Source organism: Plectropomus leopardus, chromosome 17, assembly GCF_008729295.1.
Source record: "Plectropomus leopardus isolate mb chromosome 17, YSFRI_Pleo_2.0, whole genome shotgun sequence".
Lineage (NCBI taxonomy): Eukaryota > Metazoa > Chordata > Actinopteri > Perciformes > Serranidae > Plectropomus > Plectropomus leopardus.
The window spans coordinates 14,582,893-14,639,823 of NC_056479.1; the positions used below are offsets into that span (position 1 = coordinate 14,582,893).

The 56,931-nt window shown below is 39.7% G+C and overlaps 5 protein-coding genes across 9 annotated transcripts; 2 read left to right on the plus strand and 3 right to left on the minus strand.

Annotated features, from left to right (window-relative positions):
• Nucleotides 1–4,372: 4,372 nt before the first annotated feature.
• Nucleotides 4,373–33,899, minus strand: tbcd (tubulin folding cofactor D). Of its 2 annotated transcripts, none has more exons than XM_042505090.1 (39): nt 33,423–33,899; nt 33,053–33,103; nt 32,861–32,958; nt 32,567–32,668; nt 32,320–32,466; nt 31,877–31,932; nt 30,709–30,841; nt 29,531–29,576; nt 28,801–28,933; nt 27,893–28,035; nt 27,746–27,806; nt 27,521–27,595; nt 27,252–27,346; nt 22,427–22,583; nt 17,975–18,032; nt 17,865–17,894; nt 17,457–17,542; nt 16,434–16,514; nt 16,258–16,331; nt 16,003–16,120; nt 15,348–15,408; nt 15,234–15,256; nt 15,110–15,141; nt 14,901–14,963; nt 14,727–14,803; nt 14,499–14,580; nt 14,262–14,380; nt 14,064–14,155; nt 12,616–12,756; nt 11,772–11,855; nt 10,315–10,473; nt 10,002–10,140; nt 7,049–7,170; nt 6,560–6,637; nt 6,388–6,474; nt 6,211–6,298; nt 4,838–4,947; nt 4,659–4,743; nt 4,373–4,579 (listed from the first exon to the last, which is right to left on the minus strand). In XM_042505090.1, exons 1-39 carry the CDS (start codon nt 33,598–33,600, stop codon nt 4,559–4,561), a joined length of 3,585 nt encoding a protein of 1,194 aa, XP_042361024.1. In that variant the 5' UTR covers nt 33,601–33,899; the 3' UTR covers nt 4,373–4,558. The 2 variants fall into 2 exon arrangements, with proteins under 2 accessions (XP_042361024.1, XP_042361023.1); XM_042505089.1 differs by having other exon boundaries at nt 4,373–4,582.
• On the plus strand, nt 23,304–27,149 carry znf750 (zinc finger protein 750). Its single transcript, XM_042505092.1, has 3 exons — nt 23,304–23,461; nt 24,913–26,201; nt 26,314–27,149. Exons 2-3 carry the CDS (start codon nt 24,934–24,936, stop codon nt 26,894–26,896), a joined length of 1,851 nt encoding a protein of 616 aa, XP_042361026.1. The 5' UTR covers nt 23,304–23,461; nt 24,913–24,933; the 3' UTR covers nt 26,897–27,149.
• Nucleotides 33,900–34,773: 874 nt separating the features above from the next.
• Nucleotides 34,774–37,533, minus strand: LOC121956283 (fructosamine 3 kinase related protein). Its single transcript, XM_042504422.1, has 6 exons — nt 37,323–37,533; nt 36,916–37,067; nt 36,716–36,807; nt 36,485–36,561; nt 36,208–36,330; nt 34,774–36,112 (listed from the first exon to the last, which is right to left on the minus strand). The coding sequence occupies exons 1-6, from the start codon at nt 37,461–37,463 to the stop codon at nt 35,774–35,776; spliced, it is 924 nt and encodes a 307-aa protein (XP_042360356.1). The 5' UTR covers nt 37,464–37,533; the 3' UTR covers nt 34,774–35,773.
• A 215-nt stretch (nt 37,534–37,748) lies between these two features.
• Nucleotides 37,749–39,934, plus strand: arl16 (ADP-ribosylation factor-like 16). Its single transcript, XM_042504423.1, has 5 exons — nt 37,749–37,834; nt 38,521–38,576; nt 38,676–38,792; nt 38,897–39,012; nt 39,181–39,934. Exons 1-5 carry the CDS (start codon nt 37,759–37,761, stop codon nt 39,344–39,346), a joined length of 531 nt encoding a protein of 176 aa, XP_042360357.1. The 5' UTR covers nt 37,749–37,758; the 3' UTR covers nt 39,347–39,934.
• Nucleotides 39,935–40,039: 105 nt separating this feature from the next.
• On the minus strand, nt 40,040–54,466 carry epn3a (epsin 3a). Of its 4 annotated transcripts, none has more exons than XM_042504419.1 (11): nt 54,191–54,466; nt 50,203–50,947; nt 47,473–47,591; nt 46,781–46,858; nt 46,231–46,320; nt 44,917–45,000; nt 43,975–44,104; nt 43,539–43,697; nt 43,341–43,418; nt 41,759–41,995; nt 40,040–41,149 (listed from the first exon to the last, which is right to left on the minus strand). In XM_042504419.1, the coding sequence occupies exons 2-11, from the start codon at nt 50,789–50,791 to the stop codon at nt 40,854–40,856; spliced, it is 1,860 nt and encodes a 619-aa protein (XP_042360353.1). In that variant the 5' UTR covers nt 50,792–50,947; nt 54,191–54,466; the 3' UTR covers nt 40,040–40,853. The 4 variants fall into 4 exon arrangements, with proteins under 4 accessions (XP_042360353.1, XP_042360354.1, XP_042360352.1 ...); XM_042504420.1 differs by having other exon boundaries at nt 43,539–43,694; nt 50,203–50,950; XM_042504418.1 differs by having other exon boundaries at nt 50,203–50,950.
• Nucleotides 54,467–56,931: the final 2,465 nt, after the last annotated feature.

Sequence of the window (56,931 nt, forward strand, 5' to 3'; positions counted from 1 at the left end):
CTAAGCTACGACAAACTTAGGAACACTGATTGTGGAGGAAGGCATGTTTGAGCACATGAGATGTGTGCTGCTGTCTTTATATAAACACTGCATACAAGTCTGGAGCAGACTCCACTGAACACACACAGCAGAAGTCATTGAAGACAAGAGTTGATGCTTTTCTATCACAGCTCTTTAAATCGCACACTTGATAAAAGACAAACACACTCAAAATCAACCTTAAAAACAATGTATAATAATGTGTTTAAACTGCATTTGAGCGGTTGTAAAGAGTCCTACACCCACAGCCAATCTAGTTGTAACAGCTGCTCCACAGCGTACCCACTCCATAAATTAAGGGCAATTAAGGCCTGAGCGCCACTAATGAACCTGACTAACAAGCTGGAGGAGGGTTGCTGCTTCTGCACCAGGTGTTAAGGCCATACACAGGAAGTCCCAGCAGGCGGAACACCTGGGAATAATAAAACTCTCACAACAGACAAACAGCTCCATCTCAAGTTGAGCTACTCTGAAAACACGATAAAAGCTTTAGTATGCAGAATATAGTGAAGCTAAAAGGAATATTTCACTCAGAGAACAATCATTTGCATATCAATTACTGAACCTTGAATTTGTGAAGAAAACTTTGTTTTTCTTCCATACCTCCATGGTGAATAAAGAATCCAGAAAAGGCAACATAGATTATGAATTGAAGTAAATTGAGACCATGTTTCACAACAGCAAAACTATATGGATTCAGGGCTTGCCAAACACATGCATATTTGCTAAAACATTAAGATTCAAAACATGTCAGTGCAAACAGTCTCATACATGGCCGTAGAGGTTCTCTGAGGACAGGGGTGAGCTTATATGAACACACATACTCTTGCACACTCAGGGTGTACCACTCAGAATTGTTTTAAACCACGTTAAGTAAAAACCCATTTTGTGGGGGAGTACTGAGCATACAACTGGATAAATGAGCCTTGGATTATACTGCCAAAGTTGTTTGAGAGTTTGTCAACACATGTTCTGATATAGTTTTGCTGTTGTTAAATGCAGCCCCTGTATACTTCAATGCAAAAAGACTGTTCAACTTTATGAACAGTCTTTATGCACTGAAGTTTTTGTTCTCAAATTCAAGGCAACTGTGTGAGTAACTGACTCATAAATGTTTGGGTGAAGTATTCTTTCAACACGAGAATAGCTAAGTTTAACCGTAATTAGGTGCAATCCAGGAGTACTGTTGAATATTTCAAATTGTCTTCCTATCTTTTGCACAGTGTTAACTCAAAAGAATAAACATAAGGTTATCTGGAGGGCAATTAGTGTAAAATGTGCCCCTGTGTCCCTGATAGTTGAGTCACCGATTGTGAAGGGGAAATGATTTTAATTGCATATGCATTTGTGATGTTGATACCAATCAGTGGATCATGAGGGAAAATTAGAAACACACTTGTTTTTGTCTAAGCAATGGCAGCAATAAGACTTCTAACAGAGCCTGACTTCATTTACGGTAAAACTGCACAAGCACCCACATTGTCCTCCGGCACAGAACACAAGTGAGGAACCATAATAAAAATCATGAGCTCTGAAACGTCTCTAAAATCTGCTTTATCTTGGGGAAATACTGCAATAATCTAAAATATAAATAAGAATGCAGTCAATGTGCGGAATATTTTTATGTCTTTAATCTCAACACTGGATATGCAGAGATTAAACTATATATAAAACTAAATAAAACTGCAGTATTAATATTAGCAATGCTGAAGACAACTTGACCGTGTTCTATAAGGACACATTTGGCCTCTCCACTCCATAATGGTTCACTTGGGCAAACTGCTATGGGTACCACTTAATCTCATAATAACCAGAACAGTGGAAAGTGCAAAGAGGTCTTTCCTAATATCACACCAAACTGAGTCAATGAAGGAGCAGCCCCCCCTCCTTTCCCCACTCCTCTAAAAGGCCACCATTGTATGTGAAGTATTGCCATGGCTACTGCCGGCGAACTGTAAGCCTTTTAGAATTATTAGCATTCCTGTCTACCCCGAGCACTGTAGCAAAGCTGCTCGCTTTACCATCAATCCGCCTCGAGAGAAACACACCATTTCTTTCATTAGAAACTACAGGAATTTCCATCTGGCTGGGAATTAATTAAAGTCGAATTATGGGCCGCAGCAATATTGGGCGAGCAAGACAAATTCAACAACACCCATGGTGGGTAAGAGTGAATGCGGCCTTGTTAATGAGCATGGTAAGAGGCTAGAAAGGCCACTTGTCAGAGGTATGAACTCTGCGGTTATTAGGCAAGACAACGATAAGACAAATAACAATGGGACCATTGATATATCCATTTTTCTTGGCCACCATTGATCCTTGCTGTGGAGTTATTCAGTAATGTCTCTTTCTATACCAATTTTGTTTTGCAGGAGCATTTATCATGTTAATTTATATAAGAGTAATGGGGACAGCTAAGGCATGCAGGGGTGTAGCTTTAAATTTAAAGTAAAACAAAAAACCTAATGTCCTATTGAGTGTGCCTGCTCTCCAGCAGCTCTTTATCTATCCATCTGGGTAGATCAGATAGATAAGCTTTTTGCTGCTGTGTTACATTTTGAGCCAGCTTCCAGAAACACAACCCGAGCAGTGAGAAGTAACTGCTGGTGGGGTGGGTAGCTGATTTGGGCTAAAAGATGGAAAGATACATTTGTGATGGCTATTTTGCTAGTATTTATGATTGTGGCATAAAAGAGTTGTTTATTCATGCAATTAATAGGTTCAAAGAGAAAAGAGAGCTTGTAGAACGTTAACTGGCCGCTTAAACATGAAGCGAACCAAACGCCACTGATACGAAACGCTCTAATGTTAGTTTGCATTTAGTGAGGGAGCGGCTGTGTTACAGACGGCTCCAGTGCGTCATTGAGCCATGATTTCAGACCTGGCCCCAAAAAAACAAAGAACAAGAGAAAAAAAGTTTAACGGACTAACTTCACCGTGCAATATGGTATAGTTTATAGTCTTTTCACATGTATTTAACTAGTACTTTCCAAAAAGTATAATTTGCTCAGAAAGAAACCACTATTTTTGCTTTACCTTTAACCTCAAAATTAGAATCACAAATTAGCACATTTCCTGGGTGTGTTAGTACAGTTAATAAATTACAACATCATTTTAATATTAAGTTTTATGGATTACCACATGACTAAATGAGGACTTTTTGATACTGGCGTGTTTTTGTTTCACAGTGCAGAGTTTCTATAGTGATATTAGTCAAATTAAGTGATCCTTTTAAAATATGTGTTTGGTATTTTAAAACTTGGAGTAAAACCACAAGTTGGTGAAGTTCCATTTCAACAGTGTTTATAATAAAAGTCAATGGCTTCATGATTATCGACAGTTAAAGAAAAACCAGGCCATAATGGCCAGATGTCATTGATGATTTGGCAGCACATACACAATTACATGAGCTGCTGAAGTCCAGAAAGCCAAACACAGGATAAAAATAATAACCATTTTTCAACCCAGTTTAAGAGGGTCCAAATGAACATTAGTTTCCATGGGAAAGGATAAACCTGGTTAAATTAATCATGTTACCGAAAAAAAGTAATGCAATATAGTGAATACTAGCCTGGGGAGTTTCTGCAATGTAGGATAAACAATCAGAAACCACCTAATTAGAAAATGATGCCACAATCGTTATCTTTGTCAGTGTGAGACAGAGAAGCTGGCTGAGACAATGTGGCTTCTATCAGACTCTAATGAGAAAGCCTGGACCAATAGTGCCTCAACAGGCTCTGTTCCACAGGGAACCAGGGAGGCTCCGCTATCAGGCCTGGGACTCCTCCCTCGTTCCTGGCACCTCCACCGATGCAGAAAAAGTAGGTCTGCGTGGGACCCAAGGGGAAGCAGGGCCCCAGTGACATTCCACAATTGGTGCCAAAACGTCTAAATGGCAACCATTTCCCTGGAGTGTACGCAAGCTTCAGTTTCAGTTTCACCTATCTGTGTTGTTCCAAGAACAGGTTACAAGTAAACAGCTCTACTGAAACCATCTCCAAAGTCTCACTAGACTTTGACCTAAATGGGACATGTGAGAAAGAAGCTGTGCACAGAAAACTGCAATAAAAGCTTAATGACACAGATGTGCTTAACGTTTGAATGGTCCAAAAGCAAAAGGGAGAAAAAAGGCACATTCTTTTGACTCACCTTGCTATTGATGTTCAGACTGTCATTATGCAGGGGCCAAAACATTGTTAATAATGAGGGTACAAGTGACTTAGTGTGTGCTGTTTTTTTTAGTTTATCACAGTTTTTGATCTGATGCACCTGTCAAAAAACTTTCTGGCGTGCAAGAACGTTGTGTAATAGTAACAAAACTAGCAGAAATAACTGATGTTTTTCATCCATTTATTGCCATGTAAAACTGTCAGATTGTGATACACTCCATGTGTTGTTTTTTGGCAGATGGTCAGACCAGCAGATGCAGGGCACGTTCAGATGAGCGGATCCATTCTTAACTCTTACAACATGGTGTCTACCTACATGACTTGCAGCTGGTGTTCACAGCAACAGGTGATCAGGAAACCTGGACAGGGCTCTGCTGATGAAAGACAGATTTCAGGTTAACTTAGCCCAACAGGGTAATTACACCTACAACCTACAGATATCCTGGTTACCTTGGTAACCATCTGTGGCTTGGGTACTCCCAACCAATCACAGAGCTGATTCCTGTGGGTTCGTACTGTGGCAAGGTCACTCTCCCTGGAACAGACACCCAACACGACCACATTACATAAAAGCATTTAACGATAAGATAATTTTTAACAACTGCTGATGTTCAAACGTGAACACTAACCAATTAGTATCACTTAGCAGGGTCATGACATCATCCAGCACTTCAGGGTCTATGACATCATCGTAGGTCAGCAGCATCTCGTACATCTGGCTGGCTGTAGTCTTTCTGATCTAGGGTTGTAAGTGACAAAAAGCTTTTTGTTTTTTGTCTATCGTAGCTGTTAAATAAGACTCTACAGCAGGGATATTCAACTTGCTTTGCCGAGAGGCCACTCTTGCAAAATGACAGGTGGTAAGGGGCACATCAAAATAAACATTAATTTAATTAACATTAATAATATTTTTTCAGATAAAATGAATAAACATTAAAAAGGCTCAAAGCTCATCTTTTTACAAATTTAAAATTTACTGACTTGTTGACTTAATTAACTTGGTGCAAGGATTGACACAAAGCCTATAGGACACACAAATCAGATATTTTACAGTCAGTCGCAACAGCCCCGCAGGAATGTTTCTAGACTTTGAGGACACTTGGGGGTTAGCTCTAACGTCAGGAGAGGATCCTCCCCTGGCACTTTGTTTTAACAAACGCCCTTTTTTTTGAAACTTTTTTTAGTACAAAATAATTCCCTATACAAATCAGATTAATTCTATTTTTAATTAGAAAATGACCTGTAGGTCACCCAGGGCTGAAATGCTAGTTGTTTATGACGCTGCCCTGTACTGACGAAAATGCAAACTGCAGCGTACAAACATGTTTACAATGACAATCCTGACATGCTGATGTTAAACAGGTAAAAAGTTCACCACTTTTACCATCTTAGTTATCATTTGGTAATGAGCACTAAACACAAGGCAAAGCAGAGGCTAATGGGAATATCATATGTTTTGCAGGTATTTGGTCATATGTACTGTAAGTGTTGGACCAATCAAAATTTTTACATGATGATGTTGCTACAAAAAAGCCAGGGATCTATCAAAGTTATTAAAGTCCCCAGAAGTGGAACATAAATGTCCAAACCAAAATTTCATAGAAATTCATCCACTAACTGTTGAGCCGATGCACTTAAAAAGCATAAACGTGAACTTCATTCTTGTGATGAAAGAAAACTCAGGGGATCACCAGTCATTAGGAGTCATCCTCTGAGGACCATGACTGGTGGGGAAATTCACCTAACAATTGTTGCAATATCTCAGTCTGGACCAGAGTGGTGGATAAACCAACCAACTAACAATGTTACACCTAGAGCTACATACTAAACCCAACTGTGCAATAATATCTCGTAATTTCTGCAGGATAAAGACACGTTTCACTGGTATGTGCAGAGCAGAGTGCAGGGCTGAATAGAGTGGATGAATTTTTTTTGTTGGTTCCTTCATACATTTATTTACATATATTAAAAATGGGTGAGCATTACTGTCTTGTGAACTTACCACTGGGAAGGAATGGCAGAGAAGTATCAGCAGCTGGGACAAAACCTTCTTCCTCACTTCACCCTGGAACTGGATCAGCCCACAGAAACTGAGAAAAACAAAGAGCAGCACAGTCAACATGGATGATGTTTTCTGCCTCGGTACAGTATACAATGTGTCAATGAGATGGAGACTTACACAGATATACAGGCGCGCAGCTTGGAAATGTCTTTGGCCTTCCTGAACTCTTTGCAAAGAGCCAAAAGATCCAAACAGAATGGATGACTTAGAAAACAAAGACAGAAAAACTTTAGTGCTCACACACATCATCTACATTTTATTTTTTTAACAAGGATGTTGCAACACTTACTTCTCTTGTGTGGTGAATATTTCAAAGCAGCTGTTAGCAAGCATCTGATTAAGCATCTTAAGAAAAGGAACAGACACCCTATAAAAAGGAAAAGAAAACACTGTTACTGAAGTCGAAGATAGAATATTTAATGCTGTTAGTATACTGAACTATTTTTTTTCTGTGACTTTTAAGTTTGTTAAAGATGAATCCCTTAATGTACTGATAGCACTATGAATAAAAATGAGATTGATAAGATAATTTTGCACTTATATAGTACACTTTACAGGTACACTTCCCATCACCAGTAAAAATGAAAAACATACATAATAAAAATAAAAGCAAAGGAAAAATATTGCATCACATATAACCAAAGGTAAAGGACAATTACTCTTAAAAAATCCAACCATTCAATAGTCTGTGACTGAAAGGGCCTGAAGTAATACATCCAACAAGATCAAGAAAATAGAAAGGTTATGTGTGTGTGTGTGTGTGTGTGTGTGTGTGTACCTGTCATTACGGAGATTATCCCTAAAGACGCTTAGCAGTGTATCTCCAAACTGTGTCAGAGTAGCACTGTTGTCCTGGATCCTTCTCAGATAGTCAAACAATGACAGGGAGGAAAAATGTACCTGAATGGAAGCAGTAGACAGTAGAAGTTAAAACAGAGGGAAAAAAAACACATTTACATTTATTGTTGCTTTGAGGAATAAAAAGTGATGATGTTAGTTGTAGAGTCAGGTACAGAGTAAGGATGGGACCATGAACGATTTTATTGAGGATTGCAATAAAAACACAGTAAACCAAGAGAGTGCTGGACAACCAACACTAGGAGAAACTGAGCAAACACAGGCTATAGATGCACCAACCGGAAAAGATAAAACGTGCAGAAGATCTTAATCAAGCATTGCCACATATCTTATATTGAAAAATATGATGCAGTTTCATATAGATAAAACACCCGGCCTTCTAAGATTGCTTAATTGTTTTGTACAATAACATTGCCATATTGTAAAATTTTGTACTCTTTTGCATCACAAATATTACTGTAAAAACATATGTAAAAATAGATGTTTTATATATACTGTAACAACAATCTGACTGTGTGCTTATGGGTGAATGAGGGTGAACCTGAGGTAAAGAAAAACACATAAAAATGATGATATCATCAGGCTGCAGTTAACAAAGTGTCAAACCTTGACACTTGCAACATAGCAACATAAAATAGCAACACAACATGTCACAGATAGATAGAGTAATGCGGAAACCGATTTCCTCATCAACACCTACATACAACATTATTTGTGTATTAGATGTATGTGTTTGAATGATTAAATATTATTTTAGGCATTTACAGTTTATAATAGCAAAAATTATGCAAGCAAAAACTGTGAAACACTTGTTAGTATAGAATTATTTTACTCAGTTGTGGGACTCTTGGGACAGATTCTGCTGTTTGACTTTTGCACAGCCTTATGATCTCTCTACACTGAGGCTGGCCTTCAAGGCAGTTCCTGGAAAGTTAGTGGAAGCCTCATCTCTCTGGCCTGTGTGAATATGCGCCTGTGGTGTGAGAATGGTAATCTTGGCACATATATCGATGCAGTATTGGCTCAGTTTCCTGCATGCAACCCTGTACAAATATATCAGTTTTTCCCGTCTCTGAGGATGTATCTATGGCAAAGAAAGGCTGGGAGAGCAGGAGGTAGAAGCAAGACGAGAGCCAGATCATCTCTGAGGGAATATATTTACAGCCTTCATTGGTAGATGAGTTCAACTTGACTGCTGCTATCACAGGCTTTAAACTTGTTTTCTTTTATAACATCCACAAACACTTAAAGCTAAAAATAACCCCACCATCAAAAATCTTTGTGAGCAGGAGCTCCTTTGAATGATTGCTTTTAACAGGTTAGGTCATACTGGAGGAGAACTTGATCAACCCCAGTTTGGGGCCCCTGCTGAACCTCCCACTGATGGTGTTCAAGGGGTCAGGAGTGGAAAGTATCAGGCACGCTTTTTAAGATGTTATTTAGCAGTGAAATGCAAAGGTTCGACTGATGGGAAACTCTCGCTTGCCAGCACCATGAGGGAGCTGTCAGATCAATTTGTTCTGGATAAGTGTGGATCAACGCTTCCAGCACAGGTGGTTGCCACAGTATGTCCAGCAGGGACAGAGTGGAGATAAGTCAAAGTGACACTGCCTAATATCTGTGATTTTAAAAATTAATTGAAAGTGAGGCATCAGAGACAGTAAGGGTGCAGTGGAGTGAGTAGACTACATTAGACACATGGCTCCCCCTGCTGGCCTGAAGTGCTGCGGAAAAATAACAACCTTTAGCTGACTTTGCCAACTCATTCCTGACAGCCAGATTTACCACTGTCCAAAAAAGAACAACAAATCGTCAGGCCTTTCTGTGTAATAGAAAATTGAATTTCCACAATGAAATGGGCTGAGGCGGTACAAACCTCCCAGCTTGCTAATGAGCAAAGTCTAACGAAACAGTGTCTCTGTTATATATATATTTCCAAGGTTCTATATGTCCTACTTGCAGTAAAACACTGAAACAACATTTTAAGGGCCATAAAATGTAAAAATTGATTATATTTCTTATTAAACTCAATAAATGTTCTCATTCCAGCATTTTTTTTCCTCTAAGTTTCATCAAAATGTGAATTTCTTATTAATGGTCTTGAAATGTGAATGCAATTACAGACACGTCTACAAACATCTTGTAGGTGAAAGTCAAGCTTTATAATATACAAATGGGTAACAAATTAAAGGAAAAAAATCAAAATTAGGTGTCTTAACAGGGCATAGAGCTGCTCGGGTTGACCCGTGTGTGTGTGTGTGTGTGTGTGTGTCTGTGTGCGCGCGTGTGCGTGTGCGTGTGTGCGTGGGTGTGTGTGCGCACACTTGCGTGTGTTTTTATGCAGACCATATAGTCTGTGTAATGTCATAAATATTGTATGGCTGTGCTGCCATTAACCTACAATAACTAATGATAATATTGAGATTTAGAATTAGATGAATGACAAAACATTAGAATTAGGTATCTTTTGCTCACATAGTGTACACAAACACAAAAAAGACACAAAAAACACAAAAAAGAGTGCACAGTAGACACATGAAACTGGTAGTTCTTGTGTGTAACTGGCATAAGTTACATTGGACTGGAGGAAAAAACAAGAGTGAGAGAGAGAGAGAGAATGTAAAGCAACTTTGATTGGAAGTGTTGCCGCCGCTCCCCCAGCAGTTGGAGTAATGTGTGCAACATGTTGTGGAGAGCGGTGATCATCATCTGCAGGCTGTATCACTGACGAACGCCATGCATATTATGATAGGGTCATACCGCCTCATCAAAGCATTAAATGACCCTTAGTTTTTCATTTTTACTTTAAACTTTGTTTGCACATCATCCTGCTCTGAAGTGACTATGTTAAACTTTCATCATAGTTGACCTACTGTAGACTCGGTGATCCCTCCCACAGACACAGTGAGGCCCAGCAGGGCGTGGTACTGATACTGGGGCAGTCCCAGCAGCTGGGTGATATACTGGAAAGCTTGGGATGGAGCATTCCAGTTTAGACTGGTTGTGGTTTCACTGAAAGACACAGCAAGAGGAGTCAAAGATCGACGAATAACACAAGCTGGCACATAAACAATTGTTCCACATCAAACTTTCATATTTTATGTATATTTGCTAAAAGAGTCGGGCATAATGATTAAAAATCACTGCAGCTTGTACTGCTGCTGGCTGAGGGCGGGGGTGACTCACAATGGAAAAATGCTCAACAGCTCCTCTCTGTGGGGGATGTGAGGTACTACAGGCTCTGTGCTGTGGAGGATGCGCAGGAAGACGTTGCCAGCATGGGCTCTGTAGCGGTCAATCTTCTCAGCTGCCTGCTGGGCCAAGCAGCACATCATACACTTAACCCTGCAGACAGAACAGTGAAAAAAACTTCACTAAGGTATCACCTATTGTTTTCTAACTTATACCAACCTTCTGTACCTTTTTAGCTAGGATTCTCAGGGCTCAAATTATGCACAGCAGTGGATGTAAAAGTTTACAAGTGTACTTCATTCTCAGTTCCACATTCACCTGTGTAAAAAACTTGTTATAGGTGCCAATTCTCACACTGACTGTGAGACTCCCGCAACTGACACTTTGACTTTGGCTGACTAGGGGATCATAACAGTATTACTGTTTAAATAAAACATTTTCTTTTCTCAGTACTTTCATGCTGATTTGCCAAAATTTGAGTAAATTATAATTTTAAAAACATAAACTAACGTTTATTTGTTTTTACACAAATATTTTTTCATTAAGATAATAATAATAGTAGTTTCTCAATAAATTCCATTTAATATGTCCCTGTGACATTACATTAAAATGTATCACTATACCTGACACACAGATCATACCTCTTCATATACAAAATTTAAGTGCTATTTCTACTTTTTACAATTCTTTTTATGAAATATTATAAAGTATATTATGTGATTTTTTTCACAACTGTCAGTGTCTCATTTAAATTATTTACAAACTGCATTAAAAGCTGTTGTAATTATGAAAAGTTAGTAGTTAGTAATCTTTATTCAATTATATAGATAAATGGTCATAGAAACTAGAAGAAAACAAGTCACAAAAGTAGTCCTTATATGATTACATAATAATAAAAAAATGCTTAAAATGCTCCGTAGCAGTTTCACTGTACACTACTGTAATTACATAACTGTTAAGTGCGATAAATATGGAAAAATACACCAAATGGTAACAAAGATGTTTGCCGATGGTCAAAAAAATGTTGTTAAAAGTTGAATGCACCGGTGAATGTTCAGAGAAAAAAGTATTTCGAGCCCTGGTTCTGGTGATAAATAAATGGTGACAAACAATTATCCAATGACTTAGCCCAAAGGCAACACTAGGTGTGAATTCCATCATGATGTGACTCTTTTTTTAAAGATATCAGCTCATGTCCAATCAATGGTTTAAGTAAATGTTACATAACTTTTTAAACCTCTGTTATTATCATAATACCTACCTGATCCAAGCTGGATTAATTTAGGCTGAGGTTTGTGGCCACACCTTGTGACATCCAAGTAACACTAAAGATTACTCAAGCCGATGAACATACAACAAGTCTATTACGATCAGCTGCTGCTGACGTGACACACAGTGTGAAGTCTCTCTAGATGTATGGTGTTAATGAAACTTCTTTGTTTGCTACTCACAGGTCTGGCAAAAGGATCTCTGGAGCACTGCTGGAAACCAGCAAAGTCACATCCACCAGACTCGTCATGGCCGCCTCTCTCACCCTGGGCACATGACAAAGAGCGTAAAGACTTTGTGCTTGCAATGACATGGGCGTGAGTGTACTTTACACACATTGATCATTATGATTAAAGCGGCAACTCCTTGAAAATATTTTTTTAAAACAAACATGACAAATGGTGCACACATACAAATGAAACACAAGCTGGCACAAGCATGCACACCATCATTTGAAGCTTGCATTTTAGTGTTGCTGTATATGGCAGTTTTATAGTCAAATTAGCTTCATGGCTGCAGGGCACAATTTGTTTATGTGAAATGTTAATCAGGGTATTCATTCAAAAGTCACACCCTGAAACAGGTGCTCAGTGGAGAGAAATCTGTCCTGCGAGGGCTTGAAAAAAAAAGGCAGAAAAGTGTGGTGAAAAAATGAAAACAGTGACAGCAGAGATGAGGACATGCAAACAAGGAGGAAAACAGAATCTAGACAAAGAATGAAGGAAAGAAAAAGATTACTAGACAGTGTGAAAGACACAGCCCATCCCAAGGTTTGAGGACAAGTGACAAGCTTGGTGACATTCCTGGCAAGGCGGTAAGCATGGCCTCGGGCTACTAGTGAGACAGGCATGTATGTCATTGTCATGGCTTTGTGTCCCTAGGTGGAGGGACAGAAAAACAACAGAGTCCTCAGGCAGGGGAGCATTCCTGATCCCTGAGGCCAATTAAAAGAGCATGTGTGCATTTGTCAGCTGAGAGTGTTTGTGTGATTATTTACTTAATGCGTTGAAAAGGAAGTTTACTTACCAGGCCCCTACATCCCCTCTGCTGTCTGTCGTGTAGTCATTCATGCTGTTGAGCAGAACGCCGTACACCTCGGCCACATTCTCCGAGCACAAAGCTGAGTCTGGGGAGCCGTCAGCACAAACACCCACCTTCACACACACTCTGATGGAGGATGAGAAAGATGTACGTATTAACAAAAAAACTAAAAGGGCCACCAGAAGAGATACAGTATCTGATGAACAGAAGAAATAAGAAAAAATTACAATTTTGAGAAAAAATGGTTAAAAAAAGGTTGTAAATAAACAATGGACAGACACGTCATTCAGGTTGTGCAGGTAGAGTCAGTCTACTGTTGATTTTAGCATTACTGCCTTCACAACTACGCGGCTAAACTAACAGACAGGGAAGACAAAGAACAGAAGAGAGACTGAGGGGCCTCCGCAACATAAGCCTAAACCACAACAACTTGAGATAAAAACGCAGAAAACTAGAATTACTGCCTCGTGGTAGTACAAATCCACCATCCAGTCTAGTTGCAGTTTACATCCATGTCTGTCCAGACTCATATTATATATGTAGATGACTTTAAAGGACTTTCATAAAAGGCATTAAGAGTAGTTATTGGAGAAATGTGAATGCCTCACACGCTTCAACCCAGCAGCATAAAGGATCTTTACAGTTTTCAAAGTGTCAGGGTGGGTACCCAAGATTAGTGTCACCATTTCAGTATTAGACCAAATGTCCCCCTTCTGTTCCTGAGTACTGAAGGTGAATAATGGCTTAAAATGTGTTTTTTCAGAACATCAGATGGCTGAAAACAAAAGGTGATCGTGTCTTTTAGGTAGAAGCTTTTAAACGATGTAACTCTCTTCCATTTGGCACACGGTCTGCCATCTCTGTAGAGGGCTTAAGAAAGCAACTGATGACCCATATTTTCAAAAAGACTTTGTCCCACCATAAGAGACGTCGTTCTTGCTTTGTGGTCTTTTCTTTTACTCTTCTCTTGTGGCTTATGTTTGTATTGTTGTGTGCTTTCCCTCTATTAAAGTTCCTTTGTTTTATTGACTGTATTTTTTTATGAACTTATTTTGTGAAGCTCTTTGTGAATGTAATTTTCATGAAAAGTATTATACCAAATAAATGTATTTTTATTACTTTTTTTGTTGAAGTTGACCTTTGACCTTTTGGATACCAAGCGTCATCACCTCATCATTTTATACTATAAAGAGTTTGTGTGAAATTTTGTCATAATAAGCGTATGAATTCTTGAGTTAAAAACATGTGGGGACCACCAAAGCCTAATCAATTCAATTTTGAGTCCATTTCCTTCGAGGCGTTCCTGAAATATCGCATTCACGAGAATGGGACAGACATCCCAAGAACATGATGCCTCCGGCCGCGGATGTTGCTTGCGCTGAGACATAAAAAAACAACAGAAGGAATAAATAGAAGTGTAAATGTATACTCACTGAGCAATTGCTGTGACTGCATCTCTCCTCGCCTCTGTAAAAGTCCCCTCCTTCTGGCTGACAGTGCACATCTGCTGGAGGCCTTCAACGATCTAAAACATGCATGCACACACACACACACACACACACAGACACATCTAAATTCTGACGCAGTGAGATGTAAAACAGCTTGAAAATACACATTCTCTCAACACACACCTGCTTCAGTTTGCTGTGGATCATAAATCTTGGCAGACAGCCGAGGGCCAGAGCAGATCCACAACGAGTGAGCATCTGTGGACTCTTGAGCCCTTCAGTGTACTGAGATACCAGGACTTCTATACACACACACACACACACACACACACACACACACACACACACACACACAGATATGACCTTCAAATTCAGACATACAGTAGAAGTATTGGAAAAAGGAAATAATATTCAACTCACCCTGCATTTGAGACTCAGCCTGGCCTAGCTTGACCTGGTAGTACTCCTCACACAAGGCAGATAAGGCCGATACCACAGCAACCTGCAGACAGGAGGATGAAGATCATTGAGTGGTAAATGACAAATATCACGTTACTGTGGAAATCAAGACTGCCACTATTTGTTTATAAAATACTAGTCTTGATTCAGAAAAACTACGTTACTTTGATTCAATTAAGCAAAGCTTACCAAAATGGCATCCTTAACACCACTAGAAACAAGATGAAGAGTCTTTATGCTGTCATCAATAAGCCACTGCCAGCCAGCTGAAACACACATGTATCACAACATTAGGGACTGTGAGATATGATGTTAAATGAAATAAAAATGTGTAAAAGCACATCAGCAAACAAATTAACTTACTGATTACAGGATCATTCTTAAAAGGCATTTTGGACAGGGACAGCTTTTCAATAAGGACGCACACTGCAGAAAAGATACAGCTGATTACATCTACTGTTGAGAAAATAGCACTGCCTTTAATCTTTAATCTTTCATAGTGTTTCTTGCAACAACTTATTAAAACCAATGAATTGCTTTGTGAGAGATGTGTTATTTGCTGTTTGACTTACTGGCTGGCCTCATTAGCTCTCCACCAAACCCCCTACAAAAAAGCAGAATTTACATGAAACCAAAACAACTTTCATGTTTTTTAAAACATACAGCTAAAAAAATAAACAGATCCCCTCAGCCTACCTGTACTGTTTTCTGTCATGCAGCTGAAAATAAGTCAACACATAGTTATCAGCTACAAAGGATGGTTTCACCAGTTCATTCAATTTGAAACAATTTTGAAATGTTTTCACCTACCATCTGATGAATGTTTTTTAATGCATCCACACATTCAGAAGAAATGATGTCCACCACAGTCCTGTAGGACAAATGCAAGAGGACAACATGTGACAATCATTCATGTTCACAGCTTTGAATGTCTGTCTTCATATTTTATGTCATTGCCCTAAAAAAATGAAAAGAATACTCAAAAAAGTTTCACTTTGAATTAAGTGATTCATCGGATAAAATGTGTCTTTTTGTTATTGTGACAATATAAATTTAATATATGATCTTATTAGATTGCTGCCCGTTAATACAGGTGCATGCCTTGCCCAAAATTGTGCAGCAAGCAGGAGAGCAAACACTTTTTAACCACAGTGAAAATGTTGTTTTTGGAACTCTAAATGCCTACAAATATTGACGCAGAGAAACGTCAATGCTGTGTATGAAGCTTCAAACTATCAGTACAGCATTAACATTACCATTACTTATTACCTCAGGGTGCAGTTCAGATATAAGTGTTCTAATTTGTTGAGCCACAAAGTTTCACATTTCACATCACATCATGACAAATGATTATCGTCACAGTATATTAACATTGTACGGGTGGTTAAAAAGAAAAAAAAAAACAACACATGCCAGAAGTCCAGACTATGACATCTTGCTCCACTGACTTGCTATTAAAGTCTACCTGTTGGTCTGAAGGCCCAGTTTGTATAGAGCGTGTGTAATCTCTGCACATGCCAGGATGGCTCCATGGCGACCGTGGAGGTCAAGACCGACTGCCATGGGCAACAGCTGTGGCAAAACTGAAACCAACCAAGAAGAAAGAGTGTATATACTCAGGACAAATAATTATAGGTTTCAGTAGATTTCCAAAAGGCATTTTTCTTAAGCAATTTACTTTCTCCGTTGCCTGTGGAACAGGTAAGGTGACATTGTTTACCTGTTGTTGCCATATAATCAGGTGCTTGAGGCGTCAGGTTGTGGAGTGCTTTGGTGGAAAGCTCACGGATGACGCTAGAAAACATGCAAAGAATAAAGGGTTGTCCTCAAAAATAAAAATGCTTATACAATCATAGTTGGTGACAATTATGAAGACAGGAAGATGCAAGCACTTACCCATCCCAGTGGTTAATCTTCATTGCCATCAAATGATCTATCATGGCCTTGGTGTACTCTGGGAAACTAGCTATATAGACACTTTGAGGACAAAAAAGAAAGCTTTAGCTGCAAAAAACCCAACAAACACAACAATAAAAAAATATTTCAGCCACCATACATTATGTTCCACTTCTTTTGTCTATTTTTACATTGTAACGTGCTTTTCTATTTTCAGTCATGCCCAAAGGCTAGCATCTTCCTCCATTTTTCTGCTTGAATGTTTACTCTGCAGGTGATGACATATTTCTGCCAGGAGGTGACAACTCCTGAAAGGGTATTGGAGCTTTTCTGTGTTGGCTTCATTGCACACAGTTCATTCCTTACAAGCCACGTGTGTATGTACAAAGATGGCAGGGTCATATTGGAACACATTCTTTACAGGCTAACCAAGTTAAAGACATGTATGCGGGGCATCTAGGTTAAGCTCATTTGCAGCTAACCTTTCCGATTAGGGTTCAGCTAAACAAAAAAGTAGATAAAACTGCATTTTCACAGCAAGGAAAGGGGGGAATTTTCTCTCATATATTTGTCCACCTTGGTGACGGCACAAGACTTCAGTCTAGGCAGCACTGTCATCTTATCATCATTGCTCATAATCTAACCCCCCAATGCCAGAATATTATATTTAATATATAGTTTGAACCGTTTCACTGATAAAAAGCTGCATATTTCTATGCACTTAACCAACCATAAATCATGTAATGGTGTCTGCAAAGAAGTCTTCCTAGACCTGAGTGACTTCCTCTAGTTGGCCAGTGGGACGGGAGAGGAGGAGAAGAATCTTTGGTCACAAGTTCAGCTGTGAAGTAGGACTGGTTTCTATCTGTCACTTCCTTTGTCAGTGAGGAAGGATGGGACACTACCTCTTACCACCCCGCTTAATTATTAAATGCACTGTCCTAAACATTTGTCCAAGCGCAGCTTAACTTTAGTATTGTGTGACTGAGAAAGCATGGCTGTAATTGCTAGAGGGTTTCTTACCTGATGTTCAGATAGCAGTTGTTGAGATTACCAACAGCAAAGTAGTCTGCTGCAGTTAAGATGTCAATACCATGAGGAAATGTCCCCTGTTGACACATAATCAAGCAACAAACAGCTGAAATGTTTTCAGTGCATTAAGAAAGAATGGCCCATGTTGTTCAATATTAACAAAATCAGTGATTTGGTCCCGATTTCAAATAATGATCTAAGATTTTAAGAGAGATTTATGGCTCAAATGCTGCAGGTAAATCAAACGTTTGCCGGTGCCCTGTAGCTGTGCTTGCTTCAAAAGCTTTTGCTACCAAGGCAAGTTTGAGCAAGACCTGAATGTTTGGTAGCAAATAAACATCAAATCACTGTGGTTCTATTACTCATAATACACAAGTAGTTAATACAGTGGTCACAAACCTGTCTGCCGACATTTTCCTGGAAGGCAGCCTAGGACAAAATGAGACATTAAATTTAACTGAGGTCATGTAACTGAAAATCTTTAGTCGGATGTCGACCGGAGGACTTACAGAAGCAGCTCTGCGGCAGTTGACATTTCGGTCGAACACAGCTGTGATCAGCAAAGCACTGCAGAGAGAAACACAACGTGTGCAATGGAGTGTATAGATAATCTGATGAAAAGACTTACCTAGAAGTGTGCACCTGATCTGATGAAGATTTCTTCAGTAATTAAGGGTTTTCACAGTCAAAAAATAATGACTAAACAACTCAACTTGATTGCAATCAAATAAAAAAAAGTCAGCACCCATGAGTCTTCCACTATAGCTGTTTGAGTGTAAAATGTACTGCCATGTGTCTTGTCCTTACAGGATACCCACACATTTTGACCAATCTGCTTTAAAAACTTTTCCATATTTTACCCCATGCCATCACTGAGTTTAGAATGGATAAGCCTACATAGCGATGAAACCATACATTATAACACACACACTTCCCGGGCATTTGCAGTCAAGCAAACTGCTAGCAAATGTTCACTTCACTTAGATATTTCTGTTGCCAACTAGCTGCCAACGCCCACTGCCAATAGACCAGGCCAGCATAAACAGGGCCTTTGCCATGGCCACGCCCCTTTCTGGGGGATCGAAAACCACAGATTGCATAGATGTCAATGCAATTTGATGCGAGTTTGGATTTGACTTTTATCACGTTCCTGTACCTTTATTTCTTGCTAAACAAAAGTTTGTTTAATAGCCATGTATATGATTGTTTTGTGATTTTGCCTGAACCTGAGGGAAAGCAATACCTCCATAAATGAAGGCTGATCAACATCATGTCCCTGCAGTCTTTCCTCATCCAAATGAATGAATGACCTGACACAGGGGCCAGATATTTCATGTACAAATATCCAGACCAAAATACCTGATGATTCAATCAAATACGTACATTCGATTAAATCAGAAGGCATTGTTAGTCAAAGTGTTGTCTGTAAATAACCAACCTGTTGATAGCCAGCAAACGGACTGAGATTTAGCTGGAGACGACAGTCTGATGCTGCTGTATGACTGTCCTGCAGCAGCCACCCACTCAAATTAGCGTTGGCTATCTATTAGTAGTGTCATCAGCTTCATTTAGCAATTTACCACACTGACAGAGAATATATACATAGCTTATGTGCCTCAGATTTCAGTGTGAAAGCCTCAGTTAACCTCTTAAACAACGGCTTTTCAGCATTTTCCTGTTTCTCTTTACCTAAAAAGGGGGCGCAGCCTAGCAATGACGCAATGCCAGCCTGGTGACATTTCAATCAGTCATGCAACACATTCAGTAATAAATCAGTAACATGAGGAAAGGATTTCGTGTAATGTTAGACATGTTTTGGTGATTTTTATAAACACATTTTAAATAAAAGCCTAAAAATCGAACGAATCTTCAGAACTTTTTAAATTCCAACATTTCCAAACCATTTGTAGGCCTGGAAAACAGCTTTTAAAATGTCATTAGTTTTCCAGACATGCCATGACTGCGGGAACCCCCCAGTCTTGTGTACTTGTGTACTTGTGTATCATCACTTTTTACAAACCTTTTACAACTTGAAAAATTGGCACATATTTCCCATAGTGTCTCTGTCTTGCAACATTTCCTTTACTAAGTTAATAACCTTGTAATCCTCTGCCCTGTTACAGTGTCTCAACATCAGTTGTTATGATTCAGTGACTGAGATTTACTTATGTCTAAATCTAGATTACATCACCACATTGAAACTGCCTTGGGTTGAGGTGCACAGGTTCCTGGAACAGTGTATATGTAAACGAAGCCACGACATGATTAACCATGACTCTGCTGCAATACTGGAAGTTGTATCTGATCATTTTTTTGACCTCATTATCCCTGCACTCTACACTGCCTCTACAAGTCTCGGGAGGGTGTGTGTGAATGTCAGTTGTTGAAGGGGGCCACCTACTTAAACATCACAAAGTGACAGCCTGAGACTAACCGCTGTTGCCTTGTTTGCTCTCCTCCCAAGTTCTCTGCCTCCTAACAGCAAGCTTCAGGCCTGGAGCTTTACTTACTGCCCCGACTTGGCTTTACTAACTGCCCCTGCCCCGAGGGCTTGGAAACAAAACAGTCCTGATTGCACTCATGATTGCACTACCTGAAGGGTATTCTGAATTATGTCTGCGGCTGCTAGAATTAATAAGTACACAGTGTAACTGCAACTGTGTAAGCAGAGATACAGTTGTGTGTGTGTGCATGTGTGTGCCCCCAAGTCACTTCGTCGCACATTCAGAAAAGTGAGTTTTCTGTAAATGTCATCAAGTGGTGATGAATAGAGCAGGAACCAGCTTGTCTGAGCACTGCTGCCAAACAGCGACCGAAACCTACAGCAACAGGCGAAACCTGGCAATCCTGTAGGCTAGGGAAAGGGAGGGTGTTGTCACGACTGCTGATGATAATGGTAGTCGCAGGGGTTCAAACTGACACTGCAGAGCTGGTCTGCACAGTCAGAGGCCGCAGGTTTGTACATGCACACCGAGAGACAAGAGATCAAGGTGGAGGCAAACCGTTACTATTGACAAAGACTGAGTGTACGTCATTGGATGATATTACTCTCTTGTTTCTCTACACTGGCTGCCGATCAGATGTGGAAGTTTGAAAAAAAGTTACTCATCATTGTTAAGGCTGGCTGCAGCTTCTGATACTGGAACAACGCCTTCTTAGCAATTTTGCATTCTATCCTGTAAACCAAAAGAGGCCATTTCTGTCCAGTCCCTACTGTCGGTAAAACTGCAACTCTAACATTGAACATGTCAGTCTCAGGTCTGAATACAACCTGGTCACTTTTGTGCAAAATTCTTCATAGCAATCATGTTACATGAATGAATGGATAAACATCCAGCAAAATGTTTTACATCAAACAAATACGAGTAAAACCAAAGTCCCGGTTTCATGTCTTCTATTTGATGCTTGTGCATGATCAGACATTAGAAAACAGTAAGACAAATTCACTCTTTAATAAAGTTAGACAATGAAGCTGATACAAATCTCCTCCTCTCTCTTCCAAATATATCGTAAGCATGTAGCTCTTTTCTTGTCATGTCTGAAGAAAGCCATAAGGAACATTTATGTAAAAGTCACTTGTCTTACTGACAAAAAGGCACTTACATGTTGCATGTTGAAAAAGAGGACTATCCATTTTAAATATTATGTTTTATTTTCTCTTTCACTGCCCCCTATGCATTTGTTTAAATTTATTGTTTACTAGCCGGTAAAGTGCGAAAAGGTGATGTTTTCAAATATTGTTATGTTTTATTCGACCAACAGTTTAGAAGTCCAAAGCGGTTCAGTTTATTGTCATATATGACAAAGAAAAGCATTTAATTCACACATTTAAGAGGTGTGAAACCTGAAAATGTTTCGCTTTTTTTTTCTTAAAAAGTTACCATAACTATTATCTGATTTTCAAAAAAGTTGCCAATTAATTTTCTGTCGATGGAATAAACATTGCAGCTCTACCTTTAATACACAGACTTTAACTATAGAAACCAGGAGTTTCAGGGGCAAGAGAACATAAAAACAATTGAGTTGCACAACTAGGTCTTCTTATGTATTCATGCAGTCACCACACATAGACCTTAGAGACACTTCCTGGAGATTATAATGCCAAAAAATGCCTATCAATCCCCAAACATCCTCACTACTGATATTCTAAAACTCAACATATATCTTTGGGGATATGAGGGCTCTATGAAATCATGTAGTGTATCTTTACTGTGTCGACAGGGCACACAGGGTCATGTGTAAACGAACAGCTGGCACTGTGCCACAACATGATCAACTTCACATACCATTTGGCAGCAGTAGCAGTTTCATAGGAAATCATTCATCAGTGCCATTGCTATTAATAACCTCAAGACGATATGTGATGATCACCTTCTGATACCACAATCTTAGAATGACAAATTTTGTGATATCAAGCTACAGCCTACTTCGATATGAAGGCATGAAAGCAGCACACAAGTATATCTGCTGGTTATGTGGGGACATGCAAGATTACTGTGGCACAGAAAAACTGGTTTGAGGCAGTAAATAACTGCCTGGAGACAAATCATGCATTTTCTATGCAAATTATAAAAGAACATAATTCACAATGAGCAGCAACTCACAAAAAATCTTACAGATTATTAAACCGGTTCATTTGGCTTTCATCTCTTGATTGCCTAAATGAAACTGTCTGGTTTGCAAATACTCTCTCATTCCATCTACACTGTGTTCAGCCTCAGAGTTGATAGTTATGTTGATGCTGATAACCTGTGTAGCCCTACTTTTTGTTCCAAACAGAAAATTGATAAGGAATGAATGAGAGAATCGATAAAGAATTTGACTAATAAGCAGAATTGATTATTGCATTGGTATCAATAAAATCTTAAAAATCCTCATCCCTAAATTTGACTGATTAAAATGTGCTTTTAGTTTGATTTTGTAGCAAGATTCTATGGCAAAGTAAAGACGAGGAAGATTACCTGGCAATCTGAGGGACAAAAGGCTCGAGCTCTTTGGGTTCATAAGCCCTGGCGAAAGACCAGCACACGTAGCAGGCCGCATCACGCACATTGGAGCCAACACTGCATGCTCCCCTTTTTTCCTCGTAGGTCAGGGATTTCACAATGAGTGGCACAACTGCAAGCAGACAACAGAAATGGATAAGAGGTTTTATCATAAAATAAAAAAAAACCCATTAAGCTCAAACAATTAAAGCAATGTATGTTGCATATACTATATACAATGTTTGTGGTAAGGAGAGTTCAAATGTTAATACTTCAGCTTCACAACTGATACCAAAGAACCAGAAACCAGTAAGAACTAGCTGAATTACAGGTTAAGTATGCTTTATTTGCAGTAATGAACAGAGATGATCATTTTAATTTTCCATACACTAAGCATTTCAGATGTATTGATGTTAATATTTGACATTTGAAGCAACCATGTGGCAGCACATAAAAAAATGAAGAAAGGAAAGTGCTGCAATTTGTGGTGGTCTTCCTGATTTTTTATAGAATTTATGAAAAACAGGTTGAGTTTAAAGTGACATCCATTAGAAAAATATGTCTTTTATGTGTGAAGTGCGATGAAATGGCTGATTATCAATTTCCAGTGTAAAATTTCAAAATGAGTCCGGTGTGGTCATTTCTACAAAAGATGAGAGATGGAGCAGTTAAGCAGGAAGAAGAAATGAGAGCCCCCACCCCACCCCATCATGTAAATCATCGCTTGAGGCTTGACTAATACCAGGTACATCAATGTTGCCTGAGGGCCCTGCTGTTTGGGCCTAAGCTCCACCCACTAGTGAGACAACATCTCAGAGAAAGGAACTCACCACACAACTAACATTACCAAATACAGCACACACATGCTGCATCACACACATTCACAAACACGCTTGGAACTTTTCGCACATAGTGGAGCGATTGTCCTGACTGACGCTGGCTGTGGATGGTGGAGCGGCTCTCTGCAGGCTGAATATTTAGGAGAGGACACTGTTGCTACAACCAGAGCAGGTATATTTTTTTGTTATTGCCCTTTTCTTAACAAGGAAGCGCAGTATAAAGTTGCATTTACTTTTTTACAGCACTCAGTCAAAGCCTTTCTGTGTTATCGTAAAAAGACTGTCTTTGTAAAGGTGTTGTTGCTAGGTTGTATTGTGTATTGTTTAGGGTAGGTATTTGCTCTGTATGCACCTGTTACCTATGGATTTAAATTAGTCCCTACTTGCACTGTAATGATTGCTGCACAGCTAATGCAAAAAGTATCCAACTTCTGCAGAGGAAAGTTCAAGACAACTAGTTCAATAATGTTGCTTTTTTTAGCTTGCAAAAACAATTCCATAACATATACAGGCTTATTTGACAATTTAAAAAAAACATGCCACCTGAGTTTATGGAAATCTTCTCATTTTATTATTATTAAGGAAAAAACAAAAAACAACAGGTAGTGACTGGATTATTTTCACAGAGAGACACACTGTTAAAAAGTGGTTTTCGAATGAATTTCAGTTCCTAAGAAAGGAGTGGCTTTGCGTGCTAAAACAGTTGGACAAAAACTTGAGTGACAACTTCTTGCGACAGCGCATGACAAGCAGGTTCCTCGACACGGCACCCAGCAACACTTAACTCACAGCTTTAGGTGATGTTTCATTCTAAAGGCAAATCTGAAGTGTTTGAGATGCCACCAAACATCACAGTTTTACCAGAATGGTTGGTTTTAATTATTGCTCATGCTAGCTGGTACATTCCATATATTTCTCATACTCATGTATCCCAGAGCTGGTGAGCTCATCAAATACATATTGGGAGCTGAGCGCATCCCGCAGGTGTAGTCATGGGAAGCAGGTGGCTTGTGGTTCCCACGCCAACAGCGCAGTTTAGTAAGGTTGAGATAGAAAGCAAGTCTCTGCATGCCCTCCAGGTCTGTGTTAGTAAGCGCCTTGTCTACCCAACACCTGCCTACTTAGTGCTGTAGCAGTGCTCTAACTTTATGGGAGAGATGAGTGGAGTGATTTCGGAACAGATAGACGGGTGAACAGGCAGCTAGAGGCGTTTGTAGGCTGCTGCCAATCAACCAAAACCAAACAGACGCGAGTGCACCTATGCAAACATGTGGGTACACTTTCCCACACAGTAGACCTTTTTTTCTTATTTACCTTTGTCTGTTTCGTGTTCAACCCAGTGTGAATTAACAGTTGCAGAAATACATTAGCCTGAGGGTGCAGTGTTTTATACAGCTAGAGATTTTTCTGTGCAAGCAGCTAAAGAAACCTTCCAATGAGAGCCACTCTCCACCTGAACCAGTCAAGCAACTCTCTTAGCGTCATTACAGTCAGCTTGGTGGGAATCCGGTACAATGATTCATGAGTTTCTCTTATATGCTTTGGTGCCACACTCCTAAAGTCTTCAGAGACATGAGAACTTCAACTAATTCCTCAACTGCAATGTGCTGTATTTTTTTTCAGACAACATCCATTAGAATCAAGATGGAAATGGCTCAGGAACGCAAGCCAAAAAGGCCCCACTACATTCCCCGCCCGCCAGGCAAGCCTTACAAGTACCAGTGTTTCCAGTGTCCTTTCACCTGCAATGAAAAGTCCCATCTCTTCAACCACATGAAATACAACTTGTGTAAAAACTCAATTTCCCTGATGTCACAGAAGAATGGGCAAACTGCCAGACAGGTTAAGGCTGCAGTAAAGGGAGTCTCCGTCAGATCTAAGGACTGTCCAAGCCCCAAGCCAGCAGTTCAGAACAACAGTCTCGAGAAACAGGGAACTGAGGAGAACACAGCTGAGAGCAGAGATGACACTGAAGAAATAGACGTTGGCTGTGACAGTCCGGCCATTGAGGACAACCAGAGTGTGACAAAATTAAATACAGTAACAGAGAAAGAGAACAGGGAGAGCACCGAGGCCAAGTCTCTGCCGCGCCCATCTGCCTTCTACCCCGTCACACCCAAAATTGACGGAGCAGAAGCCTTCGAGTCACCTGTGCGGCATTCAGAGGATTCGCAAGCTCCTGTTCCAACATTCAGTCACCCAGGCTTCCCATGGGGCACAATTTCATCATCCATTCCCTTGAAACCATTCCCCCCTCCCATGGTTCCTGAATACTCTCCATATCTCCTGCCTGACCGGCCTCTCTACCCACCGTACTACCTGCCAGCAAACAATGCAAATGAGCCAAATTCTCATTCTTTCCGGCCAGAGTTTATGGATCCCCAGAGGCCTGTAGTGGCACAACCCATTGCCCCACCCCACACTTCCCTCTTTCCCCCATACCCATACAGATACTGCCACCCTCTTCATGCGGGCCCCCCTCTACATTACACTCTGTACAGACCCCATGAGCTCCCCATGGCAATTACAGGATCAAGATATCGTCCTTTGGATGTATATGGCCCGACCCTTTGGCCCAAGGATTATGACTTGTACATGCATCCACGTCCCAGTCACAACAGCCTGGACACATCTACACATGAGGAGAGCAAGGATGGGCAAAGTGGAGACAAAGAAACCAGGCTGAGCCCAAAAGAGGGCTGTTCTGCCTTGGGCTCCCCTGACAGACCCAGCCATGCACACATCACTCAGAGAGACACAGAGGCCCCACACTACACCAACAAGGGTGACTCAGAAACAACCACCCAATTAGGAAGCACAGCTACAGCCATGCAGTCCACCATAACTGACTCAAGACTTGAGGAGTCTGCAGAAAGCCTGCTGCAGTTAAGAAATTTGCATGTGGATGGAGGGTAAGTCAAAATTCTTCCATCTATCTTTCTTGGCTTGAGTTGTAGTATATTGTATTTGCAATTACTGGTAACTTATTTCCTTTAACACTTTATTCTGGCCTATCTTTTTCAGATCAGCTGAGAGCAGCAGATATTCCTCTATGTCTGTGTCTGAGCCCTGTCCTCAGCCTACACCAGAAAATTTTGATGAGGACAACAGAGAAGATCTGGCCCCACTCAACCTCTCAACAAGGAGCCAGGACAAAGAAAAAAGTCCACCTGACTTCAGACTGCAGTGCTCAGACGCAGAGAAATCAAAGGGGGAAGAGTTGCCTCTGAACCTCAGCCTGCGAGCACCTTATAACAGCCCTGTGCACAGCTTTGCCCCGAGCACTTCAGGGGATCTCCAGCAGAATCTAGACACTGACCTGGAAGAAGAACCATTTGACCAAAGGCAGACTGCAGCACTGGCACTCTGTCAGCTTGCCACTGCAAACTCCGCTGGCTCTTCATATGACTTCAGCACTTCAGATAGACCCATGGAGGACTTCACAGACAATACAACTTCTACTAAGAAGACCAAACACCCAGCCAAGGCTAAGAGAACTGGCATGAAGAGAGCAAACAGTGGCCAGGCTGAAAACAAGTGCCATAAACCAAATAAGAAAGCAAAAACTACAGGGCGGGCTCTGAGGAGGAGGGCTCGTTGCTGCTAAACTCTGACTGTAATATTTGTGAAGAAGGTATCTATAGCCTTCACAACTACAAGCCTCAACTTGAAAAGATCAACTTATTGAACATAATTAAACTGTTTATAGCACTGCCACAAGGTCAACTGTAAAAAGAACTGATGAATGTCTGTATTATGTCTTGTTCTCACACTTGATTGGAAAAGGTGGAAAGCTATTTTTATAGGGGATGTTTATATTTAAATTTGGACCATTTTTTTGCAATGTAGAGAATTGACAATATTGTATATGTAAATATATTGAATAAAGAAATTACAAAAACTGACTTGCTTACAATAGTATGTTAAGATAACTATTTCAATGTGAATTTGTGGTCACATACCATCTGTCAACCTGGAAGGAAGCAGCAGTCCTCGCCTACCGAGTTCTGCCAGTGCCAGGCAGCCTCCATGCCAAGCATTGTCTGTTTCCTGGAAGCTTGAAAATAAAATAACAGAACACGGGTCAAAACATAGAACATGTTAGTGCAATATGGAGCTGCTTGAAAAACTGCCACTTTGTGACAGGTATTTTGAAAACAATAAAAATAGATGATAAATGGCATAGCATGACTGATGGAGAGAGCCAATATCCCCCCAAGCAGGAACAAACCTGAAGCAGTCCAGCACTGATCCAACCACCTCATCTGCCAGCTCCTTGGGAAGCCTCCCAGTCACCCGCCCAATGCTGAGGGGTTAAACAAAACAGATAGCTATTGTGACACATAAACTGTTTCAAAGGAACTGTCTTTAATATAGAGAATACCAAAGACAAGTAGCAACAAGGACAACTTGTCATCAGCAGTTCAAGTTAGGTGACATCTGAACCGATTGTTACCCCTTTGCTGCAGACCAGCGCACAATTGTTTCCTTATCCTTCAATCCCACCAGCAGATGCTCTGTAAAACAACACGCAAGTTAGGTTTCCTGAGCAGAGGTATTGCAACAACTAAAATATTTAAACAGAACGGAGGCTGAAACTGACCAATAACAGTCTCCACCTCCTCAGGAATGTCATAGTCCTCCTCCAGTTCTTGTGTCTCCACTTCAGGAGTCACAGCTGCAGTATCTGTAGTCGACTGGGACATGGAAAGGTTTGCTGCTAGGGAGCGGCTGCCTCTCTGGTACCTGAAAAACATTAATATACTTTTTTTTCATCACTTCTGTGCTTCTGTCTGATCGAGCCACCTCTCAAAAATGATACAAAATGTGTTGTCATGCATGACATTACTCATTATGAAAAACGTATCATTATCTCAATTCAAATAACGATATTATTGAATATGTATAGAAAGATTTACATAATCATAATTAAGTTATCAGTCAAACTCATCTTTAACTTTGTGTGTTTTGGCTCTTATTTTTGGTAAATTAATTAGCACATTCAAAACATGATTGAAGTATTTGTGAGGTTCTGGATTATGTACATGATATTATCATATCTGAACTATTAACAAGACAATAATATTATATTTTAAGTATTACAGTTAATTCCAGTATATCACGACAATCCTGGTTTCAATATTATTTACACTGATGTGACCCACATTTTTGATAGAACAGACTATAAACGCACACTGCATTTCTATATATACAATAAAGATTCAAATGAAGGTCGTGTTAGCTGTCTTTGGACTTCCAACACTCCCAACATTAGATATACGGCAATAACCACCCTGAACAAATTGAATAGACACTCCGCTACATATTTTTATCTGCTGCTGCTTTCTAATGTCTGTACTTTATGAGTTTGAATGTGTCTTAAGTGTGTTTAATAATGTGATGTATTTTTTTGTTGCAGCCTTGTCAAAAGGTAATTTCTGTCACTGACTGGGACAGACAATAAAGTTTATAAAGTTTAGTTTATTATAATTAGTTGGTATTACGTCTGACCTCCAAGTGGCCAAACGGGGCTTCAGGAAGGTGAGTCCAAGCCTCTGGATGAGTTTGACACTGAGTTTACTCAGCATGGCTTGGTTGCTCTCTGAAAGACGTTTCTGCTCCAGAAACTTCAGAACTGTAGGAGCTAGTAAAAAATAAGGACATCAGTATCATCTGTTATTATACTGTTAAAGCAAATACATTGATAAATACATACAGAATGAACATATTTTTGGAGGTATCTGGCTAGAGGCTAAGGAAAATACATGTGCCTTTTGGTCAGAAAAAAAATGTCACTATGTTGACAATTCAAAGATGTGAGTATTTACAGAGTGTGTTTGCATGTCACAGGAACGCCAAGAAGTATTCCCTAGCAGCCATTGACGGGATACACATGTCAGCTACGACTGGACTGTCTGTGCATTTGATAGCATGTCAGAGAAGATGATATTCATGTACAAGAAGGGCTCTGTCATTATACTTTTAAATAAAATATTGCTTCATGTTTACATTTAAATCTCTCCCTTCGGCATAAGACATTTAAATAATGATTTGTTAACACAAATAATTCTGTTACCACAGGCAAAAGCAACTGAACAAATACTACAAATGTGACAATCATATACTTCAGTAAGTACAGTTCTGGAAATTCTATTTTTGCTTTGGCCTCCACATCGATATTTAAGAGCAAACTCTTGATTCATTACTTTACTATGAACATAACAGGGCAACCGGAACTTACCATACTGCAGGAGATCATCTCTTTTCCCATGTTTGAAAAGTTTTGCCTAGAGGACACAAATAAGATGACCAAATCAATCCAAGATACTGCAGAGGACACATTTTGATTGCAGGGTTAGTGTAAAAAGGGGGTTGAGCACTTGACTTCAAATGTAAAAAGAAAAACAAACAAAAAAACTTCAATAGTTCTGAGGTGGGGGGACTTATGAAAAAACTGAATGCTGAACAAGATGTCATATTTAGTAGCATCACGAGTGGATATAAAATAACACACAAAAAGATACACGGCATGCTAAAAATAGGTGCTTATCACCCAGTCAAACCAATATAAACCTATGTTATACAACCATAGAATTGAAGAAAAAGCCTTAACCAATTATGTTTTTTACAAATACGTCAGCACATGATGTGTTTAGGTGTGCTCTTCAGTGTTGTAGATTCTGTTCTAACCTAAGAATAAATCTTAAATAAGAAAATATTGATGAATGTCAGAGTATTGGTGAAAGTTGCAAAAGTGGGTTTTTAAAAATAATATTCTTAAGAACAGTTGGTAAATGAGCATTTTACCCTCAATCTAAAAACAAAAAGATGCAAGTTAGGCTCATGTAGGCTTGTTGACAGAACACAGAGCCAGTTTTGAACGCCCTAAGCACCACATAGGCTGGAACCAGGTTCATTTCACAGACATTAAGTACAAAGAGACACTTTCTAAACATGTTATGCAAGTTTATGTGCCAATGATATGAATGTAATGTACTTGCTTGAGGGCTGTATTTAATAACCTTAGCTGACAGGAAGTGATTTCAAAATACCCTCCATCATTTAGATTTCCAGTGAAAACAGGTGTAATGTGAGACGCATTGGGGTGGAAAAGTGGATTTCATTGGAACTGAGAACCATCAGTGCTGTTCTCATTTGATGAAGAACCGTTTAGCTTAGAGCAGTGGATTAAACTGACATTAGTCACTTGAAACAGCAGATCCCACACACGCAGCAGGTGCATTACACACCTGCTAAAACCACATTAGGCGTTGTGTGAGACATACCAGTCATGTCAGCTCTTGTAAACTACCCTCTGCAGGTTTTAATACAGCGATGCACACAGATTACACTGGTTTCAAGCATATGCAGACAGGTGCCGTGCAGGTCTAAGTGGGATCTGTGAGTGTGTATGTTTACCAGAGACTGAAGGGCACCATCCAGCACCATAATGTCTCTCACTGACTGGTCACTGGTCTGGGATATAGTGGTCAGACTCCAGTCCAAAAAGTCTCCGAGGCACTTCTGTTTCACATCAGGGCGTGTCATGAACCTGTACGGTCATGTACAAAAAGACAAGAAAGCAATAAAAATTTCCATGGGGATAAACAGACAGACAGTAAAGACAGTCAAAGAACAACCGTGCCCTCTATTGGCTGGAAAACAAAGTGCAGTTATTGACTTGATCAAAATTGTAATTTGTGTTTACGGGCAGTGTATTGAAACCTTTTAACGCCACCCCTGAAAAAAGGTGGAAGAAAAACCTTTTGATTACACCACAGGATATTGGACATTATATGAACTTCTTAACATAAAAGCAAATAAAATGCGCATCACTATCATCAAGCCAATGTACAGTTAAAATGTCTTTATCAATTTAGGTCATATAAAAGTTAAAGTAAAAAAGAAGAACACTACAGTCTAAGAACAGTCTATGACTGGAAAAAGGAGTCAACTAGAGTGGAAAGTCGTAATACCTTAAATGATCAACTACGAGACAGGAGTCTAAATTACAACAGCAAATAATACAGTACATGTACCACAAGTAGGCTATGTGAAACAAAGTTAATGTTTCCTGTATAAATTATAAATATAAAAATAAATGTAATAATTTAAATGACCTCAAACACACCAACAACAATAAATGTATGGCTGCAAAATGTATTGAAATAGTAGCGAAATTACATTATGGCCAAGTGCTAGATCCAAATCACAGGGGCTGCAGTTTTTAGATAAAGGAAAAAACTGTCAAAGCATACCATTATAAACGAAGCACTGTGGTGCTACAGAGATTCTCTGACCTACAAAAAATATTTTGGGAAAAAGGGGAACATGCCTGTTTGTTACAGACCCTGAAAAAATTACATCATCCTTTTTTTCAGTGAAAATGAAAGCAAAAATTACATTCTCACTAATTTTTATATTATATTCATATATATATATATATATATATATATATATATATATATAAAATATTTATATTTTATTATGCATAGTGTTGAGTTTAAATTGTTAAACTGTGATATGTTTGGAGACAACCACAAATTAAAGTAAAATGTACTTACGTGCATGGCGTTTGTGTACTTACTTTGATACCAGTACAGATGCAGCATCCCTGGGACTATCACTGACTTGCAGATAAGACTGGAAAAAAAGGTAAAAATGTTGATCATACTGTATAATAACATGACTATAGACATTCAGATATTAAGCTTCTGGATTCTCCTCTTAATAGGTTCTCTTAAGTTGCCTCAGTTTTCATGGAGAGACATATTGATGTTTCTTTCGTGGCTGCAATTATGGATATATCACAGACTCTGAAACAGCAGCTAGAGTACTCTGTTGTAAGTCACTCTGTGGCATTACTGTCAGAGAATTAATGCTGTCAAACAGTTACACATTTTTTTTTGAGGGTCTAAAAATCCTGATAACAGAGATAATCCATTATGGGGAGTGAGACCTGGACACACAGATCAACCTCTATTACATAAAGCAGAAAAAAAAAGTTGATATATCATATATATAACTTGCCTTTGCAATAGCTAGAATACGGTCCATGATGGGCTTTTTTGCCTTGCCACAGTCTGACTCTAGCTGACCGTCCAGACGATAAAGATCGAAGGGTATGAGGCAGGTCATGGACAGCCACAGCAACAACATGTAGCGAGTTTCCCAAGTCTAGAATAAGTAGAAGAAAGATCATGAATACAAGTGCAGATAGTGTAAGTGTGAAGGTCTCGAATATCTTTTTCCCTTTAAGAAATAATGCTAGTCTCACCTCAGAGTCTTTGGGATCCTGCCTGGACAGCAGGTCAAGGACTGGCTGGACATCTGCCACCTCATGTGGAAAAAGCTGCATGAAGATTTTATAGCCTCTGACCTGCCAAGGAAAAAATAATTAAATACAAACACCCTGGGGACTGTCTCAGAAACGAGGACTTCTAACTTAGCAGGATAATTTTGCTGTGTCAGTACAATAAGTGTTCCAGGTTTTACTTGATGTAGTGCAGTCTAGTGAGTTTTCACTGACATATCAGCTAATGTGAACTGGAGTGCTGTTTGTGTGACTGACCTTACAGATGACATAGAGAAACTTGAAGCTCAAATGAACCAGTGAAGGAGGAGACTTCTCACTCCTCACAAACTCAAGTATCATGTTCAGCATCCATTCTGAAACAAAATGAGAAAAATTGTAATCACATCCACCATCATGCAGAATACACATATAGTAACACATTCATTTTTTATACTTATTATATTGTACCTAAATGAGGATCCAGTAGATGAGGCTGCTCTTGATATCTGTTCATTATCACTGCAGGAGGAAATGGGAAGTGTGATGAATTGATTATTTTACAATTATGTTACAGGAAAAACATGTAATTAGAATTATCAAATAAAAACATAAATTACATATTTTTTACAGTGATGTTCTTGTTTGTTTGTTTGCTTTTTTTATATACTTTTTTTCCTTTTCTTCAGGGGATTTTATTGTAATATCTTTACTTTTTTGTTGCTTTTTTTTTTTGGCCATGTCTTGTTCAGTTGCTTGCTGCCGCCTTCTCCTGTTTTTGGAAGAAATCAAACCAATTTGCTTAGTTTTCAAATGGTTAAAATATTCATTATTATCTCACCCAGGAATCTCTGTGTGGCGGACTCGCTTGTCACCAAGTCCCCGTCGATCTGCGGCAGGCTGGAGAGGAGAGCTTTGGTCTCGCTGCTCTCACTGAAGCCCCCCAACACACACGTCTTCATAATGGACTCTGCTCCTTCCCCACCAACACACCCATTATCCGTCTCCGATAAGACCATTCTGCCAGGTTACTACCTGCTATGCGTATCTTTGTTGCAGAGGCTAACGCTAGCGTTGGTTGTTATAAGTTATGGACCAGTTAGCTAATATTAGCATTCATTCTTAGCAATAGGATGTGGATTAAAAATTATCTTACGGAACGATGGAATATATTGAACAGGTACGACACAGACTTAGTAGTTGTATTGGCGTGTAAAAAGACTGTACGCAAAATGAAAATAACTTTTAGAAAACAAAACCGAGACACTGGTCTTTCAGATTTTTCTGTTTTGATGCACCAGTGAGTTGCAGTTGAGCTCGCGCCCCACCCCGCTTCGGTACGGTAAGAGAGAAGGCTCAGAACAGAGCCGCGCTCAGGTCATGTGACAGAGCTGTCTATCAACGCAAGAGCTCCTGTTTCTGAAAATAAGAATAATTTATTAATGGTTACTGTGTTTGTATGGGTTTATTAACACTTTACCAATAATGGAACATTGTACAATCACGTAAGCAGTTTTGAGGCAAAATATTATACTTTTTGCTTCACTTCATGTATTTGTCAGCTATAAGTAGCCATGGTTATTAGTTTTTAATTAAAGGCTTTGCTCCGTTATACCTTTCAAAGTATGGAAAACATCTGAAATTGTTTCACCTCAAACAGCTATAATATTGAAATACTGTTTTACATGTTAATGCATCAATAATGGTCCAGTAAAATAATAATATAATGCTGAGAGGGCCTATTCTGACGAGCAAATCAATTACTCTTTTTTTTTTTTTTTTTTTTTTTTTTACATTTTACTTTTTGAGTAGGCCTATGCTGCATTTTGTTGTTAATACTTGTATACTTTCACATGAGTAAACCTTTGAATGCAAGACTTTTACTTGGTATTGAGTATTTCTAGTGTGACATCTTACTATTTTTTTACTTACTAAATTTGAAAACTTACTTCTTCCACCACATAGCATGTGTTACTATGCCACAAAGTACTATTGTGACATCAGTTTAAGTCAAGTTTATATAAAACTGTGATTCTCTACCTGAAAAAAAACATTAAAGAATAAAAAACATTAAACAACTTAACTTACAACTTGTTGTACTACTTACAACTTACTTACATAAGTGCTTTAATACCTACAACATAGTCATGCTCATATAAGCAAAGTAATAACACAACAGAACATAAGACAGCTAGATTTATATGTGTATGTTTATTTTACTAGGTTGCATGTGCACAACAAACTGGGAGAAGAAGCTTCTGTTTATTCTGGTGGCAGAAGGTCAAAGAGTCACTAAGAAGGGTTACGAGGTATTTATGATGCTGGAGGTCTTAAGTGTGATTCACTACTGTTTTCTACCAGATAGATAACAAATACAGCAGGTTAGGACAAACATTTTAGTCTCTTGCAGGATTTATTGTTGGCTTAGCAGTGGATATGGAGTATTGCAAGGATTAATTAAAACACAGCAAGTTCTTGTAAGTGCATTTAGTGTTTCAGTCTGCTTGACATCAACATTAAGTCTGGTATTATGTAGAGAAAATATAAAGTATCATATCACTGGGAAAAATCTGATATCCTTTGCGAAGCAGTACACTTTAGTGTGGTGCTGGTCAAATGCAAGCAATGAAAAAATAATTAAAAAAAATAAATTCTTCACAGTATACCAAAGCATACTCAGGTTCAGACCATCTTCAAACCTTTGGTATTTGTTCTTTTAACTGAAAAGCAACATAAACTAAGAACAGCTGCAATGCAAGGTGTCTTAAGTTGGTCCAGAGCTCAGTTTTTTTGGTGTGTGGTACACCCTTCCTTCTTAAAGAGGACTGCATGTTAAAATTTATGTTTGCAAACATATACACAAGTCAGTGCAGAAAATAAAGAATTTAAAAATACTTACAGATTATTCATACAAACATTCTCCTTCAAATATACAATTCAAGATAGGAATTGAAAGATGCAGATTCTGTTATTTTTACATTTTGGAAGCAGGTTGTTATAGGTGTAGCAGGCAGGGCAGCATTACTCTGTTATGCTCAGTGCGTATTGTCTACACACATAACAATGTTATAATGTCACTTTTCGTCTTTCAGTGGTTAGCCACACTATTTTTGGTCAGATAAGCATTTGTCAATATAGACATAACACTTGGTTTGAGCTTAAGACTGTGAAGCGTTCTACAAGTTAGTGTGATTATTTCAGCAGGCTCCTCATAACACTTAATGAAGAGCCCCTGTAGCCACCACCAAAGTGGTTCCAGTGATTGAGATAATTGTAAAGCTGGTAAAGCTGGTTTCTCTGTGCAAAGCCCGGTGCTTTAGGTATCTTTTCATGGTAAGCAGAGTAAAAAGACCTGTTGAAGCCTCCAAACATCCCCGCAATACCCAGCTCAAACTCTGAATGGCCATAGAAAGAGGATGGGTCAAAGATGACAGGGCCGTCTGCACACTCTGCCACGTTGCCTCCCCATAAGTCTCCATGCAGCAGAGCAGGGACAATTTCCACATCTGTGAAAAACTGAGAGATCTTCAGCTGTAAATAACAGACACAATATCGAAGTCAGATTATTGATACATTATTAAAAATGTGTGTAAAGTATGTCTTATGGAGTCAAAGGGAGTGTGCACCTGTAGCCTGGCCCATAGTTCTCTGGCTTCTCTGTCTCCATAGGATTTCTCCACCAAGTTAAGCTGGTGCTGCAGCCTCTGCCTTGAAAAAAATGTCACCCAGTCGTCCTGCCACTCATTGTTCTGGGGAGGGAAGGGAAAAATAAAAGATGAAGTGATATTTCTAAGAGATTCTATAACATCTCAGCGAATTTAAGACCAAATATATGTACTACAAATGTACAACACCTTATAGACAACAATAAAGTATTATAGAGATGCAATATTTTGTTAATACCTGTGGTAGATATCCACAGCATGTCTGTACACCGAAGCCAAATTTTTCAACAACGTCCGATTGTCCAGCTCCTTTTCCTGTGTACAGTCAAATAAATACAGTGAATCTTAATTATTCGGCAATAAACTCTCATTTAAATTTCAAGTTATTATTCAGTGTAGTTATAGCAAAAGAGAGAAAGATGTTTTGGTTTTTCTTTAAAGATTTGCACATGAGATTAGGGTGAACTACCTATTGTCTGCTGCTCTTTATTAACTTTTTCCAACTTTCTCTTGTTGTGAAGATGCATATCTGCCAGCTGCTCTCCAAGGTGCCTTGAGTACCTACACATTGGATATGGAAACAAAGTATTTAGAAAAAAAACATTATTTTCATGTTGCTCTCTACTCAAGTAATACAGTATCAAACAAATTGTTTGAGAGACCTCTTACTTGCTAAGACCTCTCATGTCCAGATGTTCCATCACAAATGCACAGCCTCCTGTGTCAAGTTCAATCACCTTCAAAGGCTTGGGGACTCTCACAGTTTCTGTCTGTAAAATGGCTTCCAAACTGGCCATCTCCCCATCAAACATCAATTTCGCCTGAATAAAACAATTTAAAACGGACTTTAGTCAGTAGGCAGTGCAGTAGCATAGATCTGCACCAGTTTGCATGTGCACAATACATTGTGAGGTTCGTCTACATTTTGCAGTGTGTGTACAAAGTTCAGCGATAATCAACGCCGTCCAGCTTCGAGAAGATTCTGCAGCTAGTGGGCATAAAAACACCAACATAATATGGAATTATGTCATTATGATGATTTAGAATATTTTTTTAAAAAAGCATTGCTAAAATACCTCGTTCTTGTGATTTATCTTCACAAACACTTTCCCATGGTCAGTGTCGTAACTCTGGCCCTCGCTGATACATCCACCTCCCGCATGACCAGCTGGCCTCAGCATGGCTGTCCCCAGCTCTTTCTTTAACTTAGCTTCCATGCTTATTTCCCACAACCAATTCTTACGGGATTGTGTTGGTACTGATATAAACAACGCAGTGCAACCACACACCAGGTAATGTCATGGGGCGTTTTTGACTGTTTCCGTCATATGGACCAACGGGGACTCTAGATTAGACATGTGACCAATCAGAAGCAAGACGGAAATGACCGATTTCTACCTCGTCCTATCACAGAGACGTTTCACGGTCATGTGAGCGTCGCCATGGTGTCAATGAAGCTACTTTAGCTCCGTGCTAACAGTACCTTTGCTATGCTTCTGATGGAAAAACGACATGAGTAGCAATGAAATCTGTCTGCTTCTCGGCGCGACAGGTGTTGGGAAAACGTTGTTGCTGAAACGTCTACAAAATATCCTTTGTACCCAGCTGAATGTTTTTAACGATAACTTGAAAAAAACCCAGTACTTTTAGTTACAGAAGCTTAATTTAAAAGTGTTGTTAAGCTAGCTAGCAGCTAGTGTAGTAACGTTGGTAGTAGCCGTAAATTAACTACTTAAAATAAAAATATACACTAGCTAGCTATGTATGATATTTGCCCTTTCTCCACTATTAAAAGTCAATTCCTTAATGTTACTTTGTTATAGTTTGACAACAAATGCAGTTGCAAAACGCTTTTCGTAGACGTGCATGCGAGATAACTACGTGACTAAGGCACTGTTCGTTATTTATGAAAGGGGAAGTAGTGATGGGGGAGATAATGTTTTTAGCACTGGGGGAGTGAGTTATGTTTTTTTGATTTGGCTTAGGGACGAAACGTTCAACTTTAAATAGTTTTATTTTTAATTAATTCAAAATACCTCTGAACGCTAACCTTGCAAGTGTTTTAGTGGCATGTTGGTTTTTGTAAACACACCATTTATAATAGCCAAAAACTCTGAAATTTTGTTATTTATGGTGAAGTGGGGTGTCCTGCATTTTCCTCCAGTCTCTCCAGGGAGAGTTGTATTACAATACATGATATATTGAACTACTTTTGGCTTTTATGAAGTCACAGCAGTAACTCCTGTGATTTTTTTCCTTACAAGTTTTGTTTACAGCTCAGTTTGCATGGATTGGATGAACTGGGGGGACCTCCTTCTACTTTGCCTACAGTAAGTAATTTTAAAGGTTGTAGTATTACATCTGCAGGCTCAGTTTTGACGGAGACAGCTCATCCTTATAATGCCTTCAATCTCTGTAAACCTCTGCAGGTAGGCACCAACCTGACAGACCTGACAGTGAAGAAGAAGAAGGTGACATTAAGAGAGCTGGGAGGCTGTATGGGCCCCATATGGCCGAGTTACTTCAAAGACTGCTCGTCTGTCATTGTACGTTTTTTTTAAAAACATGCTGCATTTATTTGCAATAGTTGGTGTAAGTAAACACACTGTGGGAATTATTTGAATGAATATGTTTCTTTGTGCTGTTATAGTTTGTGGTGGACTCAGCCAACATTGCTCAGATATCCTCCTCATGTATCCAGCTGCTCTCAGTTCTCTCTGCTGAGCCTCTGCACAGCACATCTGTGCTTATTCTCTTCAACAAAAGGTGACGCTCACAAATACACTAATTCCTACATCCGCTTTCCATACCTGCAGGATGTCAGTGTTAGCAGGTTCAATACAATATGTATTCAGTATCATAATCCTCTTATGATGAAAGCTGCTCATGTCATTGTGTGTTTTTATTTTTTTGTATTTTTCCATCCTTTTCCAGGGACATCCCCTGCACTATGAGTCTGATAGAGATGAAGTCACTGTTCAGAATGGATGATATCATTGCATCTGCTACTCAGTCAATCACAACACTGGAAATTAGTGCTCGCTCTGGACAGGGACTTCAGGAGGTGCTAAGCTGGCTGGAGTCTATTGTAGTCAAGTGAACTATCATACGTTTGTTCCTTTTCAAATTATGCTACTGTCACAGGACTTTGAATGATGACTTCAAGCTTTTCGGCAAGAGATGTCAGTTTCCTCAGTGCCCAAAGACTCCTAATACACAATTTTACAGATGTGTGTAACATAAGACCCATTGAAAAATGTTTGCTGTATCTTTGGTACCATATAATATGGCATCAGACTGTTTGTAAGGGTGAACTGGGAAGAAGGTATGGTAGTGATATCATGGCAGGATGGAATGATTGTAGGGTTGACCATTTTTACATTTGTTAAATTAACACTACTGTAGGTCTTACTTTCAGTTAATCATTTAAACTGGTCATTTTTACTATTTAAATTACACACAGTCGACTGCCAGGATTCGTGATGATCCTCATGCTACTTTCAGTAAGGACTAGTTTTATTTTGGAATAAAATATGCTCCCGCAATTTAGTTTTAATGACCAGGTGAGTGTGAGAAATACGTCAGAAGAGCCTGGCTCGTCAGAGAAATTACTGAAAATGATGCAGCATAGTGGTAATGAGTCACTACCAGCAGGGGGCATAAAGAGCACAACAAATGGTGTGACTAATTCTGGGTGTGTGCATGAGTTGTGATGATTTCATATTAAAGGCATTGATATTACAGGGAATGAGAACATACAAAACAATAAAAGCAACTGAAGAATGAAGCAGTATTCAAATTTTACCCTTATATTTGATGAGAGTCAGTGGTTCACAAGCAATGAATAAAACTCATGAATCATACATTTTCTAATGTTGCCTTGGGTATAGTGAATTCTGAAACTCTTCCAGTCCTCCCAAACTATGATTTCATTAAGTTAATCGCAGTCATTCATTCAACTAATAGTAAAATCATGTACACACTGATGTTTCTCACCAGTTCTGGTCCAACAGAGGCTCCACAAAGTCTGCTTGTGTTGTGTTAACTGTGTTGATGCAGCATCATTTCAAGACAGATCTCGAAATCATGTCTCTTATCGGAAATCTATCTTTTTTTATATTTATATATGACAGCAGCAGTAGCCAGCTAAGCCAATCACACAAACAGCTGAGTGAGCAGGAGACTTGTTGACTACTTTAAAAAAAGCAGTAATACATTTGCTTGGTAACTGTGGCTGAGTGAAGTGACAACAAAATATTATCAAACTGTGCTTTTGTGTGTTTTTCTGAATGCAGTTTGCAATAGGTTATGGCCTCAAAGTAGGTTTACATGACATTAATGGTTTCTGATACAAAGGTGTTAGCTATTTTATATCCTGTTACTGCATTCATGACGAGAGGACAGAGTGTCGCAGTGAGGAGCAGAACCAGCTTGCATCAGTCTAAGGGTTACTGTTTTATAATACAATATAAAAACAACTAAGAATAGGGTTTTCATACAAGTCCATGGGGCTGAAGTTCAGTCTGCGTTAGAATTATAATTCAAGAGCATGACCTAATGGCATTCCCCTTTTTTTCTAAGATATTTTTTTCCAGTTAAGTTGGTCCTCACAAGAAAGGGTTCTGACTGCTTTGTGCAGCCTGTGATCCGTCAGTGGTGGCTGAGGAGAAGGGCAATAAGGGCTCAGGGAGAGCCCCCGGCAGGCCCAGACCCGGCTGGGTGGGATGAGTGAGTGACGAGGGGAGGCTGGCAGGCTGGTGGCTCATAGGCAGGGGTAAGGAGGCGCTGTATGGAAGAGAAGCGCCCTGGGGACCTGAAGAGGTGGAGCTGGAGCCCATTTGATTCAGACTTAGTTTGGGCTGCTCAGATTGGAATGGATTGTTGGGTGACGGAGCGCTTAGACCTAGACAGAAAGAAAGAAACAAATAAAAAAAATATATATATTAGGTTTGCTTCAACAAATAACCGTACAACTTCAAATATAAGCCTAGTCCCACCAGACACCAAAGTCCCCTTTTTCTAGCCCAGTGTAGCTACACATTTTGATAAATAAAGGCCTCTCTCAATCTGAGGCAAGGTTACCATGCAGTTCATTTTTATAGAGGTTCTTTCGATGTATAACACTGGGTTGTTGGCTACCTGCTGGAGATGATGTTAGTTAGCTGCTTAGATAGCGCATGCATATAGAAATGTTTAAACTTTTGTCAATATGGATATGCTAAACATATGGATAGTTTGGTAAGATTCTGTACTTTTCAATTATTCTGTTCATTTTACTGAAACCATGATCCATGAGCACCAAAGAATTAGTAATACCAGCAGAGTAAACAAGAGAAATGCCAAAAAGAGGTTTAATGAAACAATTTAACTGTATTCCTATCTTGCTTGGCAACAGTTTTATGTAAAAGGAATTAAAAGCTTGTCCCATATAGATGCCTGTCCCAAACAAAAGCCTGGCCCAAAGGTCTTTCCCTCTGAGTGTTGTATCTACAGCAAATGATACTATAAATACCTGATAGGAAAGGGTTCAGGGTCTTGGGTGGAGGATTCGCTGGGATCAAGCTGTCCAGGTTTACCAAGGAAGCCGCAGTGGGGCCCAGGAAGGACTCAGGTGTCCGGCATTTGCGAGGGCTGGGGGCAGCCAGGCTTTCTCCGAGACGTGACATGTCAAAAAGCTCAGGACTGCCCTCTCCTCGCCCATTTACTTTCACCTGACCTCCATCCATGGCCTCATCAAACAGATCCCCATCTGACAGGAAGAAAAAGAGCAGGTTCTGACATTGCAAGTGTGTTGGATGGACAAAACCACCATTACTATGTTTACACACACAAAATATTGTGATTTTTAACCCTTATTCCCAAAAGACAATATTCCTGCTAAGCTATTTGCATGGCTAATGAAAATGAATGTTCCACAAAAAAAATCTTGTTTTACGTGCAGCTGTGCATACTCAGATTAAGCTGTTCCAACATGACGTTTACCATCTCAAAATACAGAAAAGTGGAAAGACCGAAACTGCTTGTCATTTTGCGTCTTTGCATTAAAACCGGTTTTATTTTCAAAGTTTTCCAATGGTGGCCGACTTGTCGAATTGTGCAAGCGCAGCCTTCTTCTTTCATTCCTTCAACCACCTTCTTGAAAAGGGTTGGCGTTGTGATATTTGCGCATGTCCAAAAACCTGATGATATTCACCTCATTCATAATATTTAAAAGCCGGTGTGTATGTTCTTGTGACCAAAAATGTTGGCTTTTCTTTTGGGCATGCATTTCTACCCTAGCCTCGCAAACTGTTATTGAGCTGGTTTGAGTACAATGCATCCATGATCATGAGAAGACCATTAATGTGCAAGAAGCCATGTGTTGCAAACTGGGGTAAAAAATCCCAATTAAGATGCATAATATAATTGCACTATGTCCAAAGAATGCTCTTAAAACAAATATATTCCCTGATCATTTATTTATTTACCTTTATTTGTTATAGAGGGACAATGTACATTAATGAACATTTTAAAAATAAAATGTAAATGCACCCAATTGTAGCCAAAAGGCCAATTTTCATTGGCAGTCCCCCTGCCTGAGGGAACATGGCAAAGTGACCTGGTAATAAAAGCTACAGATTACAGTAAAAACATAAAACAATACATGTTATAGGTACAACATGTAACATGTACAAACGTCCCCCAACCAGACACGGCAAATATTTATATCAACAACAACAACAAATTCAGTTAAAAACAAACAGTTAAATCATGTACTACAGGGGATTCAGGGACTAATATTGACAAATTTGGTTGTCAGTTAGCCATTTCTTTACATTTCTTGTAAATGAGCTGTATGAGATGGACTCTCTTATGTTTTGTGGGATTGTATTCCACTCATTAGCTGCCCTATAGGAAAAAACTGATTGACCCACATGTCTTAATTGGAAAATGCTTTATGCGGAAAAAGGCCTAATATGGAATATCAAAACAGAATAGGCTGTTTACGCAGACCGAATTGAAGTGAGAATATTGTCATATTCGGAATAATAGTGGAATATTAATGTGCATGTTAAGATAGTCAATGAGGACAGTAAAAGAATTGTCTTGTATACCTGAGGGGCTTCCAGTGCGGGGAGAGGGCTCCCTGACAGCTCCCTTGAGTGCTGAGAATGGATCAACCCCTGAGGAGCCTATAACACCAAAATACAATTGAATTCATTTATTTTTGAAACATCTTACCTATGTGATTTATCTGATTATGTGAGGCTTACTGAGCTTTATCGTGCATACATGTATCATGCATGTATCACCTGAGTCAGCGGGGAAGGCCCATTCTCGGCCTGTGGACGTGAGCGTGCTCTGCGGGCCATCCCAGGGGTCGGCCGGAGGCTCCCATGGTGGCGGGGGGCTGTTGGAAGGTGGCGGTGCCATCCAGGGAGGATCTACTCTTGAGGTGTTGGTGCTGCCTTCTTTGGTAACAGAGAGTTGAATTAGAAATACAGACTGCAGTTCTAGCATGTAAGCAGAACAAACTGTACTGTAAACGTGAAAAATTAGGAGATTTATTTCAAACACAACACTGTACAGTATATCTGAAATGTATATCTGACACCTGAAATGAATCACTACAGATGTTTTTTTCTCAAAGGACAAACATTTTAGGACTAGAATGCACCACATATTTCCAACTTGGTGCTTAAACACTAAGGCTTTGGTCATGCCACGGTAACATTACACAATGCTCACCCAAGGAGTCCCAGGGGTCTGTGCCCCCCAGAGGAGCAGCTGCCTGGTGTGGGGCATTATTCCATCGAAGGCCACTAGGAGGCGGATCTGCTGGCACTGCAAATACATCTACCAAGTCCATGAAGGCGGTCTGACCACAAAACCAAGAAAAAAATCTGTGTCAGTTCAGTATTGCTTTAAAATTCACCTTAGCTCTCTAATCCTTAAAGCTACAGGTGCTAACTTTTATATAACAAATAACTTTTGTTATATTTGCTGAAACTGTCACTACATCCACACAGTGGCACTTAAGACTGACAATCTGTGAAAAAAATCACGTTCCTCCTCCTCGTCATGCCTCTAATGGCATTTTCAAGAATCTACTGAACCTGAACAAAAACAACCAAGGCGAGGAGTCTCCCTAAATCATGTCAATCACTGCTTGTGAACTGCAGTCAAACTGTCAATTGTGAATCAAAATTCTGTTACAAATGTTTTTACAAACATTTTTTAGTGTACTGTTCAGCTGTAAAATGAGACAATTTGTTCTGGCCATTGAGTGGTGCTTCAGTTTTGGCTCAACTGTTTTCAACTTGGTGACCAGGTGACAAACTTTCTAATTTTACAGCTAAACAATACACTAAAAGGTGTTTCTGAAAACATTTGAGGTGAGAAATAAGCATTGCAATAAGACAACAATAACAGCAGATAACAACAGCTTCATTGACAAAGTGATTAATTATTTATGAATTTTGAAAAACCTAAAACAAAAACACGTTTTAGATTTTCACTTTGTATTTAATGGTTAAGATCTGATCAGACCCTATAATCCTGGCTATCACTATCATACAGCATCATAATTAAGATTTTGGTCCTTAGTCCTCCTCGTTGCACTGTAAACTAAAATATGCAGTTAGACTGCATTGCCCCCATTGAGATATTCCATACCCCAATATTTCATACCCCGCCTTTAGACTCCATCTCACGTTTGCTTTCCTCCAGAGCTTTCTTCAGCATCGACTCATCTCCTTGGCGAGTGAGTTGCTCCTGCCAACAGATACAGACACATGGTTGCCTTTGAGCATGACAGCTTCAGGCCAAATTCACATATTGTCACATCATACTATATTTATGACTCAGCGACTGCTCACAAGCATAAAAGCCAGCTTTTATTTTTCCTGGACGATGTATGGCCCAGCGATAACTGAGTGCAATGGGCACAAACCAGAATATTCTGTGGTCAAAGAGAGAGAGCAGAGCATTACGACAGCTCTATTGTATCATAGTGAGAGAGCAAAAAAGGGAGGAAAAAGACAAAGAGAGTGAGACAGGAAGAGAGAGGGGGAGTAAAAAGGTTGCCAGAGATAATACAACGGTGCGATAGATATAAAACTTAAAAAAGAACCCAAAACAATTAGAATTACTAGTATTCCTTGGCTAAAAAAATGCAGTTTACATCCATGTTCATCCAGATTCACATGTAGCCATGACAGTTGACAATGTTTCAAATGTAGATATGTATAGATGTTGCTTTAAAGAAGCTGGAAATTCTAAAACAAAGAGGCTTTACAAACATCTTCAACCTGGCAGCACAGAAGACCTATACAATCAGCACAATTTCAAGGTGGACACTTAAAATTAGTGTCTCCAGTTCAGTATCTGACCAAATTTCCCCCCTTCTGTTCCTGAGTTATGGCGTTGAGTAATGGCCAGACAAGTGTTTTTGCAGAGTGTTATAACGTCAGAGTGAAGTTGACCTTCTGGATATAAAATTCACTTCACTTCATCATCTATCCTATTAGACATTAGTGTAGCATTTATCATAATCAGCGTATAAATTCTTAAATTACTGTCAAAAACGTTACTTTTTGAGGTCACAGTGACCTTGACCTTTGACCACCACAGACAAATCAGTTAGTACTCGAGTCCAAATAGACATTTGTGCTAAATTTAAAGAAACTTTCTTCAAGCGTTCCTCAGATATCACATTTACTCAAAATGAGACAGTGAGCTCACCGTGACCATGACCATAAAACCTCCAAAATCTAATCAGTTCATCTTGAGTCCAGGTGGACATATATGTCAAATTTGTTTAAATTTCATCAACATGTTCTTGAGATATCACACTCATAAGAATGGGACGGACAACCTGAAACATGGTGCCTCCGGCCATGGCTATCACCAGCTCAGAGGCACAAAACGAAGAAGTAAAAGAAGCAGAGGGTGCGAAAATAAGTTTAACATTTTATAGTGGGTGAGTAAAAACAGTGGCCCTACCTGCTGGTGCTCCTCTTTGCTCAGGCTCAGGGCTAACTGGAGCTGGGTGTCCTCGTCCATATCCAGTGCGGCAGGTGCTGGTTGGACTGGCTGTGGGGGGGTCAGCCAGGGAGGAAATGGCAATCAGTATTTGGTCAACAAAAGTGTAAATAATACTTGGGCTAACTCCCTTTTATTGCATGCAATTGTATTGGTGTCACAGGCAGAGTAAAGGGGTCAAACCATTTGCCCTGCCCTGACACCACACAAGAAGAGTGTTTGACATGGGTGTCTCACACTACTGAGCTAAAAGGAGAGATTTAATAGTTAGTGGAACAGAAGGATGAAGCCTTGTTTGATTAGTCGCTGGAGAAAGTTACATGTCCTTTTGCTGTTCAGGGTGGCCACAGTACACATGTAGGGAGGAGAGAGTGAGCAGTACATGCAGCTGCCTCTCAGAGGGGCCCAGACTGGGCAGTGAGGTTGGCGTCAGTGCACAGAGCAACAGGAGATGTGCTATAGGGCAAGGGATGCAAAGGAAAAGTCATCCCTGGTCCCAGCATACTTGTACCTTCTTGCTCTCCTCCTTGCTGAGATTCATAGCGATCTGGAGCTGGGTCTGTTCATCAATATCCACTGTAGGAGGTGACTAGGGTCAAGCAGGAAGGATTAGGAGGAAGACTAATCAAAGGGAATGGTAAAAGCTTGATTCTGTTTGAGTAATCTTTAAGGAAATATAACATTTTAAGTTGATTTAGAGGAGAGTAGTATTACAGAAAGTGCTATAATATATTCCCACAGTAGGCGTCACAGGGGGCAATGGCTGCCCTTGCCATGGAGACTAGGATGGGCTGTGGACGGTTAGAAGTGGATCAATACACACATCCTGTCTGGCTTCTCACTCTTCAGCACTGCTCACACCGATTCGCTAGAGACAGAGTTGATGATATCACTTTCTGCTAAAGATTCTGGGAAATGGTGACCTCATAGAGACAGGCAGTGGGAATGCTGCATCGCCATGACAAACAGTGTCCAAGCAAGTGTGTGTGTGGGAGACTTTTAACGTTTTACGTCAGTGTTACAACACAACATGTCAGCAGCAGGGTGGCTAAGAAGCCTCTTTCTGTCAGGCGCATGTGCTGTAGGGACGAGAGGTTTGTGTGAGTGCTCAGTGTGTGTGTGCTCAGTGTGTGTGTGTGTGTGTGTGTGTGTGTGTGTTGTGTGTGTGTGTGTGTGTGTGTGCATTATCTTAGTAAGAGGTACCTTTTCACTTTCTTCTCGGCTCATAGCCAGGGCCAGCTGCAGCTGCAGCTCCTCTTCTCCACTGGTCGCGGGCCGAGCTTGCTCCAGGTCTGGAGCCAGTCGAGGAGAGGAAGAGGAGGCTACATGGACAGAGGAAGAGCAGAGAGGATTGTGTGTTAAGCGAGGAATGGAAAGCACAGGGGTGTAGACAAAAACATTTACAGATGGAAATAAATGGAAAACAAAGAAAGAAACACTTTAAGCTGATTTTTAAGGCCAGAAAAGAGCTGGCACTGTGCGTGCATGTTAATTTTTCTTTCCACTGCCCGTTGTTTAGGGCCTTTGCTGGCATTGCTTGCCACGGCCTGCCTAACTCTGCCTGCACTGAGAACAATGGTGCGCCTGTGTGGAGAGTTAGGGTGGTGGAGGGGCAGAGGAATGGACGGGTTGGAGTGGGGCCCACCTTATTACCCTGAATCCATTGGGTGGGTTCCAGGACTCAGGTCCAGGTTTGGAGGAGGGGATGGGGTGGATAGAGGGCTGGCAGAATACCAGTCTGGGTGTCAGGCTGTGGGTCATGGGGCTAAAAGAGGGCAGCAGGCCACACGTTGGCAAAGTCAGGTCTCAGAAACCAATCATTTCCACTGTGCTGCCCCTCAATATCCTCCGTCTGAGCTGGAATGCTTTCTGCCAATTAGCTGCTGCCAACCTCTTGACCCCCACCCACGCCATCCATCAGCATTTTGTGCAACCATCCACATGCACCAAGTCCTGGAATCGCTAAGAGATCCACCACTGTGCTCACGTTTTATTACTGCATTTAGACAGGCCGGCAGCTCACATGTAGGGTTTCTATTGAAGCATTCCTCTCTGGACAAAGACCAACTAATTTTAATTACTTGCTATGATTGTCAGAGTGTGAAATTGTTATGGTTATCCAGCATGAAAGCAAGTCTCCGTGAATTAAAACTCAGCATTAATTGATGTTATCAGATGAACATGTTTCTTCTAAATATTGCAAACCATGCTCTTATTGTAGCTTCACTGAACCACAGACTGGGGCTTGGAGGTGGTAACTGTTTCGGCCACATGTTTCCGCTGGCACACATTCTGGGCTGGAAAAGTATGAGAGGAACGTGAATCAACTGGAAAATGTATTGTAGTAAAAGGACTTTTGAGGGAGAAATAAAACAGATGCCATCTGTGGGCATGTCTCTGTTTACACCGTAAAACAGGCCTCAGACATCAAAGTAACTGTTTCCTTTATTATGCCACAGTTCTGCTACTGGTTAACACCTTTTAATTGGCACCATACAGACCACACAAATGCCAAAGTATTTGGTACATACCAGCAGAGCTGGGAGGAAATCCATACAGCAAATATTGCAAGATTTTGTGTGGCAATACTGTATTAATACATGGATGCCAAGTAATGATATTTTATTATTAAATTATTAATGTGACAAATACTAAAGCCTGACTGATGCTGGATTTTTGGGGCTGATACCAATACTGATATTGATATATTGGCCAATATGAAAGAGGCAGGATACTTTAGAGTTGAACAGTGACATCAGTGCACTGAAAAGTGAACTTCATTTGGGAATTTGATAATTCTGATCATATTTTGATTATTCTTTAAAAAATAATCTTTTCATGTGGTGTACATCAGCCAACAAATAATACAATATCGATATATCTGTGATGGGCCAAAGTCAGTCAATAAAGTCGGCTGACCAATACACTGATCAGGCTCTAACAAATACAAATTAAAATTTTGGTGGCCTGCTGGAATTATAAAATCAGGTGCTTTTTTGGTCTCCACATGATACATTTTGCTTCAATAAAAATCTTAATAGATTGAAAACAGATGTTGACAATGTTTTTTATGTAATATATTGCACTATATGTTATTGCAATACTAAACATATAAACTGGTTTAACAATACAATAATCGCATTGTGACCAAAGTATTGTTATAATATCGCGATTCCCACTTCTACACACCATGCATACCACATTTACAAATGCTACACACAGCTACTTTATACTTTTCCACTTAGATTTTTCAAATTAGAGCTGTTTACAGTAGCTGATATGTGAGTGGCATCAAATGTCCTAACTCCTACACACTAACAGAGGGATCACTTAGGTCTTATATTATCCAACCACCTAACCAAAATCTCTGTGGCAGCGTTAACAAATCATAAGATCATTAAGTTAACATGGTATCTAGTTGTGGTTTTAACGTTAGTTTGAGACAAGCGCAAACAGGGCCTCCTCTCTTTGAAAATCCAGTTTAGCTGACGTGACTGTAAACAAGAGAATGAAAGGAATGCAGATGTCCATTCATCAGGAGAGAGCAAAACTGAAACACCGGTGGACAGAAAAAACATTAATACTCATCAAAGCTTCACTGTTGGAATGAGCTGCTGGTATTAAAATAGCATTGACTTCTGTGAGAAATCACAGGTGAGAACTGATTGATGTACAGATCTCACACACTGGGCAGAGAGTAGGAATATATACCTGACAGTGCTCCATAAATTGCCTTTTTCGTGTTTATGTCATCAAATGGACAGGTAGAGATGAGGAATGCTGTTAGTCTGTCACATCAACTATAAGATCATATTTAAAGTTATCTGAAGTCGTGACCTGTCATGCGCACATTCCTAACAGGTGACAGGTGACATGCCAGAGAAAATATTCAGGCGTCATTCAAATAATTGTGTCGATGTCGCTGCTACTCACAGTGAAAGGAGGACGGTGAGCCTCTGCACCGGCCATCATCCCCGTAGACACCCGCCGAACCAGGCTGGCTTGTGCGACGCCCCGGGTACGGAGGAGGCATGGACCCAGAGCCTAATCCACTACTCGTCATGCGGGTCTTGGTCTTCAGTGCCTGGGTCCTCTCCTTCTTCAGCTTTTCCTCGTCCCTCAGCAGAGCCACCAGATGCTTGGCCTTTTCCCGCACGTTGGTACCCTGGTCACGTCCATCTCGATCTATGTACTGGAAGTCTCTCAGTGTCTGGATGGTGTGAATGTTTTCCCTGCACTCCTGGGCCACGCGCTCAGAGCCTGTTTTGATCAGGTAGTCCAGCAGGGTCAGCGCCTTATAAACATGGCGCCAGTTTTTACCGTGGTCATTGAGTCGCTTCCAGATCATGCCCATAACCTCGGTAAAAGCCACAACATTGAAGGTCAGGTCTGCTATTTCAGACATGAGCGAGCTGGGAGGACCCCAGGGATCGTTGGAGGTGGCCTCTCGGACCTTGATCTCGGCTTCTGTGTAGTTGTTGACCATGTTTTTCATCTGTCGGCGGAGCGATGAGGTCTGCATGATGGCGGTGGTGTTTCACAGGTAGCAAAAGACAGTCTGACAGCAGGCCAGCCCACTGTGTTGCCTCAGGCGAGGTGACTTGTAAGAGATCAGTTCAGTGGAAATATGCAATAAGGTCGACCTCCTATGGAGAACTTAGTGCCCAAAAGGAAGTTCCTGCTGGAAAGGAACAAATTAAATGTACAGAAAGATAAAATTATTATGTCAAATATCAATGGAGAGGACTTATTTACACATAAAACATCACTATTTCCAGTATTGATGCTTTTGCATACTCTAGGTTGACTCTCTTTTTTTGTTCTTTTTTGCTTCTTTTTTGTGTCCTTTTTTGTTATTTTTTGTTTTCCCCCTTTTTTTCTGTTCTTATTTTTTTATTTTAAAAGAATGGAGGAGAGGAGCATATGTACTAGTTATATAAATGCACTAATTGTGTACATGCTGCATTTTGTACATTTACCAACAATGTCTATGTTTGTGTATATTTGCCAACAATTTGTGCAAAGCGACCCCACTCTCAACAAAATGCTTTAAACGCAGGCTGACTAACAGCACTGGTGACCAGAGCTGAACTCTCGCACATTTTTTTAACTCTGTAATTGTGTTTGGAAGGAGAGAGAAACAACTCACCACCTCCCAGCGATATGAAACACAACACCTGGGCTCAGTTTTCTCTGAAACAACTCTGAGATCTGTGTGAGTGCATTCAGTGCAGTGCTCCTGAGTAAACAATGACCAGCTTGACACCTATTTCCTAAATTCAATTTTGCTAAATATTTTTCCATCCCTAAAAAGCAAACATTTGTTTTGTGCCGAGGGACTTCAAACACGACCTGCCAGTGCAGAAATCTGTTTTACCTTGGAGTGATACTGAGAGGGGGCTGGGACTCCACCTCACCTGTTTTTCTGACTGGATTACATCACCACAGCAGCAGGAGGCCTTCAAAGATTTCAAAGACTCACAAAACTGTAACTCCGACACAGACACAGACACAATAGTCCAGCAAAATCACTTATGGTTTGTTGGGTTTTCTTTTTTAAATATTTTACTTTAATAATCAAGACATTTTGAATTCACAGTAGATTGTCTAAGCGTTCACTTTGCCCTGGACATTGGACTGTTTTTTCTTGTGTGGTTAGGGCAGTGAGTGAGTTTAACCAATAACTTTCCTCTCTCATATCTGCCTTATCTATTTAACTAAAAACTAAGATGCATGAACATGAAGGATCAATCGCCTTCACTTAAGAGTCACGTGCTGTCATGAGTAAGCATTTCCAAAATAGTAAAAAGGGAGCGTCAAGATGGGCTTTAAAAAAATCAATATCTGTCCCTTGAGTGGGAGAAATATTAAATGTCACTGCTTTATAATAAGTGTAAAATAAAGCCAAAATGATACTTAAATAAAGAACGCAAACTCAAAAAATATACTATTAGCAACCTCTGCAGGCGGTTGTCAAACTATGAATAATTAGGTGACGGCACTACGTTGGCCTTCAATATGTGTCATAGTATGAGAGAGCTTTCTGTGCCGTAAATAGATGGTGAAGTGGTAGTAAGAGACAAAATGCTTGTGGCTCAACTGACCACCGGTTAAATCTAAAGAGATCAATGCGTGTCTTTCCCTCCCATTATGTCCTGATCGCTGGTGTCACTTAGCTGGAGACTGTATGAGGAAGAACTACTGCAGATAATCAGTTAAATTATGCCCTTCCTGTAAAGCAAGATGGTAAAGTGGAGGTTTTAATGTAGCCAATGAGAGAGGAGTGCTGTAACAGGAGAGCTCAAAGAGTCGCAATTAAACCCTCCTTCTGGCCAGATTTTCTAAACCAATCTGGATGCCTTCATTACTGTTGTGCTTACAACCATAATGAAGATTAATTCTTTTTGTGACTAATCTGACAAATTACTATTGCATAAATCAGACTGATAGTAGTGAGGCAGGACCAGCGTCCCATCATCGCCACTACACACATAAATATTCCTTCTAGGGCTGGGCAATATGTCTTTACTATATCAACATTGTCATATGAGACTAGATATTGTCTTAGATTTTTGGACATTGTTTGTGTTTTTTCTGGTTTTCACAGTAGAGTTTTTACAGTAAAGTGATTCCATTTACTAGACTGTTCTGTTTTATAATGTCCCTTTACTTATTCACATCACTTTAAGGTTGGGCGATAAAGAGGAAATTAAATATCACAACATGTTTGATCAAATATTGCGATATATACGTATATTGTGACAATATTGTCGGCTAGACAGCTGGTGCTTTCACGAAATATTTACACAATAAAATTATTGATAAATAATCTGTAATTATTTATCAAAAATCCCATGTGGATGTAAGGACTAATAGAGCTATTGCAATAATTAATCCATAAATTTTGCACTATGAAATTAATCACCAACTAATCGGATGCATTACTCAATTTGAGTCATTCTTTTTCCACAAAAGAAAAATCTAAATTCTTTCCCTTCAGCTTCTTACTGTGAGTATTTTCTGTTTCCTTTAACTACTATTTAACTGACATTGACATTTAAGTGACTATCTTTGGGTTTTGGACAAAACAAGACATTTGATTACAGGCTCTCGCTAATTATTTGTTGCATCCTTAATGACTCAGTTGGTAAAGACAAATAAAAGAACAGCGACAGTATGCTAAGTTCATAAAACTACATCACTTTACTGCAGACCTTTCTATTCAGTTATGATATTATTAGTCTAAATCCAAATCTACAAGATGATATCTAGTCTCAGATCATGAAAGAGACATAGTGTCCGGCAAATATGTAAATATGTTGTGTATGCAGCAATAGTCAACCCTGCAATAGCGTTGCTATATTGGCACCGCGGTATTTTGTTGTATTTATTTTCTCCACATCGCCCAGTCCTACTTCGATAAAACACATATCTTATTTTCCTAAGAAAATGAAGCTTTCTCAAACTATAACTTGTGACCTTGACATGAAATTCTGGAATTAACTCACAAAGTATTCACTTTGTTTGTTTCCCACTTCTGGGTTTTTCAATTCATCTGTCAAGCACATTTTTTCTTGCTCTGAGTGAGCCCATCTTTTTACTGACACTCCGTCTAAACTGTTTCCAGATCAGGCCTATATACCCGCCCAGGTATGTTTTATTGTGCTCCACGGATGTGCTTAAAAAACGCCGGATGAAAACACAACTCTCGATTCAACTTATGCCCTTTTTGTCCCAAACTAGGACGACAGGAGCCATTATCATGCACGTTGCGTCAAATGGGATGATCGGGTAGGTGAAGTATGCGACCGTGACTCAGCTATGCTTTCGAGTTTAAAAGTTAAAACCTCGACATGAATGAGAAGAAAACAGTAAATCGCAACGACCCCGATTCCCCCTCCGCTTCCACTTTCCCTCTTACCTTCATGTCATAGCGCGTCAGTGGGGTCCCAACTTGGGGAGGCTTTGGGTGGAAGAAGAAACGCCTCCGCCTCTCGACATATCCCGTAGCTTTCAGAGAGAGAAAGGAACTAGAGTAAATACAACAAAAAGAGAGAAAATATACAAAGCGCAGAGCGGAAAGCCGTGTGCGCTCAAAACGAATCCAAAACTAAAGCGCAGCGGTGCTGTTTTATTAGCAAACTTAGTTGTGTGTGCATATCACAAACCAGGGCTTGCAGATAGCACAGCCCCCCCTAAAAAAAAACCCCAACACACACACACACACAGTAAAAATGGATGGAGAGGGAGAAGGGAGGGAGGGAGGCCTGCTCGGTGCATGCAGAGTCAGACTTAACCCTTTCACTGCCTGGTGAAAAAACATCTGAGCTTATTGGAGCAGGTGATCTGGGTATATTTAGATATTACTTGCAGTGATTTTCGCACAATGATCCGCTGAAAATGTAATATAGGAACAATGTTGCTTTTTTAAGGATAGCCTATAAGATAACATATAGGCTAATTTTCCCAAACAGTGTGTTACAAAAAACAGTCCCACAAATTGCAAGAATTTAGTATATCTAGAAAATTATTTTAAAATAGTCAGAGGATGATGTCTATGTGAAAAAGAAAGTTGGGGGAAAACTATATTTATAATTATCATAATCACATACTAAAATGATGTTACAGACTCTGTAACATCTAATACTGACTGTAATACAGAGTCAGTATATTAGTTTTAAGCATATTTTCTGGGTCATTTTTGTTTCTTTTTTTTAAACTTTCGTTTTTTTCATTTACTTACTTTTACATACATACATTTACTTACTGACTTACTTTTCTTTCTGTCTTTCTTTCTTTCTTTTTTACCAATTTCAAGCAATTTTCTTGAACTTTTTGTTACTGATTTATTTTCTCATTCTTGGGTCATTTCTTCTTTTGTTGCTCATTGCCTTCTTCTCATGTTTATGAAAGAAACCAAGGTAATTTGCTCAGCTTTCAAAGGATTAAGTAAAATAGGTGTATCTCAAAGCGGACACTTTGAGTTGTCAAAGGAAGAGCACAGGTGTTTATTATTGATGATTATTATTGTTAAAACAATGAAAAAAAGGCAAAACAAAGAAAGATAGAAATGAACTGAAAAGGTACTTAAATAATAACCAAAATGGTGTAAAAAAAAATATAAAAAGATATAATTCTGTTATATTTATACAATTCTAATTATATATAGCATTTTTTGGATATTTTTTCTTGGCTTTAATGAAGTAACAATTTCCTAAATCCTCTGAGTCTGAGCAATTTGCAGAACACATCTTGCCAAATTGCTCGTTAACTTTTCCCCATGGTTTCAAAAGAAAGCAAACCTATTTTAATAATTAAAGTTAAAGTTAAGTAATTAAACCTTCAGGGTTTAAAGGTTTAATTACTTGTGAAAGGCATCTTTCACAGGCAAAAAAATATTTTTTGACTGGAGCACAGCAGAGATATATTTGGATAGTTTTGCACTAAGGGGTTAAAGCAAATTGTGATGGATCTAAATCTATATGTGAATACCACAGACCCTTTATTTTCACATAGAGTGATGCTGGTAACTCTTCCTTGCAGAGAGAATGAACATCCCAGAGGGACCACATTTCCTTTTCAGCAACTTCATCATTGCATTTCAGCTCTTTACTTATTTATCACAGCTAATGGGATGTTGTCTGGAGTCACATCCCGTGTATGCATTATACAAGGCTTAAATCTTGTATGTATTTACCTTGGCTTGGATTCAGTTAAAATGTGCAGCGTAATCTCTACCTGCTACAGTTTGTCTGTATGAGAGTACAGAGGGATCATAACGTGACGTTGAGTGGGTCATGATTACCTAACTGAGGGAGACGTAGGAGAAGAGAGCAGTGGGCCTTGTGACTGGTTGACTGAGCAGGATATACAGGAAATACCAGCTCCACCTTGAAACAACAAAGGCACAACTCTTGGAGACAACACAAGGGCAAAGTGTACAGAAATCAGAAGTTTGTCAAGCAGTGAAACTGGCTCTTGAGCAAGAGGGTTGGGTTCAAATAAGTTTGTAGTGTGGGAGTTTACCCCCATTTTACTTGTTGCCACTGGCTGTTTGATTTCTATGTGATTCTCACTCATCAGATCGGTTGAGCTTAACTTCATACACCTCCTCTGGCCCTCCTCCTCTCTGTCTTGGTACCCTATGTCTTTATTTCTCCTGAAAACAGATGCCTGAACACTCTTTGTTTCCCAACAAAGGCGTGATGAGGTCAGTGCGGGGGGGACATGTAGGCGAGGTCTGGGAAAACAGAGGGGGAGGAGAGAGGACTGATAAATGCCACCAGCCCTCTCCTGTATGGCAGTGACGTCACACAGGAGAGGAAATTTGTCTGCTTTTGTGTTTGCGCCAAAAACTAACATGGATTTCTGTAATCACTGATCACTTTCACTAGAGAAACTTCACTGAGAAAAAAATGCCTCTCTTTGCTGCCCTCTAGTGGTGTCCATTATTACTGAGGCTGCTCCAGGCCCCAGGTTCACTCCATATCAGTTTGTCCTACACTTTTTGATGAAACTAATACACAATGTCAACTATCAGGTGTCCACTTGACTCTGTCAAAACATTATATTTTGTGTATCAAGTAAATAACACTTGGTGGTATTATTCCGTTTGTAGCAACGCTGAACCAATGATTATAATCATTATCATTCACTGACTGG

Coding starts and splice junctions, on each gene's coding strand:
- znf750 (XM_042505092.1), top strand. CDS start 24,934: ATGGAAATGGCTCAGGAACGCAAGCCAAAAAGGCCCCACTACATTCCC. Junction 26,202..26,313: donor AATTTGCATGTGGATGGAGG/GTAAGTCAAAAT, acceptor TATCTTTTTCAG/ATCAGCTGAGAGCAGCAGAT.
- tbcd (XM_042505089.1), bottom strand. CDS start 33,600: ATGGTCTTATCGGAGACGGATAATGGGTGTGTTGGTGGGGAAGGAGCA. Junction 27,347..27,520: donor TCAGTGCTGGACTGCTTCAG/GTTTGTTCCTGC, acceptor TTTATTTTCAAG/CTTCCAGGAAACAGACAATG. Junction 14,964..15,109: donor AGAGCTAATGAGGCCAGCCA/GTAAGTCAAACA, acceptor TCTTTTCTGCAG/TGTGCGTCCTTATTGAAAAG.
- LOC121956283 (XM_042504422.1), bottom strand. CDS start 37,463: ATGGAAGCTAAGTTAAAGAAAGAGCTGGGGACAGCCATGCTGAGGCCA. Junction 36,808..36,915: donor GACATGAGAGGTCTTAGCAA/GTAAGAGGTCTC, acceptor TCCAATGTGTAG/GTACTCAAGGCACCTTGGAG. Junction 36,562..36,715: donor TAAAGAGCAGCAGACAATAG/GTAGTTCACCCT, acceptor GACTGTACACAG/GAAAAGGAGCTGGACAATCG.
- arl16 (XM_042504423.1), top strand. CDS start 37,759: ATGAGTAGCAATGAAATCTGTCTGCTTCTCGGCGCGACAGGTGTTGGG. Junction 38,577..38,675: donor CTCCTTCTACTTTGCCTACA/GTAAGTAATTTT, acceptor AAACCTCTGCAG/GTAGGCACCAACCTGACAGA. Junction 38,793..38,896: donor AAGACTGCTCGTCTGTCATT/GTACGTTTTTTT, acceptor GTGCTGTTATAG/TTTGTGGTGGACTCAGCCAA.
- epn3a (XM_042504419.1), bottom strand. CDS start 50,791: ATGCAGACCTCATCGCTCCGCCGACAGATGAAAAACATGGTCAACAAC. Junction 45,001..46,230: donor GCAAAGAGGAGCACCAGCAG/GTAGGGCCACTG, acceptor ATCTGTTGGCAG/GAGCAACTCACTCGCCAAGG. Junction 43,698..43,974: donor AGACCCCTGGGACTCCTTGG/GTGAGCATTGTG, acceptor CTGTTACCAAAG/AAGGCAGCACCAACACCTCA.